Raw genomic sequence first — 72,089 nt, forward strand, 5'->3', positions numbered from 1 at the left:
CAGCGGCACGGCGACTAACGGTTTTGTTGTCTCGATGACTTATGTTTGGTGTGTTGCTGAGAGAATTTCATTTATGGTTATTTAGTATAGCGGAACCGTTACACGCAGTTAGTTATGTAATGCGTGCCGTCTACTAGTGTTTGGTGACGTCAGAAGTTGAGCGTTGACTTACGTGCTGTATTTCTGTCTGTTGCAGAACCACACACACACACACACACACACACACACACACGCACGCACACACACACACACACACACACACACACATGCACACACCACACACCACACACACACACACACACACCACACACCCTTCACACGCTTCATACAATAATCACACACACAAGAATCACATTCACACACCAAAGACTCACCCATGTACACTACACACACCTGCTCTCACATCCTTACGACCAAACTTGTGCCTATACCCTTTTGCCAGTTTGCCTGTATGCCCCTATGAGCCACAGTGCCTGTTACCTTTTTGCCAATAATTCAGTAAAGCAATCAAAACTGATCCACGTCTCCCCTCCTGTGTTCTGACCGACACCTGGGGGCGACAAGAGCAGAACCATCGGAGCCAATCCCCTATACCAGGGGTGCCCAATACGTCGATCGCGTGACATTTAAATGTTTTGGGGGTTTTTTCGCACTTGACGCGTGCGCAAACAACGGCGCTAACAACACGACACTAACGCTCGCGAGTTCCCTCCAATTGTCAGATGCCTGTTTTTTCTCTTAAACTTAAGAAAGGGTATAAAAAGGGCAGCTGGACATAGTAAAAAGATTAAAAAAAATATATCACTTTCATAGGGAATGAACCGCTTAGTCCCCACGGGGGTCGCGGGCGTGCTGGAGCCTATCCCAGCCGTCATCGGGCAGTAGGCGGGGGACACCCTGAACTGGTTGCCAGCCAATCGCAGGGCACACATATACAGACAACCAATCTCACTCACACTCACACCTAGGGACAATTTGGAGTCTTCAATCGGCCTACCAAGCATGTTTTTGGAATGTGGGAGGAAACCGGAGTGCCCGGAGAAAACCCACGCGGGCCCGGGGAGAACATGCAAACTCCACACAGGGAGGGCCGGAGGTGGAATCGAACCCGCACCCTCCTAACTGTGAGGCGGACGTGCTACCCAGTGCGCCACCGAGCCGTACATATATATATATATATATATATATATATATATATATATATATATATATATATATGTACGTATGTATGTATGTATGTATGTATGCATGCATGCATGTATGTATGTATGTATGTATGTATCTCTCTCTCTCTCTCTCTATATATATATATATATATATATATATATATATATATATATATATATATATTGCAATGTTTTTCCTTATTCAGATTTGTTTCAAGACTACAGTTAGACATCACTTTGATGGTTAATGCAGTTATTGCAATTTTGTTGTTTTGTCACGGTAGATTGGTTTATTTACATTTCAAAAACCAGAAGCCATTCATTTACAAATGTGATTGCACTTTCGTTTACATATTTAAATGTTCAGATATTAAGATGTGATAGACAGTTTTTGCATGATTTGAATGAGGCAAAATTTCTCTCAAATATATTGTTATAATCATTTGTTTCAGATGTAATCATTTTCTGTATAAAAATTAAATTTGGTGTTCAAAAAGTTTTTTTTTTAAACTTGAGTCTTGAAAAAGAGGGGGTCGTCTTATAATCAGGGTCGTCTTATATTTGGGCCAATACGGTATTAATAAATCGGTAAGTAGATCAATTAAAAAAATAAAATAAACAATAAACAATGTCACGGCTGTGAGCGCGCTCCTAACTCCCGCGACGAGTTAAAAAGTCTCACGGCATAGAAAAGGAAGGAACTTCTCAGCCTCTCCATGGAGCAAGATGGTGTCAACAGCCTGTCACTGAATCTCCTCATCCGCCCAGTCGGTGATCGGGGTTGTCTTTGATGAACAGCAGCCTGGCCAACACACGCTGTTCTGCCACAGATGCCAGATCAGGTAGCTTCGTGCCCACAATAGAACCTGCCTTCCTCATTAGTTTGCTCAGGCGAGAGGCATCCGTCTTCTTAACGCCACCCCACGCCACCATAAAGAAGAGGGTGCTCGCCACGACAGTACGATAAAACATCTGCAGCATCACCTTGCAGACCTTAAAGGATGCCAACCGCATGAGGAAGTACTGTCGGCATTGTCCTTGCATAAAGCGTCCACATGCGCAGACCAGTCAAGTTTGTCGTCCAACACTCCAAGATATTGATAGGTCTGCACTATTTCCACACAGTCTCTATTGATAGTTACCGGCCAAGACGAGGCATGGGCCTCCTGAAATCCACCACCATTTCCCTGGACTTGTCTGTGTTTTGGTGCAGGTGGTTGGCCCTCAGGTGTGCGATCACACCCATCACCAACATCTTGTCAGGCTGAATGTGTCATGTCTCCTCCCCAGCCGTGTTAATATGTGTTTGTGTGCTCGCCCATCCCCTCCTGTGTGCCCATGATTAGTTTGATTATTCTCACCTGCCTCTTGTTACCTGTCTGCCCCTCACGCCCTGTCGGATCATTGTGCGTTGTTGTTGTCTTAATGTCATGTCTTTTTGTTTCACCTCTTTGTCGGTCAGTCCTGTTGTTGGTTTTGTTAGTAAGTCTGCTGAGTCTGTTAGTTGTTTCCTCCAATAAACCCTGGTCCAAGCTGCACTTGGTCGCCCTGCTCCATCCGACCCGTGACAGAATGGTGTTAAAGGCGCTGAAGAAGTCCAAAAACGTGATCCTCACAGCCCCTTTTCCCTTGTCCAGCTGAGAGAGAGAGAGAGAGAGAGAGAGAGAGAGAGAGAGAGAGAGAGAGAGAGAGAGAGAGAGAGAGAGAGAGAGAGAGAGAGAGAACTAAGAGGAAAAAAAAAGAGCTGAAAAGAACGAAGTCCAGCCTTGGAAAGCAACCTGAGGGCTAAGAGGAGAAAGGTCAGATGATGGCAACATTTTGAGTTGTCTGAACTCAATAAGAATACGGTCAAACGACAGGAGGCCAGCATGGGTGACAATTAGCTGTGTGACCAGCAAGTGCTGCCATTCGGTAGGGACAATGCCCGGGTGACTTTGGGGTTGTGACTCCAAACTTCTTGAAATTGATTATACTGCCACCGTTGGATTTAAGTCAAACTGTTAAAACACATTATTACTAAATCAACTTGGCATTGCTGTATACAAAATAAATTGATATCAATTGTTATGCAAACTTCCAGTTTTACCTTGTATTCATACCAACAAGCATATTAAACTGTTACTGTTGTATCCAATGAACTGTTAAAACATGTCAATAAAATCAACTGTCATTGCTATCTTTAAAACAATTAATACAAATTCTTATTCAAACGTCCAGTTAATATAGGTATTGCTGTATTCAAATCATGTGTTATACTGGTCAAATTTCTGCTTTCCTTTGTTTTCAACTTTTATGCAAACTTCCAGTTCATTTGTTACCACTATATTCAAATCATGTTATACTGGTCAAATGTATGTTTTTCTTTTGTTACTTTTCTCTTTATGGTTTATGGTGGTATATACGTAGGTTGCACTTTCTTTTTTAAATTTCATTTATTCTATTTACATTAATTTAGATTGTGTATCTGGTAGTGAAATCTTGGTTGTAATCGGGACTGGACTAGATAACCAGAATTGCTTCCTCCTGCTTTCCTTTTATTTTCCTTTTTGACAAGTCATGTCAAACAAATGTAAAATGAATCTGTAATAAGTGTAATAAGTCTTTATGTACTTGCCGAAATAAACAAAATCCAAAATCAAATCAAAAGAATATTATGTGATGCGCAATTTTTTGTTTGCAAAAACAGGTATAACCCAAAGAAATCCTGAAAGCAAGACCAGCAGGATTTCAATCTGGACTAATTAAACTAATTAAAATTCAAGCCACTGTAAAGAAGAACCCTCATATGGTAATACACTCAGAAATGTTCACTCCTGATTCAAACCTGTATCTGAACTATATTTCTTTGCTGTCGAGATTTATTGATATATTGTTAATTTATCCATACATTCATGTTCATTCATTCTATGTTTTGTAGAGTGAAGATAAATATATTTGTACCCATGACAGCAACTGTACACGCCTTGTTAACAAGCCAGGAAGTTATGGTGAGTTTATGATCTCTTTGTGCAAGATAATTCATATTAATCTCACAATGTATTTACACATGCAAGGGAAAGTGCACAAAACTAATTTGCAGAAGTGTATATTATTTCATTGCTCAGGAATTCTTACAGGGAGATGTGTTGCTTTCAAAGCTACTATCAAGACATGTGAACTTAAAGGGTGGTGCCCTGCTGAGATTGATACCATAAAAACGTAAGTGTTGATGTTGCATATGTACATACTATATACTTCCATGACTTTTTAAACTCAGGTGGATTTCATCCTGGTCAAAAGAAGGCACTCCACCCTTATCCGACAAAACACCACAGCCTCACATTTGGCTGTGGTCCTCTATCGGACAAGGCTGAGATGCCTCTGTACTCTTGTTGGCTGATACCTCTGTACTCTGTTGGCTCTGAGTGAAAGACTGTGGCTTGAAAAAGCCAACACAATCACGGTAAAAAGCAAAATCGCAATACTGAGAGTACAAAATAGGACCCCTCAAAGCCTTGCCTGCACGTAGAAAACCTACACTAAGATGGTAAGCCCAAGGTGAGGGGAACCCACATTTTCTCTTGAGGTTGGTGCTCACCAAGCTCAACCACCTAGCTGGGTTACAGAGGGGGATCCTGATGACTTCCGGTGAGGGGGTAAAAATGATTTGTTAGTCATCATAGTGGGTCTGAAGCCATGCTTTGTCTTGTTCCTTACCCAGAAAATGTTCGTCCTACCAGAAGCATCAATGTCTACATATATTTTATTCTGACTTTGTCTCAATTAAGATTTCCCGTGGTATGGACATTTAATTTTTTCTTTATTTTCTCAAGTGTTACGAAACAAGAGAGTGATTTTCTAAAGCAGGGCTCACCAAGTCCGTTCCTTTCGGGTAGGCATGGGACAATAAACAGTTTCACGAAATACCACGGTATTAAAAGATACCATGGGATTAAATAGCCATGGTATGATAACCATAAAATTGGTTTTGATGGAGCTACTTTCTCATCTTAAAGTGCAGCGCTCCATCCCCCGCCTTTGCTGGTTCACACAGAAAGCATGGCTGCTGCAGGTGGCAGAGAAGCGCCAACACAACTTTTCCCCCTTGCCAATAGAACTAAATCGGCTGTGTGGGATTTTTACGGCTACAGAAGACTGAGGACTACGGCATTGAAGAAGATGGCTTCCTATTTGTAGAAAATGTCACAGAAAAGTGAAAGACCTCAAACATGATGTGTTATCTCCGGGAACATCACCCATGTTCCTACTCAGAATTAAAGGTAATTTCAATTTTAGTTGTACAGTATTTGTGAAATATATATTATGAATAGACTGATAAAGTAACAGTTGCATGTTTTTAATAACGCTAGAGAGAACATTATCCCTCTCGTTTTTACCTTTACATATTGTTTTTTTTTTCCCATGGGCTCACCACCTGTGGGAGGGGCCGAAAGGGTCGGGTGCAATGTGAGCTGGGCGGCAGCCAAAGGCAGGGACCTTGGCGGTCTGATCCCCGGCTGCAGAAGCTGGCTCTTGGGATATGGAATGTCACCTCTCTGGCTGGAAAGGAGCCCGAGCTGGTGTGTGAGGCAGAAAGATTCCGACTAGATATAGTCGGACTAGCCTCCACGCACAGAGGCGTCGAGCAGGTGTGGGTATACTTATTGCACCCCGGCTGGGCGCTTGCACATTGGGGTTCACCCCAGTGAACGAGAGGGTAGCCTCCCTCCGCTTTCGGGTGGGGGGACGGGTCCTGACTGTTGTTTGTGTCTATGCACCAAACGGCAGCTCAGAGTACCCACCCTTCTTGGGGTCCCTGGAGGAAGTGCTGGAGAGCGCTCCTTCTGGGGACTCCATCGTTCTACTGGGTGACTTCAATGCTGACGTGGGCAATGACAGTGAGACCTGGAAGGGCGTGATTGGGAGGAACGGCCCCCCCTGATCTGAACCCGAGCGGTGTTCTATTGTTGGACTTCTGTGTTCGACACGGATTTTCAATAATGAACACCATGTTCAAACATAAGGGTGTCCATGTGTGCACTTGGCACCAGGACACCCTAGGCCGCAGTTCGATGATCGACTTTGTAGTCGTGTCATCGGATTTGCGGCCGCATGTTTTGGACACTCAGGTGAAGAGAGGGGCGGAGCTGTCAACTGATCACCACCTGGTGGTGGGTTGGCTCCGATGGTGGGGGAAGATGCCGGTCCGACCTGGCAGACCCAAACGCTCTGTGAGGGTCTGCTGGGAACGTCTGGCAGAATCTCCTGTCAGGAAGAGCTTCTACTCCCACCTCTGGCAGAGCTTTTCCCACGGGGGAGGCGGGGGACATTGAGTCTGAGTGGACCATGTTCCGCGCTTCCATTGTTGAGGCGGCCGACCGGAGCTGCTGCCGTAAGGTCGTTGGTGCCTGTCGTGGCGGCAATCCCCGAACCCGCTGGTGGACACCGGCGGTAAGGGATGCCGTCAAGCTGAAGAAGGTGTCCTATCGGGCCGTTTTGGCCTGCGGGACTCTGGAGGCAGCTGACAGGTACCGGATGGCCAAGCAGAACGCGGCTTCGGCGGTTGCTGAGGCAAAAACCCGGGCGTGGGAGGAGTTTGGTGAGGCCATGGAGAATGACTTTCGGACGGCTTCGAGGAAATTCTGGTCCACCATCCGGCGTCTCAGGAGGGGGAAGCAGTGCAACGTCAACACTGTTTACAGTGAGGATGGCGTGCTGCTGACCTCGACTCGGGACGTCGTGAGTCGGTGGGGAGAATACTTCGAAGACCTCCTCAATTCCACCTACACACCTTCCATTGAGGAAGCAGGGCCTGGAGACTCTGAGGCGGATTCTCCAATCTCTGGGGTCGAAGTCACTAGGTAGTTAAAAAACTCCTCGGTGGCAAGGCCCCGGGGGTGGATGAGATCCGCCCGGAGTTCTTAAAGGCTCTGGATGCTGTGGGGCTGTCATGGCTGACACGCCTCTACAACGTTGCGTGGACATCGGGGACAGTGCCTCTGGATTGGCAGATTGGAGTGGTGGTTCCCCTCTTTAAGAAGGGGGACCGGAGGGTGTGTTCCAATTACAGGGGAATCACACTCCTCAGCCTCCCTGGTAAGGTCTATTGAGGGGTGCTGGAGAGGAGGATCCGTCGGGAGGTCGAACCTCGGATTCAGGAGGAGCAGTGTGGCTTTCGTCCTGGCCATGGAACAGTGGACCAGCTCTACACCCTCGGCAGGATCCTCGAGGGTGCATGGGAGTTCGCCCAACCACTCCACATGTGTTTTGTGGACTTGGAGAAGGCGTTCGACCGTGTCCCTCGGGAGGTTCTGTGGAGGGTGCTTCGGGAGTACGGGGTGCCGAGCCAACTGATAAGGGCGGTTCGTTCCCTGTATCACCGATGCCAGAGTCTGGTCCGCATTTCCGGGAGTAAGTCGGATTCGTTCCCAGTGAGGGTTGGACTCCGCCAAGGCTGCCCTTTGTCACCGATTCTGTTCATAATTTTTATGGACAGAATTTCTAGGCGCAGCCGAGGCGTTGAGGGGGTCCGGTTTGGGGACCTCAGCATCGCGCTTCTGGTTTTTGCAGATGACGTGGTGCTGTTGGCTTCTTCAGGCCGTGATCTCCACCTCTCGCTGGAACAGTTCACAGCCGAGTGTGAAGCGGTCGGGATGAGGGTCAGCACCTCCAAATCCGAGTCAATGGTCCTTGATCGGAAAAGGGTGGAATGCCCTCTCCGGATCGGGGATGAGATCCTGCCCCAAGTGGAGGAGTTCAAGTATCTTGGAGTCTTGTTCACGAGTGAGGCGAGGATGGAGCGTGAGATCGACAGGCGGATCGGTGCAGCGTCGGCAGTAATGCGGACCCTGTACCGGTCCGTTGTGGTGAAGAGAGAGCTGAGCCAAAAGGCAAAGCTCTCAATTTACCGGTCGATTTACGCTCCTACCCTCACCTATGGTCACGAGCTATGGGTCGTGACCGAAAGAACGAGATCTCGGATACAAGCGGCCGAAATGAGTTTTCTCCGCAGGATGTCCGGGCTCTCCCTTAGAGATAGGGTGAGAAGCTCGGTCATCCGGGAGAGACTCGGAGTAGAGTCGCTACTCCTCCACGTTGAGAGGAGCCAGATGAGGTGGCTTGGGCATCTTATCAGGATGCCTCCTGGACGCCTCCCTGGGGAGGTGTTCCGGGCATGTCCCACCGGTAGGAGACCCCGGGGACGACCCAAGACGCGCTGGAGAGACTATGTCTCTCAGCTGGTCTGGGAACGCCTTGGGATCCCCCGGGATGAGCTGGATGAAGTGGCTGGGGAGAGGGAAGTCTGGGAGTCGCTCCTAAAGCTGCTGATATTGTTTTTTTATCAACAAAACTGGTCAAAATGCCACATTCAGATCAGTTAAGTTTATACACTATGATTATGTGTCTAACTTTAAAATCACCAGTGGCTTGTACAACCTGGCGCCATGAGGCACATTTAGATCTCAAAGCAAGCGTAGCTTGTAACAATTTGTGTGTGTCTGTGGTGCACAAACATAGTGTGAGGGTTAGGGTTAGGGTTAGGGTTAGGGTTTGTTCCTTCAAATTAACTGGAATATACGTACATATAGATACAGCATATATACAGTAATCCCTCATTTATCGCGGATAATTGGTTCCAAGACCATATGTGGAAATCCGCGATGTAGAGAAAATATTTTGTTACAATATCCATAAAAGACTTTTATGAATCTTTATTGTATTTTTAAACACTATATTGTACTATTCCGTGCTTTTTTTTTATTCAAAACACGATTGTAAACATTTTAAAGTCAAACAGATTTTCATAAACATGATTTACATAAATGAGAAAATAAAGACAAATGAAAAAGAGAAAGTAAATTGTTATAATATCCGCACGAGACTTTTATGAACCTTTATTGTAGTTTTATACACTTTATTGTTTTTTAAACTTTTTTTGTATTTTTAAACAGTTTTGTAAAAAATTTAAAGTCAAACTGACTTTCAGAAACATTCTTATTTATTTAAATAAATAAGAAAATAAATAAGAGTTGATATATTGTTACTATATCCACACGAGACTTTTATGAACCTTTCCTGAAGTGTGAAGGTGTCTGGCTCCTCTCTGCTCTTGCGTGCTGGCCGGCTGACGCGCCCCTGCGGCCCAGCACAAGGACATCCACACAAGACTTTTATAATTTTATTTTTATACACTATTGTACTTTTAAATACGTTATTGTATTTTAAACACTTTTTTTTAAACATTTTGAAGTGTAAAGGTGTCACGGCTCCGCTCTGCTCTTGCTGTGCTGACCGGCTGACGCGCCCCGCAGCCTAGCAGCGCATAGGTATCCGCATAAGACTATTATAATTTTATTTTTAAACACTTTATTATACTTTTAAACACGTTAATGTATGTTTAAATACTTTTTAAATAGCTTTAAAAAGCTTGCTATGCCCTTCTGGTTTAATGACGCACGACGCGAGCTAGCTGACCGGCTCGTCAGCTTGCCTTGTAGTCCTGCTCTGCCAGCATTTCAGCCCTCCTTGTTTCCTTTAAACTTTCCCCAAATAAAGAGCCCTTGTTGCATTTGGTTGTCCTGCCTTGTTTGTGACAGCAAAACGAAGCACGAATCAGAGATGCTGCTGATTCTGCTGACACAAACAAAGTCAAGGAGTGGATACGTATTAGGAGATTGAGATAAAGCCAGCTCTTATAGCTCTAGGCCAATCATAGGGAAGGATACAGATCAACATGTTCCCATTGGTCTCCTACCGGCCAATAGTTTGCTGTGAAGTCATATAGACAGACCAAGCCCCGCGCTCCAAGTGACGTAAAAAGACGCGATGCACCGAATATATCCGCAATATTTGTTTTCATAAAAATCCGCGATGCACAGATTCCACGATTGGTGAACCGCGAAGTAGAGAGGGATTACTGCACTATAATTACACATTTATTTCATCAATTTTTTTGTTTTGTTTTTTTGTTGCACGGCAAAGCCTCGCACCCTCACTGTGGAGCCACATCCAAAGCTTTAGAACAGCCAACAATTGAGCAGACATTTGCAAGATAACTTTTGCACTTTAAAATCACCTAAGTATACATTTTATTTATTTATTTATTTATTTATTTATTTATTTATTTATTTATTTATTTATTTATTTATTGTAATGTACTATGAAGCTATATTTTCTTGTTTAAAATATATTGAAGAATATAACTGTTTAAATAAATGTTAAATAATTTCAGCACAAGTGCAATATGAAGCTTTTTTCCCCAATAAAAACAGTTAAAAGAAAACAGTTGAAAGTGTTCTATGTAATTTTGTGATATGACTATGCACCACTTCATTTTTGGTCACTCATGTTCTGTGTAACAAAATATGTTCAATGAAAAAGGTTTTCTTTTCTGTTAATATTTTTTTAATATAAACTTTAAAAAAACATTTTTTGCGTTTGGTGAGAGGTGATTCCATGGGAGTGGGGGCAAGTTCGATGAGAGGTGATTCCATGGGAGTGGGGGCAAGTTCGATGAGAGGTGATTCCATGGGAGTGGGGGCAAGTTCGATGAAGGTGATTCCATGGGAGTGGGGGCAAGTTCGATGAGACCTCATTCCATCTGAGTGGAGGCAAGTTCGATGAGAGCTGATTCCGTGGAAGTGGGGGGAGTGAGGGGCGATTCAATGTGTGTGGGAGGTTGACTTGGTGGGGGGCTGTTATTTTTCCAGCTAGCTGCTTTTAGTCTTTCGGCCTTGGCGATCACCCTTTGGCCGGGTTCTTGGCTGTTCTTCTCCTGCCGCTCTCCTCCTGGTACCTCTGCTGGTTTTGAGAGAATGAATTCAAGATTCAAGAGTTTTTTTTATTCGCCATGTTTGAGCGTGCCAAACAAAGAATTTGACTTCGGTAAATCACAGCCTCTGTTCAACATTTAGGTGACTAACAACAGCACTCAGGACATGTGAAAAATGAAAGATATTGTCAAACATCCCCTGATCTTAAACTGATCTTAAACTCCCAAGAGGGCAAGGAAAAACTAAAAACTCCAGCTAGGGGAAATGAGAAACCTTGAGAAGAGACCACAGATGGGAGGGTCCCTCTTCTAGGATGACCAGGCTGCAATAGATGCAGAGAGGACACATAGTACAAACAGTGTAGACAAAAAAGGTGTGGAAAGCGGGATGTTATTGCACAGTAATGACTCTGAGACTCTAAGAGTGGTGTGAGTTCATCAGAGTGACAGCCTGGGGGAAGAAGCTGTCTCTGTGTCTGCTGGTTTTAGTGTACAGAGCTCTATAACGGCGTCCGGAGGGGAGTACTTCAAACAGGCTGCAACCTGGGTGTGAAGGGTCTGTTGAGATGTTACTTGCACGTTTCCTGGTCCTGGACAGGTACAAGTCTTGGATAGATGGGAGGTTGATTCCAATTATCTTTTCTGCAGTCCTTATTGTCCGTTGCAGTCTGTGCTTGTCTTGTTTGGAGGCCGATCCAAACCAGACAGTGATGGAGGTGCAGAGGACAGACTGGATGATGGCAGTGTAGAAGGTCATCAGCAGCTCCCGCGGCAGGTTGAACTTCTTGAGCTGTCTCAGGAAGTAGAGCCTCTGCTGGGCCTTCTTCCGGACAGAGTCTATGTGGCCGGTCCATTTCAGGTCCCGAGAGATTGTGGTTCCCAGGAACTTGAAGGTGTCTGATGAGAGAATAGTATTACTGCGGATAGTGAGGGGTGAAAGTGGTGAAGGGCCTCGTGGTCCAGGTGGTTTTGGCTGCACCAGTGGACCAGCCGCTCCACCTCCTGTCTGTACGCAGTCTCATCACTGTTCTGGATCAGTCCGATGAGAGTGGTGTCGTCTGCATACTTCAGGAGCTTCACAGAAGAGTCACTTGCGGAGAAATCGTTGGTGTAGAGGGAGAAGAGCAGTGGGAAGAGGACGCACCCCTGAGGGGCTCCAGTATTGGTGGTCAGGGTGTCAGATGTGATGCTCCCCAGCCTCACACGCTGTCTCCTGTTGGTCAGGAAGCCGGTGATCCACTGACAGGTGGAGGCAGGCACCGCGAGCTGGATGAGCTTCTGTTGGAGGATGTCAGGAGCGATGGTATTGAACGCCGAGCTGACAAACAGGATCCTGGCGTACTTTCCTGGGGTGTCCAGGTGTTGCAGGATGTAGTGCAGTCCCATGTTGACCGCATCATCCACCGACCTGTTTGCCCGGTAGGCAAACTGGAGGGGGTCCAGCAGGGGGCCCGTGACATCCTTCAGGTGGTTCAGCACTAACCTCTTGAAAGATTTCATGACCACAGATGTCAGTGCAACAGGTCTATAGTCATTCAGACCTGTGATGGCGGGCTTCTTGGCCACTGGAACGATGGTGGAGCTCTTGAAGCACGAGGGCACCTCACATCACACAGCTCCAGGGAACGGTTGAAGATCCGTGAAAGGTGGGCGCCAGCTGCTCAGCGCAGACTTTCAAGCAGGAAGGTGACACACCGTCTGGGCCCGGTGCCTTCCTGATCTTTTGTCTCCGGAACATCTGGCGCACTTCCTCCTCGCGGATCTTGAGTGCGGGTGCGGCCTCTGCAAGAGAGAGAGTCGGTGACCACGGTGATGGAGGTGTGGACAGAGCAGTTGTGGGGGGAGGTGAGTATGTAGATTGTGCTGCAGGAGGTCCCGTTGTGTGGGAGGACCGATCAAACCTGCAGTAGAACCTGTTAACTGGTTAGCGAGCCTTGGGCTCTCCACAGGACGGGGGGTTCGTTTCTTGAAGCCCGTGATGCTCTGCAGACCTTTCCACACTGTTGAGGGATCAGGATTGGCAGAGAGGTGTCTCCCCACGCTCTCCCCGTAACACCTCCTGGCTTTCCTGACCTCTCGGTTCAGTGTGTTTCTGGTCTGCTTGAACAGGTCCCGGTCACCGCTCCTGTAGGCCTCCTCCTTGACTTTGCGCAGCCTCCTAAGGTTCGGTGTAAACCAAGGTTTGTCGTTGTTGTACGTGTAGAAGGTCTTAGTCTGCACACACAGATCCTCACAAAAACTGATGTATGATGTGACAGGGTCAGTGAGTTCATGCAGGTCTGAAGTTGCAGCTTCAAAAACTCTCCAATCGGTGCAGTCAAAGCAGGCTTGGAGGTCCTGCCTTGACTCCACGGTCCACTTCCTTACAGTCCTCACCACAGGCTTAGAAGTTTTTAGTTTCTGTCTGTAGGCCGGGATCAGATGAACTAGACAGTGGTCCGTGTTGGGTTGACAACATTTATCTGAAATCAATCTCAGAGGTGGTAGGTCTTTTTGGCTTAGCGTTTTCTTCTGCGCAGAAGGGCGCACCACAGACACACGCAGCAAGTGTGGCTGAGATCCGCGCTCTTCTCGAGTTTAGCCGTGCCTTTTATTGAGAAAGAAACAATTGGGCAAGTGTACATGATCGAGTAGGTTTCCAAACAGGAAGGACATAATTATATCTCATTACCTCAACTTAAATAAGACCTTTGTCTGCTTCAGCCATCCCATGACAATCTCATGATCTGTACATGTCTAGCTAACTATGGGGCTTATTGTATAGCGCGGCTAATGACTCCAGTCATTAGCCGGCCATATGCCCCCAAGTCATTATCACAAGGCCTGATGGTCACATACTGCGGGGAATCTTGCACACAAAAGTAGATACATAGATTCCAATGATAAAAAGTATATTTGTCACGCCCGTGCCACAGCACGCTCGGCCTGCACTTCGCTCGGCCACACCCCTTTCGTTACCGTAATGTCTGTCACCTGCTTCCTCTTGTTACCCTGTGTATTTAAGCCCTGCCCGTGTGTTTCTCCCTGTCGGTGTCTACTGTTGTGTCCATTCCTGTTCGTGCCCAGTGTTCCTGTTCTTGTCATCTGGTTTTCCCTCGGTCTGTCTGAAGGCTCACGGTCAGAATTTTAACCTTGTCCAAGGGGACTTCATGTCGGTCAGTCTGTCTGTTTTGCTGGCCGTGAGTCTCCCTCCCGTCTGTGTCGTCGGTTCCCCACCTGCCTCCCTTCCAACTCCTTTTCCCTGCAATAAATCCTGGTTCAAGCTGCATTTGGTCGCCCTGGCTCAACTCATTCCTGACAATATTATTTCCAACAGTCCGAGAGTCCTAAAGCTGCACGAGCCACAGAGTGGTATGCATCCTGAATTACGGTGTAGCAGTGGTCCAGTGTCTGTGCCCCTCTGGTGGGACACGTTATGTGCTGTCTGTATCTGGGGAGCTCGTGTGCGAGGTTCGCCCTGTTAAGATCACCCAGAACAATGATTAGTGAATTTGGTAGAAGTTTCTCCATGTCTGTCAAAGTCAAAGTCAGCTAGCATCTGCGTGGCTTCACTCGCACGTGCGTGTGGTGGAATGTAAACAGCCGCCATGACGATCGAGGAGAACTCCCGTGGTGAATAGAACGGCCGGCAGTTTATGAAAAGTGTTTCTAGGAGAGGGCTGCAAAACTCTTTCAACACTATGACATCGGTCATTAATGTAGAAACAGAGACCACCTCCCTTTGATTTTCCGGAGAGCTCCGCGCTGCGATCTGCACGCGTTAGCCGAAACCCAGCTAACTCCATGGCGTGGTGGGGGGTTCGTTCGCTAAGCCACGTTTCAACAAAACACAGCGCGGCGGATCTGCTGAAGTCCGTGTTCCTTGAAGTGAGGAGCAGCAGTTCGTCCATCTTGTTCGCCAGGGAGCGGACATTCGCCAGATGAATTGACGTTAGGGCAGAACGGAACCCTCTCTGCCTCAGCTTTACGAGAGCTCCGGCTTGTTTTCCGCGTCGCCGCCGTCGCGCTAGCTTGTATAGCACCGCCGCTCCGGCTAAAATCTCCGACAAACAGTCTGAATCAGAGAGAACAGGAGAGAAAATACCAGAAGAAGACTGACCGATGTTTAGCAGTGCTTCTCTAGTAAAAGTGATCCAGGATGGACAGCAGAATACACAGAAAACACACAAAATAAGACAAAGAAACAGAGAGCGACTCACTGTGGCGGCCATCCGCGGCGCCATCAGATGACGTATCATGAGAATGAGAATGCCTTTTATTTGTCATTATACATAGTAGTATAACGAGATTGGAGGTGCCCAACAGTGTAAAATAAAACAATAAAGTACATAGAAAAAAAACTAAAGTATAGAAAAATAAGACTGAAAAAGTGGGGGTCGTCTTATATTCGGAGTCGAGACATGATACCGATTTTCACTTGTGCGCAGCGGTAAATTAAAGGTTGCTAGTATCGACTGAGTATGTTGCTGTGATCGTGTGCGTCTTTGACACAAAGTGAGTATATACATTTCATTGTTACTACTGTCCACTATTGTGGCGTTTGTCCGATCGCGGTTTGCTTTGTATGCGCGCCGTTTGATTGACAGCTCCGGCGTGCTCCTTTAAGTTTGTCTTGCATCGTAAGAGTAGCCATTACGCAGCGGCACGGCGACTAACGGTCGCCAGCGAATGTATTTTGTTGTCTCGATCAATGACTTATGTTTGGTGTGTTGCCGAGAGTATTCCATTTATAGTTATTGTTAGAGATTTGCTCACTCCAACTTATTTTGCAAGAACCAAACAGAAGACAAGCAAGTTCTTTTAGACACCTGCAGGTGGAGAGTCCATTCGTCGCTGTCTGAACAGCGATTATCGAATGAAGTCTGAACTCTCCTTCCTGCAAGGGCATATTTATTAGGAGGAACAGAGTGGGGGTGAGAGTGGGCAGGTTTGGTGAACCCCCGGCCTCTGATAAGATCAGAGCAGGGGGTGTTTTACACTATTGTGGGAAACAGACTCTGCATTGTGAGGGCCAGACGTGATTGATTTAATTATTACATTGTGAGGGCCAGACGTGATTGATTTAATCATTACAGTCTACATTCCAACATAATCATAGGATCAAACTAACCTGAAAACCCTAACATCTCCCTCCTGATTTATCATATGATTATGCCACCCCAAACAACAACGATAAGCAAGAAAAAAAAACATATATACGTATAATGAAGAAAGTAGAATGGTAAAAATAAAAACAACAAACAATGATAGCAACACTTTCCAGTGAAGATGAGGCATTACCTCAACACCCCAGATCAAACTTATTGTGTAAGCGAAAAACCTGCTGGCCAGATGTTATTAGCAGGAAAATTCTTACACGGCCCCGTTGCCACAGGCGGCCAGAATGCTATGAATAACAAAAAATAAAAAGAAAAACACAGAAACAGTACATCATTGTATCCATCACTTGCGAAGCATTTTCGATGGTCAAATCATCAAGTTTCTGTAAAACATGCTCAACAGAACAGCATCTACGCAATCCACGTCTCATTATCATTATCACAACTGTCACGTCTAAGAAGTTGTATATGTGCCCGTGTTTTCGTCAGCTGATGATGTTCTAGTCTGTAGGTGAGGTCAGTCACACACACTGGCGCACACACTCGTGTCCAGTTGGCAGGCAGCATCGGACAACTCTCGTGACCACAAAACCATGATCCGTACTGAACAGGCACGTGCACTCATAGGATGCAGGTGAGGCAGTGCCTCTGAACTTCTGAATGAAGTAGGTCCCGTCCGATGGTGCAGCCATGTTGGTAGTAGAGCCCTTACACCTTGAAAACGGCTCTCTCATCCTGGCACACAGCGGTGATGTCCAAAGCTCCCATCCAGTTTCCTCCTGGAGAGCAGTCGTCGTTAATGCATTTGTGGGTCCTGCAACCTTGGGTGCAACATGTGTAGTCAGCAAGACTTGGAATGGTCCCTCCCGTCGTGGCTGGCCCAGTTCCTTCCTTTGATGACCTCGATGTAGACCCAGTCTACTGGATTTATGGGGTTGTCGACCTGTGAGGAGGAAAGATCAAGCGGCAGTAAATTTGTCTTTGACACAGTTTGAGCGTACTGATCATATAATCTGCCAAGGACTGCTCTTCATCTGTTGTTTGCAACTCTCGTAGTCAATTGTAGTGCCCATTTAACTGGCAAATAGGAATGTTTGCGGGAAGAGTTTGAACACTTCCTAATGATTCCCTTTAACCAAAAACTATTTATGACAGGGGCGTTCCCATTTATTGCCTCCTGGTTTAAAAGAGATTGTCTTATCCATGCCTTCTTTGTCCTCACACGCTCGCACCCACACAGGGTGTGAACACACACACACACACACACACACACACACACACCCACGCAGACAAAGAGATTCTAATCCATCTCTCATGTAGCTTCTCTTGATAGAATCTCCTATTGGTAAATGTATAGCAGACGTTTTAGCATATAATCCCATACTCTGCTCTCTCACTTCTACTTTTTCATGTCGGTGCAGTCGTAGGTGGCCCCTATTGCAGTCATTGTCTTGTTAACTATCGCCTTGTGACTCCTATGCGTGACTGTGTGAATGTCAAAAATTGAACGTACCTAACTTTCTGACCATCCAACCTCCACTGTGGTATAAAAAACCTTACTATTGTATTGAGTAGGTACATTGAGCAACCTAGCTTCCTCCTGACTGCCAAATGTCCTGTTCTAAAATTTATATAACTCGACCTCTACGTCTTAAGCTTGATGAGCCAAAATATAAGATCTTGCTCTTGTTTCCTACCGTTTTAGCCTATTTGTTTTATCCAAATCCGTTCAATCTCTGATTATAATCTGTAGCCCTACGTATTTTTCAAATTTTTATTTATTTATTTATCAAATCTCCTCAGTTCTGTCAAACTCAGTGCACAATGAACCTCCCTTCCACTTTGAACCAAGCTTCACCAAATTTGGGAACGCCGTAGCAAGGAGTGTGATTTGGTTGTCGGACACTCCAAGTCCATATCTTTTTGCCGCACTTCACCCTATCAAGTTGGTGTTCTTTTGTTGTTGCTTCGGAGTGACCCCATCCATCACTCTTGAATGTGATGGCCGATTTGGCCGGAGTTTGTTCTGTTCTCTCTGCCCACCTCCTCCCCGGCTGGGGAGGGGGTTAGGTGGCTCAAAAGCGGATAGCGGCTGGCTGGATTCTCGGGGACCAGTTCGGGATGGGGGAGCTGCGGCTCGGCCCCCTTGAGGACACTGCCAGGACAATCGAGGACACCTCCGACATCCATTTTTTTTCATTGATTTTCATATTATGTATTACTTGTGTACTCTCTGCATCCATTATAACCTGGTGATCCTGAAAGGGGGATCCTTCCATCTGTGGTCCCTTCTCAAGGTTTCTCATTTTCCCCTGGTAGGGGTTTTTTGAGTTTTTCCTTGCCCTTTTGGGAGCTTATGATCAGGGGATGCTTTGAGAATAATTGTCAATTTTGGCTATGTGAAGCCCTTTGAGACTGTTTGTGATTTAGGGCTATACAAATAAACTTGACTTGACTTGACTTGAATGAGTCCATTGTTCAAATGAGTCAATTTTCATCATTGTGAGTTCCTCCGCTTTCCACTGTCTTTTCTCGTCCCCGAGGATGTTGTATTTCCTCTGGAGTGTACTTGTCCTCCTCCAAGCACAACAGCAGTCTTTTCTTGTCCTTCGCCAAAGGTCAAAGGTGCTTCAGAGCCAGGCACCATTTTGTAGTTGTTCACGGCTGCAGGCGAAGTCTCGGATTGGGTTTCAGGGGCCCTGACACTGAGAATGACAGGCTGGTTTGAACACTTGTAAGACTATCTCCAAATGTAGCTGCTTCCATCAATTTGCTGGTAATGTTTGTTTACCAAACTTCAAATTCTTCTAATAACAGAGGTCTCGTTTTTATATCGTAAATCCTGCAACTCATCCTATTTTTTTTGAGCTACATTTTATCTATCTATAGTTCCAATTTAATCGGACAGTATGTTGTCTTCAGTATCATTATTGAAAATCAACTCATCGAGGTCTGCTTTCCACATCAAGCCCTGATCTGTATGTCTTGACCTATCACATGTTATTGTCATGCTTGCTCAAAAATGTGACTTAGAGTATGGTGCTGTGAATTCTCAATCTCCCCAATGAAATTGGATCTCCCCTCGTAGTTCTTATCGTTCTCATGTTCCTGTTAGCCTGCAATTGTCCAAATCAAAAATGTTTTCTTTTAACTGTCTTTCTTTTGAACCTCTAAATCTCTCGTGTTGCTAACCTATCTACACCAGAACAAAAAAATTACCACAATATAACACCAAATGTATTCGAAAATTCATTGTCATAAAGTGTTGTATTATTACTATCTTCCACTATCTGTCCTACTCACTCCCCCCCTTTTGAGGCTTGGCAACGCCCATGCCTCACACCTTGACAAACTTTTTGGGAGAATGCGTTCTTTACTACATACGATTCCATCATCATTTAATTTGACTTTCTTTCCAAAACGCTTCTCAATTTCTCAGTTCACACATCTTCTACATGTGTTACTGGTTCTCCATTTTTTTTCTAGTTAATTATCAATCCAAAAGCTACGCGTTTCTTCCTAACATTCAACCTGCTCAAAATCACTCTTTCATCAAAGTCGCTCTACTAATTCTCTATAGTAGTCGCCAACGACTTCAACCATTCAACCTGTAATTTCTTTTCATTCAGGCTATCATTCATCAATGTTCATTTGCATCTCACACGCAGTCTCCAAAAAGGAGTCTTTCTATCACATTGGTCCCAATTCATCCAAGCTCACCACACAACATTCATATATCATTTTCAACTTAGCTTTCCTGGTAGAACAATCCACCAATTCAAAAAAAACTTAACTAAAACAAACAACTGGCAAATTAATCTGAATTTTTTCTTTGTTTTTAAATTTGAAGAACTCAATCTCTCAGATTTAGCTTGCATTTAGAATTTTGTATAATCTTATAACACAACCAATCAATTATTCCTATTAAATGTAGCATTGCAAAATCTTAAATTCACAATTTAGCTTCTTCCAATTCTTGAAAGCATGTTCTGTCATTTTTTTTTTTTTTTTTTTTTTTTCCCGAATTTCTCATGTGGGCTCGACACTTTACATGCACTAGTGTGGATTAGTTTCTGCTCGCAAACAGACTTCTCTCTTTTTCCTCTCATTTTTATCTTTCAAAATCATTTCTGTTCTGCGGTGCAAATTGGATAGACCACAGTCTAGCAATTTTTTTTTTTTTTTATACTAAAACTTTAGCCAATGTTCATCATTTTAACATACGCACACACATGCACAGCTCTCGCATGCAAAAGGTAGGTCTCAGCCACAATGATTCGTCACAGGCTGGCCATTTCCTGTGGTCGATCATGAGCTGGTCCCTCCCATGCACACGAGGACAGCACATTCTAATTTTATTTATTTATCTTCTAGAAGCAAGTTGCATTTCTTTACCACTTGATTTGCATATTTTAACTTCAGTGTAACACAATTTGAGCTCTAGTCATTTGTAATTTGGGCATACAAACAGCATTGTCATACTTCTTGGATGGACAGGACTTCTAATAATCTAAAAAAAATTCTAATAATCTGACAATGACATGTTTTGCTGTCATATGGGCATCTATTCTTTCTTTCTCTGTATGAGCATAAGCGGTCAAAGAGGAGGAAGCTTGTCATGCTAAAAATTTGGCTTCTCCTCTGCTCCTTCCTCCACCCTTTGATTGATATTGTTTTGCAAAACGACACTCTCGTGCGAAGTGTCCTCGTCTCCCACAGTTCCAACAGTTGTCAGAATCTCGTGGGGGTTTTGAATTATATGGCGGCCTGCGACCTTGTTGGCCTCTACCTCTCCCTCTGCCTAGCTGGGACCCTTGGAAGAAGACTGTTGTATCTTCATCTAGTTCATCATCATCATTATCTAGATGAAATACATCAGAACCTTTGCCTTTTTTGATCACCTTTTCAGCATGTCTGGCCCATTGCATAGTTGTTGTCACACTTGCAACATCCACTTCCACCAAATGTTTCCTCACCAAGTTGCCTATTTCAGGGCGGAAATTAGTGAGGAGCGCATTTTTAAGCTGTTGTTGATAAGCACTCTCAGCTGTATCATTGAATGGGATGCCACTATGCACCCTGAATTCTTTTTCAAATCTCAATTGAATGGCGGCCTCATCACTTTTCAACTTTCTATCTTTTGTCTTTTGGATTTGTTCTCTTCTTTCTTGTGAAGCTTTCAACCACATTTTAGCACAATCCACTTCTTCCACATTTCAAATTTCCTTGTACTCCATACATTTTCTTCCACTTCAGCATGTATTGCATACAATTAAGAAATCTACTTGCCATGAACTTCTCGTTTTAAAGAAGAGCAGAGCAAGAGATTTACCGTTCTTATTTCCCATCTTAATTTTAGTAGCTTAAGGTTTTACAATTTTTTTTTCAATTATTTTTTCTTTGAGGATCCTCAATGCAGGTTTAAATTGACCTTTCAACAAATTACTAGCCTGTATTATTGCCGTGGATCAATGCTAGAACTGCTTCTTAGTCAACTTATCCTACCAGTCACACACTCAATCACACAAACTCCAGCGCTTTTTTAGGCCTATCCAGGGATGGGTGTAAAACCCTCCCAAACAGCTTTGGAAAAACGGACAAAAGAAAAAATCTACGCCCTTCTTCAATTAAGAAAAAGAAGCTCTGTTTTTCTTAGCCCGTTTCTTCCACTGGGACTTGAACCCAAGCTATTCTTTGGCTTGGAAAAACATACAAAGAAAAATCTACGCCCTTCTTTGATTAACAAAAAAGAAGCTCCGTGTTTCTTAGCACGTTCCTTCCACTGGGACTTTAACCCAAGCCAGATCCCTCAGCTCGGAAAAACAGACAAAGAAGAGTCTACACACTTCTTCGATGAACGAAAAAGAAGCTCTGCCTTTCTTAGCCTGTTTCTTCCACTGGGACTTGAACCCAAGCTATCTCCCGTGCACCTCTATGTGTTGCGCGTTTAACAACACAACACAATTTCAAGCCTTTAACTTACTTGTCCCCTGGTTCGTTGCACTGCCGGGTCCCGTCAATCCACCTCTGTCAGACGAAGGCAGACCTAAGATGCTGGCCCAGCGAAGAATTTCCTTCCCGGGTCTTTCTTTACCAGGTCCGGCTAATGGACGCTGGCCCGTCGACGGTGTACAGCGCGTCGTCCTCCGTCAGCCAGATGATGGGTATGAGGGTCCCGGGTTTCGGCACCAAAATGTTAGAGATTTGCTCACTCCAACTTATTTTGCAAGAACCAAACAGAAGACAAGCAAGTTCTTTTAGACACCTGCAGGTGGAGAGTCCATTCGTCGCTGTCTGAACAGCGATTATCGAATGAAGTCTGAACTCTCCTTCCTGCAAGGGCATATTTATTAGGAGGAACAGAGTGGGGGTGAGAGTGGGCAGGTTTGGTGAACTCCCGGCCTCTGATAAGATCAGAGCAGGGGGTGTTTTACACTATTGTGGGAAACAGACTCTGCATTGTGAGGGCCAGACGTGATTGATTTAATTATTACATTGTGAGGGCCAGACGTGATTGATTTAATCATTACAGTCTACATTCCAACATAATCATAGGATCAAACTAACCTGAAAACCCTAACAGTTATTATTATTTCTTTTTTTTGCCAATAATTCAGTAATGCAATCAAAACTGAACCACGTCTTCCCTCATGTGTTCTGACCGACACCCTGGGGTGAAAAGGGCATAACCATCCAAGCCAACCCCCGATACAGTCCTCAGGCTCCCCAACAATAGCGGTAGCAGTTTGCATTATTTTATTGCAATGTTTTTCCTTATTCAGATTTGTTTCAAGACTACAGTTAGACTTAGCTTTGATGGTTAATGCAGTTATTGCAATTTTGTTGTTTTACACAGTAGATTGTTTTATTTACATTTCAAAAACCAGAAGCCATTCATTTACAAATGTGATTGCACTTTAGTTTACATATTTAAATGTTCAGATATTAAGATGCAATAGACAGTTTTTGCATGATTTGAATGAGGCAAAATAATGTGCTTTTACTCTCGAATATATTGTTATAATCATTTGTTTAAAAGGAAAACAAAACCAAACCAAAATTAAAAATTGAATTTGGTGTTCAAAAAGTCTTTTTTCAAACTTGAGTGTTGAAAAAGAGGGGGTCGTCCTATATTCGGGCCAATACGGTATATATATATATACGTATATATATGCAAAGTGACAAATGCACAGTTATCGTTATATAATAGATGTTAAACTATATACGTACATATATACAATGTAAACAAGGTTGCAAAGTGACAAATGCACAATGCAATATATTTATGCTGACCAAGCATAAATATATTGCAAGTAGAAGGATGTAGACCAAAGAGATCAGGCTTATTGCATGTTCGTATTGAGACTTGGAAAGAACCTGTTTTTAAGTCTGGTTGTCCTTGTCCTGATATTCCTGTAACGCCTCCCTGAGGGTAACAGATCAAACAGGACAGAGCCAGGATGGGAGCTGTCTCCTGAGATTGCCTTGGCTCTGCTGAGACAGCGAGAGGTGTAAATAATAATAATTCATTATATTTGTATAGCGCTTTTCAAACACCGAAAGATGCTTAAATGTCCGTCAGGGAGGGGAGAGAGCAGCGGACTATCTTCTGCTGCCTTTACGACTCTCTGCAGTCTCTTCCTGTCAGTAGTATGTCAGCAAACTCTCAATGGATGAGCGGTAGAAGGTCAGCAGCAGGTTGGAGTTGAGGTTGTGGTTCCTGAGAACTCTCAGGAAGTGTAGCCGCTGCTAAGCCTTCTTGGTGATGGAGGTGATTCTCTGACCTTGTCATGTAACATGGGGGGTAGAGATGGTGCAAATGGTAGAATATGGATTGTTCACAGGAATAAATTGGCAGAGTTGAAATTCCAAATTTGTCCAAAAGATGGCGCCAGACCAAAACATGAGACCAAAAGAGGGGCCAGAATAAGCTAAGCCAGTTAAAATAGAAATAAAAGAGGAACACTGTGTCAGAGTGTGAGTCACGCATGGAAGCACTAATGTGATTTTTATTTTTTGATTTCTTTGCTTGGCTAAAAATGTATTCTGTAACCGCTTTAAGCAATATTATTTGTCAATTCGATCAAGAGACCCGTCACTATGAGAATAGTGGCGTGACATAAATTGTTTGGAGAAGCACAAATGTGATTTTTATTTTTTGATTTCTTTGCTTGGCTAAAAATGTATTCTGTAACCGCTTTAAGCAATATTATTTGTCAATTCGATCAAGAGACCCGTCACTATGAGAATAGTGGCGTGACATAAATTGTTTGGAGAAGCACAAATGTGATTTTTATTTTTGATTTCTTTGCTTGGCTAAAGATGTATTCTGTAACCGCTTTAAGCAATATTATTTGTCAATTCGATCAAGAGACCCGTCACTATGAGAATAGTGGTGTGACATAAATTGTTTGGAGAAGCACAAATGTGATTTTTAATTTTTGATTTCTTTGCTTGGCTAAAAATATATTCTGTAACCGCTTTAAGCAATATTATTTGTCAATTCGATCAAGAGACCCGTCACTATGAGAATAGTGGCGTGACCTAAATTGTTTAGAGAAGTAGGTCAAGGGTTTGGATTTTTATTTCAGAGTTAATTGAAGCGTAACTTTAAAAAGTTATTTTCATGGAACAGGAAGAGAAGAAAAGGGGAAGTGAAAGGTTTTACCAGGGGCTAGCTATGCATTTGGTGGAAAGTACTGCGTGGTCAGGGCGGAAACAGATGCTGAAGGCCACAGATGTCCAAGCGTGGGAAGAAAACTGGGCACTCCTACTCTATAGTAGGCGTGGGAAAACTGACCAGTTCATTCTATAGGCATGGGAGAACTGGGCAGTCTTACCCTATAGGGAAGGTATAGAACAAAGAAAGGGGAGGGGGGGGGGGGACTGAGAAGTCTATAAAAAGTCCTGCAGGGACAGCTTCAGGGCTTTTTCCCCCAAAAGAGCGCTCATACGTGAAGAAGCCCGGAGGAGTTTCAAGATTTTTTTCCAAAGTCCCGAAGATCTTTGTGTGAGACGCAGGATCGCTGGACTGAAATTAACTTGGATTTACTCCCAAAAATTGGACTGGACAACTATACAGGAGAAATAGGTGAGGGTTTACCGTTTTTATGTATTTTAGCGAGAGGGGGGAATAGTCATCGGGCCGCCGGCTCCCTCGAGGCCAGCCTGTTTCTCTAATTTGGATTTTAGAAGTAAGATCGAATTGATCACTCGACTTTGCTTCCACCAGAAATAGCACGCAGCTGGTATTTACCTCTTCCCTCTTTCATGAACTGTGTTTTGCAGTCGAATTGTTCTGGGATTGAATGATTTTATTAACACGGGTATCAGTGAGTGAAATTGTTCGGTTTCTGGAGTAATTGAGATTTGTAATTCTATTCCATGTTTCTTCAATAAATGTGTTTTGTATATTACTTACTTCGTTGTGCACGGATTTGTACTGAATATGCAACCGATGGTTTGGGGCCGATTTAAATGAAATAAATTAACGGAAGTGTTTAAATCGGATTATTGGTTTTGTGTAGAACGGAAAGTTATTTAACTATTTGAAAGGCTCAGGCCCGCTTCCCCTTTTTGACAGGCCACGTAAAAAATAACTCCGAACAAGTTAGAGACTTGAATAACTTCCGTAGTTATTTGAGCCACGAGTGAATTTCGATCCGTTCGAAAGTTTGTTTCGTCTGAATAAATTAACGGAGGTGTTCAAATCGGATTATTGGTTTTGTGTAGAACGGAAAGTTATTTAACTATTTGAAAGGCTCAGGCCCGCTTCCCCTTTTTGACGGGCCGCGGAAAAAGTAACTCCGAGCGAGTTAGAGAATTAAATAACTTTCGTAAATATTTAAGGGAAGAGTGGATTTCCATTACCCACAATCACTTTCTTGGTTGATTCTTCCGGCAAAGACGGCAGGGGGTCTTTTCTAAAGAGGAGATTAAGCTTCGGTGCAAGGGCGCCTCCGCACCTGGTGTCCTTGGCTTCCCACACCTCCTCTGTGTCCTTGCTAGTGCCCAGTCCTTTTTCTCCGCTAGGCACTTCCTCTTCTTCTTCACTGGAGAATACCGGTTGATTAGTCTTTTTCTCCAAAATACTTCTCATCTTCGCCAGGTGCTGCAGGCACTCGTAATAGCGAGGCACTGCCTTCACCTCTCCAGGTAATGGGGTTGCAAGCTCGCTCTCGATGCCAGCTTCGTTGGTCAGCATTTTCACTATTGAGTCCAAATCTGTACTTGTACTTATTAATTTTCTCATATTACATTCCTCCACCATTTTTGCCCCCCATTCACACCAGTCAGGTGCTTCTCTTCGAGTGTAGCCCCTTTCAGGGTGGGCTGACATTATTATTGATAGTCCATCTTCTCCTGGTTGCTCAGCAAAAAATCTTCCATCCCTTTCGATGGCTTCTTTCATCCGCGTCGAGAGGCATCCCGCCTCTATCGACGGGTTTGATCCCACTATGTACTCAGTCCATTTCTGAGGCCACTTCTCTAAGCCTCCTCCATACAATATTACACATGCTGGTTCTTCATGTCGTCTCGGAGAGTCTGGATTAGACCCCTCCTTCCTGGTTCCTTCCATAGGATTACCAGGTTCGGGATCCGATCTCCTTCCACCGCTAGCCATCTTTTCAATGAATAGCAGTTTTTCCAGTTGTAGGGTCGAGCTGTCTCCTTTCGAAGCCTTTCCGTGCGCACTCGGAACAGGGTCGATTCAGCTCTTAGTTACTCAGCGGCGCCCTTTGCGTCGCCTCTACTCAGAACACCAATATGAGAACTTTTGCCTCGCTTATTGATGCTCTCAACGGCGGGATGCACTTCTTTTTCTTTTTCTTTTTTCCCCACCAGATTTTCTACTGACAGGAAATTCTAACAAGGGTACATTCAATTGCAAATTCTAATTCAAACGTTATTGTAGCGAACAGGAAATGACGACTAATCATCAGCCCGAAGCCACTCAGCCTTTCAATTCTTGGGAACCTGTAAGTCACAGAAGGTCTCCAAGAGTTAAGAATCATGTACCATACAAGCCTTAGAAGAATTGTCTTGGCCGTTTTTCTTCTGCCTGGAGAGTAAGTACAGTTACTACTCCTGGTCAGCTTTTATTGTAGTCTTCAACAGCAGGAAAAAAAAGAGAAAAGGGCGGAAAGAAGAAAAATCCTTTTGTGAGTTCAGCGGACAAAAATCTGTTATCCTCTGATGCGTCCGGGAACAAAAATCTTTGTAATCCACACAATGTGTCCAGGAACAAAAAATCTTTGTAATCCACACAATGTGTCCGGGAACAAGAAAATTTGTAATCCACACAATGTGTCCGGGAACAAGAACATTTGTAATCCACACAGGTGTCCGGGAACAAGAACATTTGTAATCCACAAACAAAACAAAAAAAAAAAAAAAAAAAAAAATTGTAATCCTCAATGTGTCCGGGAACAACAAAATTTATAATCCACACAAGTGTCCGGGAACAAAAAATCTTTGTAATCCACACAATGTGTCCAGGAACAAAAAAAAAAAAAAAAAAAATTTGTAATCCTCAATGTGTCCGGGAACAAGAAAATGTATAATCCACACAAAGAATCCAGCAACAAAAATCTTGCAAGGGAGAAATGAAGGTTTATTATAAAGTTAAATTGAAAAAGAAAAAGGAAAAGGAAGAGGGGAGACAAGTCTTCTCTTTTTATCTTTCAAAATAAAAAGCCCTTTCTTCAGTCGGTCTCCTAATTGGTTGCCTTCTCCTTGGCCTTGGTTTTGGCATGAAATCTAAAACATTTGCAGGCTCCTCGTCGACTGGTTCATCTTCTGTATTTATACCCAATATCCGTGCCCATGTACCGGCCCCTCTTTCTTTTGCAAGTTCTGCCGCATACTCTGCGTATACTACAAACATTACTTTCAGCACCCCGTACAAGTACAAGCTGTGAAGGATCTCCTCCTTACTCATGCTTAAAGTAATGTGCTGAGGGGTGACGGTCACCGTTTACCATGACACAATACAGTTCTAATCCTCCCGTGCTATCAAGGTTCTTTTCTAGGAAACTCTATTCCTTAAAGAGACTGTACTTATGTCACTCAAGGCCGTTCTGACATTTATTTGTATCAGTGAGCGGAATTAAGACAGTTTCTGGGAAGAAAAAACTGAAAAACTCCACACAGGTTCGTTTTGGAGGTGTGAGCAAAACAAAAAAAATAAATCCTCTATTTTCTTATTTTTATTTTTTTTTCTAAACGTTTAATCACAACCCCCCTCCTACTCGTTGGGCGCCAAAATGTCACATTTTAGGGAAGGCTTTGTGACCGTAATGTATGACGTATTGTTGCGGAGGATGAAGCAGGGTGTGTATGATGCCGCTCAAGCAGAACTGAGAGCGTGTGAAGATTTGGACACACACACTGTTAATCCCGCAATGTCCACACAAACCAACATAATTGGAAGCTTCACCCAACAAGCTCAGCCGAGCACCACGCAACTGGGAGCGACTTATCTGGAAAATACAGGGATGCCCGGAAATGACCTGGAAAGAGAGACACGAGCCTTTAAAACTCTAAAAGGGATGGTACGCGTAAAGTACCAAAAGGAAAGCGTCAAAGAATATTTATTGGCAACCTGGCCAGTAATCAAAGACGGTCCGGGCGGAGAGTTGTCAAAGAAGTTGTGGCTGCAATATATTACAGCCGAGCCCATTGGAAGGGATGAGACAGCCCAGGAAGCCTACCAGAGGTGGGTGGATGATGAAGAAGATGACGAAGATGCACATATAACCAGAGCTAAAGAAGCATTAAAACAGGGTCTCACCTTGCTGAATGTGTGGCATAAGTTGAAGCAAGTGATAAGCCCAAACAGATGCGTGCGAGTATTGAGAGCAGTTACCGAGGACAAGGACACCACAAATGTCAAACGCACCTCTTGGATTAAGGTGCCCCCGGCTTCCCGGTAACGGGTTTGTTTTAGCCGGGTTCGGAGATTCGTCCGTAATCTAACCACCCGAGTTAAATTAACTCCACCGGAATCAATCTAATTTCTGTACGACGCCAATCCCTCTCAAGTCACCCGAAGCTCGAGCCGAGTAACTCAATTCGAGGCAAGACTTCGAAGTGACCGCATCGTAATGATGGCTCCCCGTTAGTGTTTGAGGTTCTTATTTTGTTACGGATATTTTTTAGATGTCTTTGTTAAGACCTCAGGGATTCGTTTGTATAGCGCACCCAAGCACTAGTTTTGCCGAAGTAAATGTTGATATGGGTCCGTTCCACTTGGTCGCTCATGCGGCGAGCTGACCAACTTTTTTATTCGAAAGAGAATCGAATTGATAAAAGTGTGACAATAATAGCATTTAAGAAGAAAATTAAAGCACTTTAGATTATTAATTCTAACTTCCTATACGTAGATCTAGCACTTAACCGTCGGAGTTCTTCACCCCACTTAATTACTTTAAAAAGAATATCGACTTTCTTAAAACGAATAAAAATGTCGTGCTCTATTTAGGCTTGCCCAATAATTAATTTGGAAGGCAAGTCTATTTTTTGATCGTGTCCCATTTAAATTTTGACGCGGCCCGACAAATTTAGGAACTGGGCCGCGCCCGACGGACAATCGAAATACTTTTATCCTCCACCAATTCTAATGATTTATTTTAACCATCGTCGTTATGTTATTTAGAAGAAGTAAATTTTCAACCGAATTCACTTTAAACGAAATCCACTCTTCCCTTAAATATTTACGAAAGTTATTTAATTCTCTAACTCGCTCGGAGTTACTTTTTCCGCGGCCCGTCAAAAAGGGGAAGCGGGCCTGAGCCTTTCAAATAGTTAAATAACTTTCCGTTCTACACAAAACCAATAATCCGATTTGAACACCTCCGTTAATTTATTCAGACGAAACAAACTTTCGAACGGACCGAAATTCACTCGTGGCTCAAATAACTACGGAAGTTATTCAAGTCTCTAACTTGTTCGGAGTTATTTTTTACGCGGCCTGTCAAAAAGGGGAAGCGGGCCTGAGCCTTTCAAATAGTTAAATAACTTTCCGTTCTACACAAAACCAATAATCCGATTTAAACACTTCCGTTAATTTATTTTATTTAAATCGGCCCCAAACCATCGGTTGCATATTCAGTACAAATCCGCGCACAACGAAGTAAGTAATATACAAAACACATTTATTGAAGAAACATGGAATAGAATTACAAATCTCAATTACTCCAGAAACCGAACAATTTCACTCACTGATACCCGTGTTAATAAAATCATTCAATCCCATAACAATTCGACTGCAAAACACAGTTCATGAAAGAGGGAAGAGGTAAATACCAGCTGCGTGCTATTTTTGGTGGAAGCAAAGTCGAGTGATCAATTCGATCTTACTTCTAAAATCCAAATTAGAGAAACAGGCTGGCCTCGAGGGAGCCGGCGGCCCGATGACTATTCCCCCCTCTCGCTAAAATACATAAAAACGGTAAACCCTCACCTATTTCTCCTGTATAGTTGTCCAGTCCAATTTTTGGGAGTAAATCCAAGTTAATTTCAGTCCAGCGATCCTGCGTCTTCCCCTTTTCTTCTCTTCCTGTTCCATGAAAATAACTTTTTAAAGTTACGCTTCAATTAACTCTGAAATAAAAATCCAAACCCTTGACCTACTTCTCTAAACAATTTAGGTCACGCCACTATTCTCATAGTGACGGGTCTCTTGATCGAATTGACAAATAATATTGCTTAAAGCGGTTACAGAATATATATTTTAGCCAAGCAAAGAAATCAAAAATTAAAAATCACATTTGTGCTTCTCCAAACAATTTATGTCACACCACTATTCTCATAGTGACGGGTCTCTTGATCGAATTGACAAATAATATTGCTTAAAGCGGTTACAGAATACATCTTTAGCCAAGCAAAGAAATCAAAAATAAAAATCACATTTGTGCTTCTCCAAACAATTTATGTCACGCCACTATTCTCATAGTGACGGGTCTCTTGATCGAATTGACAAATAATATTGCTTAAAGCGGTTACAGAATACATTTTTAGCCAAGCAAAGAAATCAAAAAATAAAAATCACATTTGTGCTTCTCCAAACAATTTATGTCACGCCACTATTCTCATAGTGACGGGTCTCTTGATCGAATTGACGAATAATATTGCTTAAAGCGGTTACAGAATACATTTTTAGCCAAGCAAAGAAATCAAAAAATAAAAATCACATTAGTGCTTCCATGCGTGACTCACACTCTGACACCGTGTTCCTCTTTTATTTCTATTTTAACTGGCTTAGCTTATTCTGGCCCCTCTTTTGGTCTCACGTTTTGGCCTGGCGCCATCTTTTGGACAAATTTGTAATTTCAACTCTGCCAATTTATTCCTGTGAACAATCCATATTCTACCATTTGCACCATCCCCCCCATGTTACATGACACCTGGAGGTGTTGTCTGAGATGAGGACGCTAAGATACTTGAAGGTGTGGACCCTTGCCATTGATGTGTAGGGGGCCTATGTCAATGTTATGCTTCCTCCAAGTGTACTCCCTGTAAACATTTTACCTCCATCCTTGCACTACCGACCTTCTGCATACATCCACTCCACCTTCTGTCGCACATCATCCATTCATCATCCTGCCAATTTGTCATTTTGTACGGAATTACGTGAACTTTTGGCTGTGACATAAACTGTTAGCTGGGACGTGAACTTGTGATCATGCTGCATTTAGCAATTTCATGACTACTCAATTCGTTAATGTTTCCTGACTATGCTTTGTCTATTTTTCATGCAAAGGTTTTACTCACCACATACGTACCATGGATTTGTTTATTCTTTTCACATTCCACGCACTTGCTCTCTTCATATTCTCAGTTAATCATGCTTCCTACCACATATTTTCATTGTTAGGCAAAACAATTCCCTCTGTCGAGAACATTTTCCAATAATCCAAGGCTGGTGTTAGGCAACATACAACGTCACATCAAGCATAAGGCAAAACATAAGATATAATCAAACATTCAGCATTCCGATGCCCTTGACAGTGTCCGTGATTCACAAAAACATCAGGCATGTATTGAACAGCTCTGTCCTGGGCTGTCCCCTGGACTCCATTGAGGTTGTGGGTGAGAGGAGGACGTTGATTAAGCTTAAATCCATCATGGACAACACCTCTCACCCCCTCCATGAGATTGTACGGTCCCTGGGCAGCTCCTTTAGCGGCAGACTTTTGCACCCTCGGTGTAGGAAGGAACGGTTCCGCAGGTCCTTCATTCCCTCTTCTGTCAGACTTTACAACTTGCATGCCACCTGATAAAATGAATGTGTTTCGTCTCTGCTAGCAGCGCTTGTGTTTGTCCTTGTCTGTTATTTACCCTTTTTTGTAATTCTGGCACTTGTTTTATTCTTGCACTCGTATTATTCTTGCACTCATATGCGCTGCTGTGACAAGTGAATTTCCCTGCCGTGGGATGAATAAAGTTCTATCATCATCATCATCATTATTATCATCATCATCATCACCCTCACCACCTGAAATGGCTCTTTTATCCTGACACTCAGCGGTGATGTCCAAAGCTCCCATCCAGTTTCCTCCTGGAGAGCAGTCGTCGTTAATGCATTTGTGGGTCTCGTTACTTTGGATGTAACGTGTAGTTTACTCCAGCTGGTCTCTGCGTAGGCCACTTGCGGCAATGTTCGTCCTTTATCAGTCACTTTGAGATTTGTCCAGAGAAGCTGATCACAGGTACCGTCTGCAAGTCCAGGGCGGGAAGGGTCGGTATCACTGACTGTGTAAGCATGGTGTTCATATCCAACTCCTCCCATGGATGCCATACGTTTCGCTTCAGTGACATTCATTGCTCTGGCCTCCAAGTGAACTTGTGTGGAGGAAGGGGAGGGGGGGGGGGGGGGGGTCGAACACACAACATCCCTCCTGTGTGTGAGCTTTCACAGCGAACTTTACATACTGGTACCAAGTCTTGGTTTTGTATGGGTTTCTGGGGTCCCATGACCAATCCTCAAAGTTCTCATCATGTGACCATCTTCTTCCACGGTTGACATTGTCAATCGGTCCATTCAGATGAGCCTAAAATCCATAGCACGCTCCAACCACAACGCAGCAGAGGATCCATCTGGCATATGGAGCCCCGTTGCTACTAGGATGGCAGAGACACCGGGACATCCCCTCGGCTAGCGGAGTGGGGATCAATGGATTCTTCACCAACATTGAGACGCCCCACCCTAAACGATGAGGCCCCTTTGTAGTCAGCCTTCCCCACCACTCCGAATTAGGGGTCCAGCACTCTCTGCAACTTGCAGTGGCTGAGGTGAATCCAGCTGGGCCGTTCAGCAATCTTTACTGCGGTGGGGGTAGTCAGCAAAACTTGGAATGGTCCCTCCCACCGTGGGCTGGCCCAGTTCTTTCTTTTGATGACCTTGATGTAGACCCAGTCTCCTGGCTTGATGGGGTTGTCAACCTGTGAGGATGAAAGGTCAGGCGGCAATAAATTTGCATTTGACACATCTGTCAGTCTGAGCGTTCTGACCATGTAATCTGCCAAGGACTGTTCTTCATCTGCCTTTTGTAAATCTGCAGGGAACACAGGTTATCTATATGGTCTCCCATGGATGATTTCAAAAGGTGTTAGCCCTTCTGAAGTGGGAGTGAACCTCATATAGAGCTTCACTAAGTCTAGGCACTCTGGCCAGGGTCTGCCTGTTGTTTCCATGCATTTTTTCAACCTGCTTTTGATAGTAGAGTTTGATCGTTCAACAAGGCCAGCGCTGGAAGGATGCCAGGCGCAGTGGTTTTTTAACGTTATCCCAAGGTGTACAGCCATGTTCTGTACAACTTGGTTCACAAAGTGTGGACCATTGTCACTGTAAATGGTTTGGGGGATGCCATGAGTCTATATGATGGCTTTGCAGATGACTTTTGCCAGTGTTAAGGCATCTGCACGTTTAGATGGAACTATTTCCACCCATTTGGAAAATGCATCAATCATCACTAAGCAGTATTTGTGAGGTCCACTTTGTGTGAGTTCAATAAAATCCATGTGCATGATTTGAAATGGGTAAGACGGTTTCGGAAATGAGCCTCTCTTAGGTCTCATGTTTCCTTGTGGATTATGTTTCATACAAACAGGACATGCTTTACAATTTTAGCATCTAAACCAAAAGGTAGTGAATTGTTGATGTATGATGGACCTCATCCCTTCTGTCGACACATGGCAAGGCCCATGTGTCGCAATTGCTTCTGCCTTAAAAAGTGATTTTGGTAAAACAGGTTTGTCATTGATGTGGTGGATATTATCTGTATCCACTATTGCACATTTTGTCATCCACATTCGTTGTTCCACCATTGGAGCATTGTCCTGCATATCTGTCAGTATAGTTCTATCTATGAGTTGCGTGTCCTCTGAATCTATTAAAAAAAATCATGGCCATGTTTCCCTGCTGCTGCTTCTTTAGCAATTTTGTCTGCTAATCTGTTTCCATTTGAGACTTCATTTGTGCCTGTGGTGTGAGCAGCACATTTACACACAGCTAGTTTAGCAGGTAAATGGATGGCCTGCAACAAGTGTTTTAACAAGGAGGCATGGGTAACCAGCTTACCGGTTGATGTTGTCATCCCTCTGCGCTCCCATTGTTTTGCAAAATAGAACAGAGTAGAAAACGCATACTGACTGTCTGTGTATACAGTGACTTCCTTATTTGCCGCTAATTGACAAGCTCTTGTTAGCGCAATTAGCTCAGCAGCCTGCGCTGACCTGTTGTATGGAAGCTTCTCTGCTTCAACAATCTGGTTTGGCAATTTCACAATTGCATAACCACTTTGATTGTTTCCTTTAGGATCCTTTGAACATGATCCATCCACAAACCACTTTTCCCCTTTGTCAAGTGGTGTGTCACTTAAATCTTGTCTGGGCAGCTGTAGATGTTCTGTAGCATCCAAACAGTTATGTGGGGTTCCATCCCCTGGCAACGGAATCAACGTTGCTGGGTTAAGGACTGTGCACATCTTTATCACAATATGCGGTTGTGACAGAAGTGTAACAGTGTAGGACAGGTGTCTGGCGGGTGACAAAAAGTTCATTTTGCTTTGCAGTAGCAACACATCTACAGCATGTGGAACTAGCAGTTCCATTTTGTGGAAGAGGACCACATCCGCGGATAGTGTCATTGCAAGCGCTGCCGCGCATACTGCTTGGACACAGTCTGGTAAGGATTGAGCCACTGGATCCAATTTTTTTGAATAAAATGCAATTGGTCTTAGCTTCCTGCCATGACTCTGCAGCAACACTGAGGTCATAAAACCATTCCTGTAGTCTGCTGTTTGCACAAATGTTTTATTGTAGTCTGGCAAGATAAGGGTTGTAGTTTCCATCAGAGCCTGTTTCAGCACTACAAAAGCATCATCCGCGACAGGTGTCCATATTATTTTTTCTGTCATTGCCATGGAGACTCCATGCACAATATTCAGCAGCGGTTGCGTCTTTTCCGCATAATGTGGGATCCATGCTCTGCAGTAATTGCAGAGCCCCAAAAATGACATCATTTGTTTTTTTGTTTCAGGTTTCGATGCATCTGCAATGATTTGCTTTCTGGTTTTCTGTATCTGTCTTCCAGCAGCTGACAACGTGTGACCTAAATAGTTCACTTCCTGTCTGACCCATTGTAGTTTGTTTTTACTTACTTTATTCCCTGTTTTGCAGTGATAGTGTAACAAAGCTAAGGTGTCTTCCTTGCAACCAGCTTCAGTTTCAGAGGCTATCAGGAAATCATCCACATAAACTAGAAGTTGGTTTTTGTTTGACATTTGAAAATCAGCCAAACAGGCCATGATAGCTTGAATGAAAATAGTTGGACTATCAGCAAATCCCTGTGGCAATCTGGTGTACGTATAACTTTGTTCTTTAAAGGTAAACGCAAACCAAAACTGTGAGTCTGGGTGGATTGGCACTGAGAAAAATGCATTGCTAAGATCAATTACTGTGAAAAACTTCTGGTTAGGCTTCAAAGTGTTTAGAAGTGTGTGTGGGTCAGGCACATTAGGTGCTCTTGTCTGCACTGCTTCATTTACTGCTCGTAAATCTTGTATCATTCGCCAATCAATTTTATTGGCCTTTTGGACTGGAAAAATAGTAGTGTTGCAAGGAGAATCCGAACACTTCCTAATGATTCTTCCTGTCAAAAGATCATTTATAAAAGGGGCAATCACATTTATTGCCTCATGTTTTAAAGGCTATTGCTTAACTCTTGGACGCCACTCTGATCTTGGTTTGATCTGTACTGGGGGAATGGACATTAAAAGTCCTACATCAGATGGGCCCTTTGTCCAGAGTTTTTCAGGAAGCTCAGCCAATTCCCTCTCCTCCATCTCAGTCAAACAAACATTAACTAGTCAGTGGAGCACATAAGTGCATGCCCTTCCAAAAGCCACTTCATACACTGTTTGCTTCCACATATCACAACTGGTACTGTGGCTCCACCCATCACCTTTATCCTCATAATCAGTGACAGATCCGTTAAGTTTAATTCGGCAACCCACATCTGCCCATGTTATACTGTGAGGTTTAAACAATGAAATGTGGGGTATAGCCGACAACTTGTATTTGTCTTTCTGAGGAGCGGGCAGGAGCAGAGCAGCAGCTGCAAATGACCTGCGATCAGTGTACAGAGCAGTGATTGTCAAGGTTACGTCTGTGTCACTGAGAAAACTTTCAATATATTCATCTTGTGGATCAGTGAGAATGTTCATGGTGACATGTAATTGGTTACAAGTCATTTCTGATTCAGGTCGGGACAATTGTTTTCGAGCTTCACTCAGTAAACTGCTTGGTAGCTTGGGATTCCGTTCAGGAGAGATGTCATAGGAACAACAAATCTGTTCACTTGCTTGTGCCGAATATGAGTCTACATCTCTCACTCTACATGCTCGCATGCCATCCTTTACTGGAATTATTCCAATTCCCAACTGAGTCATCAGATCTCGTCCCAGCAGGTTTATGGGACATTTTGGGGATAGGACAATCGAAACTGAAGCTATGACTCCCGTTTCATCATCTCTCACTTCAACTGGATTGGAGATACTCTCCTTGTGTACCTGCCCATCAGCAGATTTCACCCAAATTGTATTTTGAGAGGCCTTTAGATTAGGGACTTTAGTTTTCATTACGGTTTTACAAGCCCCGGTATCACACAAAAACTCTACATCACTTCCTCCAACGTTTAAAGTAACATGTGTTTTTTCTTTTAATGCACTCAGAATGTCACAGGCTGTATGGACATCTACTATTTCTTCCTCTGTAGGAGCACAAGAGGTCAAAGGGGAGGAATCTAGTCATGCTGACAATTTGGTTTTTCCTCTGCCTCTTCCTCCACCCTTTGATTGGTTTTGTTTTTTTCTAAAACTTTCTTTTGACCAGTGTCCACATTTCCCACAGTTCCAACAGTTGTCAGAATCTGATGGGGGTTTTGAATTGTATGGCGGCCTTCGACCCTGTTGGCCTCTACCTCTTCCTCTGCCCCGTTGGGACCCTTGGAAGAAGACTGTTGTATATTCATCTTGTTCATCATCATCATCATTTTCTAGATGAAATACATCAGAACTTTTGCCTCTTTTGATCACTTTTTCAGCATGTCTGGCCCATTGCATAGTTGTCGTCACACTTGCAATATCCGCTTCCACCAAATGTTTCCTCACCCAGTTGCCTATTTCAGGGCGGAAATTAGTGAGGAGTGCATTTTTAAGCTGTTATTGGTAAGCACTCTCAGCTGCATCATTGAATGGGATGCTACTATGCACCCTGAATTATTTTTCAAATCTCAAGCGAAAATCATCAGTTTCTTCCCCAGGCTTCTGTTTTATTCCTGCTTAATGACCATAATTCACTCGTCTTTGAAATATAGTTCGCACTCTTTGCACAAGATCATTCCGTTGTGCTGCATAATCCCTTCCCAATTGATTTCCGTCAACGGGATAGGGGAAAGACCCTTGGTTATTTCTACCTGTATAATTTTCTCTAACCTTGGCCCAGTCTTTTCCCAAGGAAGACATTGCAGCTTCTCCTGCCTCATGCCCATTCAGTCTATAGGAATGTATGATGCCAGCCATGTCTTCTGCCCATTTATCTGGGTCTTCTGCAACAGGTGTAACCCCTTCAACTGCTTTTCTTGACTCTTCCAAAGTCCATGGCCGAAAAACATATGTATGTGGAGGGTAGCCTTCCCCTACAATAGGGTTTGGCACCTGTATCATTGGGCACACATCAACATTGTCTAAATTTTGGGAAAATTTAGCAGCATTGGTCATACTTCTTGTTCGCACAGGAGTTCTAATAATGTGACCCTGACCTTTTTTGCTGTTATATGGGGGAGGGTGCAGGTCTGTTAAACTTGGATACAAGTTTTGCATAGGAGCAGAAAGCTCCTCTTGCCCCTCTGCTTGAGCTGCGCCTTCAGCTGCGGCTTGAGCTGCGGCCGGGACAGTGCGCCTGCGCACTGTGGCCTCATTGTCTTCCGGCCTGACAAACATACTCGCAGCCTCATCACTTTTTACCTTTATAGTTTTGGTCTTTTGAATTTGTTCTCTTCTCTCTTGTGAAGCTTTCAACCACATTCTAGCGCAATTCAGTTCTCTCTCTTCTTTCCTTTCTCAGTCCCTTTGTCTTCCTAGCCACACTCTCCTCCAAAACATCAACCACTATCTTCCACACTTCAACTTTCAACTTCCCTTCTACTCCATACTTTTTCTTCCACTTCGGCATGTATCGCATACAATTAAGAAATTTACTCGCCATGTACTTCTCATCTCCTTCAAGAGCTAGAGATTTACCGTTTTTATTTCCCAGCTTAACTTGGTATTTTAGGTTTATACAAATTTTTTTCACAATTTTTCTTTCTTTGAGGATCCTCAATGCAGGTTTAAATTGACCTTTCAACAAATTCTCTTTGTAGTCAATTTATCCTACCAGCCACACTCTCAACCACACAAGTTTATTATCCCTGCCTACGCGAAGTCCTCTTTAAAAAAAAAGAAAAAAAGAGCTGCTTCATCCGGAAAGGGGACTCTAAAAACAACCAGTCCTGTTACCCAGCCCTGCCAACGCAAAGTAGTACTCTTTACAACAGTGGTTGTCAAATGAGGGTACACGGAGGTACTCTAGGGGGTACGTGAGATTTTACAAAAATATATAAACAGTTTGAGAACCACTGCTCCAGAAGAGCCACCTCATCCGGATGGGGACTCTACAACATCCCCTCCTTCCACAAGACTTAAGATCTTCTGTCCTGCCTATTTAGTTGTACTTTTTTCTTGTGCACTTTTACTTTTACTTGTACGCGTTTCACAACAGCACAATCACACAACTTTAGGGCTTTTACTTACTTGTCACCTGGTTCGTTGCACTGCCGGATCCCGTCAATCCACTTCTGTCAGACGAAGGCAGACCTAAGATGCTGGCCCAGTGAAGAATTTCCTTTGCAGGTCTTTCTTTACCAGATCCGGCTAATGGACGCTGGCCTGTCGACGGTGTACAGCGTGTCTTCCTCCGTATGCCAGATGGCGGGTATGAGAGAATCCGGGTCACGGCACCAAAAATATTAGAGTGGTGCTCACTCTAACTTATTTTGCAAGAACCACACGGGAGACAGTATGCCCTTTAAACACTTTCAAGTGGAGAATTTGCTCGTTACTGTAGGTACAACAATGTTCGAACAAAGTCTGCCTTTGGTCTCTTGCAAGAGCATATTTATTGAGAACAGGTAGGGTGGGGGTGACATTAGACATGTTTGGTGGTCACCTCAGCAACTGGTTAATCAGTGTGGAGTGTCCCAGCTCATTGTTTTACAAGGTCGTGGAAACAGAAACTAGTGGAGCATGTTAGATGACTAACTAAGCAAGAATGTTTCCACACCATTTGGAAAGTTTCAACAACTGAATGGTTAAACTTTTCAGAGTCAAGGAAAGGTAAAAGGTTTAAACAAAGTTAATAATTCTAGTCTACATTCCAACATAATCATACCATCAAGATAATCAAGATAATCTGTAAACCCTAACAAACACGACAGAGACAAACACAACGATCTGACGGAGTGGCACGCCAACAGGGCTTACAAACTTACAAAAGCAAAAAAAATGTTTAAAGGCATATGGAATGTTCTAAATAGCATTGTGAAATGTATCCAAAACTATCCAAAGTACTTCACTGAAAATGACAAGACTATAAATAAGATGAAGGATGTAGTGAATGGTTATAACAAATTCTTTGTTAATGTTGGACCAGATTTAGCAGCAAAAATAAGGGTTCCTGAGAACTCACATGGTAGGTACTTTGAAGATATGAGGAACAGAAACCCAAATAAAAAAATTCTATGTGCACTCAAGGAGTAAGACATTTTGGAGATATCAAAGAAATTTAAAAACAAATCCTCTACAGACTGGAATGATCGACGTGACAGTACAAACAGTCATGGAAGGGTTAGGGTCAATATTAGGTCCGACACTATTCTTATTGTATATCAATGACATCTGTAAAGTTTCACAAATTCTGAGATTTGTTCGATTTGCAGATGATACCAATATTTTTTGCTCAGGTGAGAATTTGCAGCAGACTTTGGAGACAATCACAGCTGAAATAAACAAACTGAAATGATGGTTCGACAAAAATAAATGATCATTCAATCCAAGCAAAACAAAGATTATGTTAATTGGATGACACAAAACAGAATGCCATGTAAAATTGTTAATTAATACTAGTAAAATAGAAAGGGTACAGGAAGTTATATTTCTTGGTGTGATTTTAGATAATAAAGTCTGCTGGAAACCTCATGTAGAATACACACGACCAAAACTAGCTAAGTGTTTGGGAATTCTGTATAAAACAAACATTCTGCATTCTAAGTCATTACACACCCTTTATTATTCGTTATTTCTGCCATATCTGACGTACTGTGTTGAAGTTTGGGGAAACACCTATAAAACCAAACTACAGCCGATATGCACAATACAGAAAAGAGAAATAAGGACAATACACAAAACAGGATATACAGAGATCACACAAACACACTATTCATAAAATCGCATTTGCTAATATTTATGGACCTGGTCAAATTCAGAAAAAAAGTAGGGGAGGCGAGTTCGTGGCTGCAGCAACTCTGTTTAGCTAATGAATGTAGTGTGGTGCAAGGCGACAGTGACCCCGGCAGTCAGGTTTCAGTTTCTGTCCTGTTCCTCCTCAGCCGGTTGGCTTCTCCACTGTTGGCTGACACTTCTTCGGCTGTGGTTAGGGAGATATCTCAAAGTGTGCTGAGTGTTGTTTTCCTGTGAAACAATGCAACTAGAGTTTCTCGCACGAATAGGCGGGTCCAAACTGGCCTTCTTCGAATTGTACAGAGGCGGCAAGTCAGCCAGATAGCGGGTTGGCATGGAGGAAAATGAGGTGGAGATTATACATTCGGTGGTGAGCTTTACGTCTGCAGTGTGGAAAAATGTTGGGTTCTACAAACGAGATGAAGAGCTGGATAAGACAACAGCCATATGTAAACTCTGCCGTGCAGCTATAAGATACACAGGCAGCACAACAAATTTGTCTACACAAACTGTATAAACTTAATGCACTTTTAAAAGCTTAACTTGAAAACATGTCTTTGTGTAGGCCCTAAATTGCTCTACAACATGCACTTAAGAGAAATCTTAATTTTTGTTAAAGGTTATACTTATACTCTAAAGTTCCAGAGACCTGCAATTAATCACTCTCTATGTTGTACTTCCTGTGTTTCAAAATAAAAAAGCACAGCCAGCTTTAATGCTTCAAGTGCCAAAACTTGAACTATGTATTCCATGGTGTATTTTTTTTCTGCATTGCACCGTATCATATCGCACTGGATCGCATAGTTTTAAAATTAAATCATACTGTATCGCACCGTATCGCAGGAGACGGGAGAACTGTATCGCATCTTTTCATTGGCAATTCCATGAATCATGAATGCATCGAATCGTTGGCAGTGTATCAAGATGTGTATCGTATCGCTTTGATGGTGAAGATTCCCATCCCTACAACATACAATAATAATATTGAGTAAATGTGGGGTAACATTTGTGCAACTACTTCAAAAGATATTAAGTAAATGTGGGATAACGTACGTATGTGCAACTACTTAAACAAATATTGAGTAAATATGGGCTAACTTACACTAATCCCTCACTGCATCGGTTCATTTATCGCGGCTTCAGTACATCGTGGATTCCCCCCCACCAAAAAAAATCTAAAAATATTTTCTAAATTAAGGAATTATGGTGTTGGATTTTGTCCACAATTTAGGGAGCGCGTTATCTGCGCCTCACGGCAAAAGCCTTTGTCAATCACCTGTGTTCCAATTTACTCACTGCGTGCTCGTTTGATTTCTTCAGATTTAGGAAAATGCAAAGACACTGAAGCAGAAATTAGACTTAGACAGATTGGTTGAGTTCAATCACAATTATTGTTCAAAAAGCTCTGTTTTCAGGAAAGTACAATACAGCGCTGGGCCCTTCAAGAGCGGAAAGTCTCCATTCAGAAAAGGCAAAGTCCAAGGTTGTTAGATCAGTTTTATATTCAGTAGCACATTGTGGGCTGGGATTGATGGGCGATGAGTCTTCGGGGTGGGGCAAGTTCGAAGGAGAGTCTGCTTCCATGGGAGTGGTGCTGGTTATGGGCAATTCGGTGTGTTGGTGGGGGGCTGTTGGTGTGTGTGTGTGTGTGTGTGTGTGTGTGTGTGTGGAGGGGGCTGTTGTCTTCCATCCCGTCTCTCGGCCTTGGCGATCATCTTTGGCCGAGTTCTCGGGTGGCTCCTTCTGGCACCCACTGGTTTTATCTCCACGTGACCTTCCTGTGAACATTCTTCTCCAATCTTGGACATACACTGTCGTACCGCATTCAACCGTATCTTTTCTTTGTTAGACAAACTATTTCCCTCTGTGCAGAGCGTTCAGTAGTAATCAAAAACTGGCGTCTAGCATTAGTCAAAACATAAGATACAATCAAGTACTGAACGGTCAAGACAACTCTGGCCGTGTCCATGATTCAGAGAAAAAACATCAGGCATGCATTCCACAGTTCCTTAAGGGTCATTAAGCTATTTAGGCAATATATCAAAAGTCATTTGTTATTTCAAAGTCCTCAGAAATATATATATATCAGATCATAAAGTTATAAAAACCTTTCTCATCACCACTTATCAAAAATGTCTAGTTATGTCTTCTTTATTGATTTGGTGTGTACGTATAATTATATGCTTCAAATGTTTCTTTTATTTATTTAATATGTGAATATACTTGTCTGCTTATGTACTTTATTCAATGAGGTTTGAGCATATCTGTTTTTGTAGCGAGGCAGGACTTTTTGTATTTCGACCTCATTCCTTCAATGGCACGAAAGTTGCCCGCACGCCAGCAGAAGGCAGCGAGTGCCCACATAATTGCAGTACGTACACTTGTACCTTATTATAAAAAGTTGTTATAATAAGAGTTCTAAAAACATATTTACAGTATTGTACCTTGTTATAAAAAAATGGTATACTAATAGAAAAGTTATAAAAACATATTTACAGTATGTACACTCATGTTGAGGATGAGAGGGTGACTACTTCGCGGATTTCCACCTATCGCGGGTGGGCTTGGAACCAATTATCCACGATAAAAGAGGGATTACTGTATGTCAGGGTTTTCCAGGTTATCTTTATCGTATGATTATGTTGGAATGCAACCTGTAATAAATAACCTAGCTAGATTAGTTTTATCTAGCATTTTTTGCCCGCATACAGACAATTGGTAAAGGCATCCAGGCCGGTTCGGAGGCAGGTTCGAGTGTGGCCTGAGGGTGCCTCCGATGCACTTCGTGACTGCTTCGACACCACTGACTGGGACTTATTTAAGCAGGCAGCCACCTACAACGATTGGACGGACATAGAGGAGTATACTGACTCTGTTACCTCTTACATCACAAAGTGCATCGATGATGTGACTTGCTCAAAATCCGTCGTCACTCGCGCGAACTGGAAGCCGTGGCTGACGGGGGCTGTCCTCAGACTGTTGAGGGCCAGGGACAAGGCTTTCAGAGCGGGGGATGAGGCTGGCTTGAGGACAGCGAGGGCCGACCTGTCCCGAGGCATCAAAGAAGCGAAGAAGGCATTCTCGTGCAAGGTCTCCGCCCACTTCAAGGACAGCAAGGACGCACGTAGCCTTTGGCGGGGCATTCAGACCATCACGGACTACAAGCCCGCGCCGAGGAGCTGTGAGGGCGACGTCCGTCTGCTGAACGATCTGAACCGCTTCTTTGCTCGCTTCGACGCCCAGAACAGCACTTGCCCACTGAAGTCCACTCCCCCCCCGCACGAGCAGCCCCTGCGCCTCTCTGCCGACGGTGTGAGGAGGGCGCTTGCCGCTATTGACACCCGTAAGGCGGCGGGCCCTGACAACATCCCGGGTCGAGCGCTGAAGGACTGTGCTGGGGAGCTGTCGGGTGTCTTCACGGACATCTTTAACGTTTCCCTGCAGCAGGCCATCGTCCCCTCGTGTTTCAAGGCTGCCACCATCGTTCCTGTGCCAAAGAAACCTGCACCGTCCTGCTTCAATGACTACCGCCCTGTGGCACTGACGCCCATCATCATGAAGTGCTTTGAGCGGCTGGTCATGGAGCACATCAAGTCCGTTCTCCCCCCCACCATTGACCCTTTCCAGTTTGCGTACCGTGCCAAGCGGTCCTCTGAGGACGCCATCTGCTCTGCCCTCCACTCGGCCCTCACCCACCTGGAGAGAAAGAACTCATATGTGAGGTTGCTGTTTGTGGACTTCAGCTCTGCCTTCAACACCATTGTGCCGCAGCGACTCATCTGCAAACTCGACGAGCTGGGCCTCAGTACCTCCCTCTGCAACTGGATACTGGACTTCCTCTGTCAGAGGCCTCAGGTGGTGCGTGTTGGCGACAAAATCTCCGCCAGCATCACGCTGAGCACGGGAGCCCCCCAGGGCTGCGTGCTCAGTCCATTGCTCTTCACCCTGCTGACGCATGACTGCACTGCGACCTACAGCGACAACCGCATAGTGAAGTTTGCTGACGACACGACTCTGGTGGGTCTCATCACGAAGGGCGACGAGACTCGGTACAGGTCGGAAGTTGACCTTCTGACCACGTGGTGCAGGGACAACAACCTCCTGCTGAACGTCGATAAGACCAAGGAAATGATTGTTGACTTCCGGAAGGGTCACACAACACACCTGCCGCTGATCATCGACGGTGCTGTGGTGGAGAGGGTGAGCTGCACCAAGTTCCTGGGGGTGCACATCAGTGCGGACCTCTCCTGGTCCGAAAACACCTCGTCACTGGCAAAGAAAGCTCAGCGCCGCTTGTACTTCCTGCGGAAGCTCAGGCGTGCAAGTGCTCCTCAGGCAGTCCTGTCTACATTTTACCGTGGCACCATTGAGAGCGTCCTCACCAGTTGCATCGCTGTCTGGGGTGGTAACTGCACTGAACAGAACTTGAAGGCCCTGCAGCGCATAGTGAATACGGCTGGTAAGATTATTGGTGCTTCGCTACCCTCCCTGAAGGACATTTACACCTCCCATGTCGCCCGCAAGGCAACCTCGATTGCCAGAGATGTGAGTCACCCGGCTCACTCTTTGTTTGACCTTCTGCCCTCTGGGAAGAGGTACAGGAGCCTGCGCTCCCGCACCACCAGACTCGCAAACAGCTTCTTTCTCCAGGCTGTTAGGGCCCTGAACTCGCTACCCCCTTCTGCGTAGCGTGCGGCACTGTTGCGCTACTTTCGGGAATGTCTGCTGTACGCGCACTTGCTCTTTTTTTTTTTTTCTGCTCCTCCTATTTATTTATTTATTTATTTATTTATTTATTTATTGTTGTTTATTATTGTTGTTGTTGTGTTATTTATTCATTATTTATTCAGCACGCTTTTGTTATACTTGTTTACTTGTTTGTCTGTTGTGAGCCATGTCTTGTCACCGTGGGATAGGGGGGAACGAAATTTCGGTTTCTTTGTGCGTCTTTGGCATGTGGAGAAATTGACAATAAAGCTGACTTTGACTTTGACTTTGACTTTTGACTTTATGCTTATGTTGGAATGCAACCTGTGATAAATAACCTAGCTTGTCCCATCCTACACAAAGTCGTAAAACACCCCTTGCTAAGTTTTGACTAGAGGTCAAGGGTTTTCTCTATTCAGTCCACTCTTACCCCCACTCTGTTTTTCTTAATAAATATGCTCTTGCAGGAGGGAGAGTCAGACCTCCATTCGATCATCGCTGTACGCACAGCCTATATTCAGTATGTGAGGTTACATCGCTGTGAGTCTGACGTGGTGCGCTGCAGTACAGGTGTCCCCCAGGGTACGGTGCTCTCGCCTTTCCTTTTCACCCTGTTCACTTCAGACTTTACCCATGACACCGCTCACTGCCACATCCAGAAGTTCTCCAATGACACAGCCATTGTTGGATTTGTCTCGGAGGGGAACGACCTCGAATATAGGACGGTCATCAAGGACTTTGTCAGCTGATGTGAGCTCAACCAGCCTCAGCTGAACACCAGCATGACAAAGGAGATGATTGTGAGTTTCGGGAGGACAGCACCCCACTTCAATCCGGTGAACATCCAGGGTACAGACATTGAGGTAGTGGAGAACCACAAATTCATGGGTGTTCCCCTTGACAACAAACTGGACTGGACTAATCACACCCACGCCCTGTACAAGAAGGGGCAGAGTCCCCTCCACCTGCTGAGGAGACTGAGGTCCTTCGGTGTGTGCAGGGCTCTCCTCAGGACCTTCTATGACTCTGTGGTGACCTCAGCCATCCTCTACGCTGTGGTTTGCTGGGATGGGGGCAGTACTGACCGGGACAGGGGGAGACTGAATAAGATGGTCAGACAAGCGAGCTCTGTCCTGGGCTGTCCCCTAGACTCCGTTGAGGTTGTGGGTGAGAGGAGGATGTTGATTAAGCTTAAATCCATCATGGACAACACCTCTCAACAGTTCAACAGTCCGGGGTCTTCCCTGTCGTATTTTACGCTTCTTAATGCACCGCACATTTTCAGTGGGAGACAGGTCTGGACTGCAAGCAGGCCAGGGGAGAACCTGGACTCTTTTAATTAGAAGCCACGCTGTTGTAACACGTGCAGAATGTGGCTTGGCATTATCTTGCTGAAATAAGCAGCAGCGTCCATGGAAAAGACGTCGCTTGGATGACAGCATATGTTGCTCCAAAATCTGTATGTACTTTTCAGCATTTATGTTGCCTTCACAGAAATGTGTCACCCATGTGTCAATCGTGCAGATCAGCAGTCTTCCCCATACTTGTGATTTAGTTTACTGAACCAAACTGAGTGTTTTTCAAGGCTCAGGAAGCCCTTGCAGGTGTTTCGAGTTAATTAGATGACTCAAGTTGTCAATCGTGCACTTATCTGATGTAAGTGACCGGCTCTCCGTTTAAAGGGTAAAATTCTGTACTTTAGCCCCTCTGCAGTAACGCAGTCTGTAGGGGAGACGAGAATTGATTTAAGCCGGTACGAAAAGAAGATTCGTTCCGAGTCTAACCGCTGTTCAGGTAACTAATCTATTGTTAGATTAATTCCGTCATTTCCGGACGCCAGTCCCGCTGAAATCAAAGAAACCCGAGGGTTGAGTAACTACTTTGTCGAGACCCAGGATCTCCTCGATCACGGCTGTTTCAGCGGCTCTTCTTTCCTATTAAGATTGTTGCTTTTCTTATCTGCTCGGAATAGTTTAGCCGTCTTTATTAAGACCGCAGGAACTCGTTTATTTTCACTAGCGTACACTCACACTAGCTGAGCTTAAGTTAACGGTTTCGAACCAGATTCTGACACTCCCTGATGTCAAGGATTAAAGTTGTCTTCATTTAAAAAAGAACTGAACCGTTTAAAGTCTGACTATGATAGAGAAACAAAAGACATTTAAAGCATAAAAGATCAAAATAATAATTAATCAAACTTAAATGATTATAAAGTAGAAATTTAATGAATAAGCAAGAAAGAGAATTACAATCTTCAATCAAACAACTAACAATAATTTCCACTCACCATTCTCAATAGAGCAAAAATGATTCAGCCTCGAAGTTCTCTCGATTGAAAACTCAAAAATATAGTCAAAAAGGGTAAGAGGCTAGAGGTCTAAAATGCTGTTTGGTGGAAAAGTCGAGTGATCAGTTCTCCTCGTTCCAGAATCCGAATTCTGTTTAAAAGAACAGGCTGGCCCAAATAATGGAGATGACAACGCCCTAAAAATGGCTCCTCTCTCCTGCACCGAGGTCTGCATCTCCTAGCCTGTCTTTGAGCTTAAAATTTGACTACGTCCAATTTGAAGAAAGTATAAATTCATCTTAACGGACCTTGGATTAATCTCAGAAAGAATTAAATCTATCTTTGTCTAATCGGCGTTCTCGACCCACGGCATTAGCCCCAGGGGCCATACCCCTGACGGGGAAAGCCCACCGGGTGAGAGAGAGCGATGCTCTTTGTCTGAACGAACCTTTTATACCAGTCCAGTTCGTGAGTACTATGCCTGCTTGGTCACGTACCCTTTTTTTTCCATGACGTCATACATTGGCCTCAGATGACCCAAATGCTTCCAGAATAGACTGCACCTGCATCTCGGCCGGTCTCAAGTGTGGGATTGCAGTCTTCCACCCACGGTATCACTGTCAATCCCTTGTCCTTACTCAACTCTTAATACATTCATGTGTAAATGAAACATCAGTGCTATGATGCTGCTCAAGTTGCTACTAACTATACAATATTGTAAAGGAGAATAAAAAGTATATTGCAGCTTACTCTAACTGTGATTAACATGTCGCATTCTCATTAGCTAACGATGAGCATGGGCTTCCCTAGTTAGCAAATTAAAATATTCAAGCAGTTTCAAAGTATATTATAGCAAAACAAAATAATATAACATACTCCAAAATTGTGTGTTGCTGTGCTTCATAACAAGTTTTCATCTAATCGATGACTTTTTAAACTATTAATTTACTATGTTAGGTCAATCTGACTTTGGCACCATCTTCTGGTGAAATTTGGAACGGGAATGGAGGTTTACTGGTTCAACCAACAAATTCCCCTTTGCCAATTTAAGAATAGTTAATTTTGAAGAACTAACTTTTAAGTAATCCGTACTCAGGCCCCCTTCTTCAGGTTTTCTATGTCAAGCTTTGAAATTTGGAATTTCATCTGAGCCAATTCATCTGGGCCAAATCCAATACACACTCACGCACCATCTTTTACCATCCTATCCACCGTGTAACTCGACACATGCCATGGGAACTAATGCACCCCCATACCATCACAGATGCTGGCTTTTGAACTTTGCGTTGATAACAGTCCCGATTGTCCGCTTTCTGTTTGGTCCGGAGGACACGACGTCCAGTGTTTCCAAAAACAATTTGAAAAGTGGACTCATCAGACCACAAAACACTTTTCCATTGTGCATCAGTCCATTTTACTCGGGCCCAGAGAACCTGGCGACGTTTCTGGATGTTGTTCATAAACGGCTTTTGCTTTGCATGGTAGAACTGTATTTACTGACAGTGGTTTTTCTGAAGTTTTCCTGAGCCCGTTTGGTGATATCCTTTACACACGCATGTAGGTTTTTAAGGCAGTGTCGTCTGAGGGATCGAAGGTCACGGTCATTCAGTCTTGGTTTCCTGCCGTGGCGCTTACGTGCAGTGGTTTCACCAGATTCTCTGAACCTTTTGATGATATTATGGACCGTAGATGTTGAAATCCCTAAATTCCTTGCAATTTTGCTTTGTGAAATGTTGTTCTTAAACTGTTCAACTATTTTCTCACGCTGTTGTGGACAAAGTGGTGAACCTCGCCCCATCCTTGCTTGTGAATGAATGGTTGGGGAGGCTCCTTTTTTACACGATCATGGTACCTACGTGTTCCCAATTAGCCTAATCACATGTGGGATGTTCCAAATAGGTGTTTGATGAGCTTTTCTCAGCTTTCTCAGTACTTTATGCCACCTTTCCCAACTTCTACTGGACGTGTTGCAGCCATGAAATTCTAAGTTATTATTTGGCAAAAAAACAATTAAGTTTATCAGTTTGAAGATTAAATACGTTGTCTTTGTAGTGTATTCGATTGAATATGGGTTGAAAAGGATTTTCAAATCGTATTTTGTTTTTATTTACATTTTACACAATTTCCCAACCTCAACCGAATCCGGTTTGTATAACACTTAAAGAAAAACAGTCCCATTCAACAACAATCTATGGATAAGAACTACACGGATGATTTGGAGTGAAAGGAGTTCTCTTGAACTAAACAGATAACTTTGTTGGTGCAAGGGAGTTCTGCTCATAACTAGTGAGGGCCTCTGATAGGGATGGCTAAGAAAGGAAGGGAAGTATAAAACCACATTTATGATTGTGAGTTAAAATTCTTTGGAGCTAGACAGATAACTTTGTTGGAGCAAGGGAGTCGTACTCGTAAATTATGAGGGCCTCTGTGAGGGGTGACCAGTGCTCCACCATACAATTATTCCAACAACTGCCCAAAAAGGGAAACCTCACAGACTGTAACAACTGGTGGGGCGTCACACTGCTGTTGATCCCTAGCAAGGTCTTCTGCAGTGTGCTGCTCCAACGTCTAAAAGATGAGGTAGACACCATCCTAATGGAAGAACAAGCTGGCTTCCGAAAGGGAAGGTCCTGCTCAGAACAGATCTTCACTCTTCGCAACATCATGCCAAGAACTCCAGACACCCCTCATCATCAATTACATCGATTTCAAGAGAGCTTTCGATAGCATCCACCGGGATCACTGTGGCATATTCTCCAGCTATATGACACAGAACTATAAATTATTTCAAACATATTTTAATTATTTATCATTTATTTTAGAATTATCCATCCATTTTCTGTACCACTTTATCCCCACGGGGGTCGCGGGCCTGCTGGAGCCTATCCTAGCTGTCATCGGGCAGTAGGCGGGGGACACCCTGAACTGGTTGCCAGCCAATCGCAGGGCGCACAGAGACGAACAACCATCCGCACTCACACTCACACCTAGGGGCAATTTGGAGTGCTCAATCGGCCTACCAAGCATGTTTTTGGGGATGCGGGAGGAAACCGGAGTGCCCAGAGAAAACCCACGCGGACACGGGGAGAACATGCAAACTCCACACAGGGAGGTCCGGAGGTAGAATCAAACCCGCACCCTCCTAACTGTGAGGCGGACGTGCTAGCCCGTGCGCCACCGAGCCGCCTCTTTAGAATTAATCATTATTATGCCACTGTTGCTGTTCATCTGAGTCACGGATAGAACCAACTCTCAAATTAGCATTGCCTTGGAAGCATAGAGAGCTCAACGCTGAGTTAAAAGTCTCAATATAATATTTCAAGTCAGGGGAAGTGTCAATGGGGTGAAATGAGCTGTTCATTAATATTTATAGGATTCATATTTATAGACTGGGCTAGTGGCACCACAGCATTACCATCTGCTCCTCTTTCTGGGCGGTCAATTTTCATAGTGGAGTCACATTTGTGCTGCTGGTTTTACCTTCGTTTATGTCGCTCTCGTGATTGCTGTCAATTTTTTCTGTTTCCGGTTTCGTTTGAGCTCATGTATTGGTTTTTGTTTATGTCACATGACCGCAAAGACAGGAAAGGATTATGATAATATCAAACACCTTTGAATAGGAAAATATTGGCTCATAATGACGGTGATTACTACCTTAAACAGAGACTCCAGAGAAACTCTAAAAAACTTTAAGAATCAGTTATTAGTCTGAGACTGTGAAAGCCATTAGGTGTAAACCCAGCATGAGTTGGAGTCAGGCAGGGCTGTCAAACGCATAATCCAGCTCAGTCTTGGTAATACAACAAAGGAGTTTGGTATGGCCTAGTTGGTTCAAGACATGGCACGCCTGCCAATAAGCACATTCGTTTTTACCCCCAAACAGCTTTGGGCCCTGCTTCTTGAGCCATCCCTTTATCATGGAAGAGGGGTTTGTGTTTACCAATCAAATAAGCAACTCAGTTGACGGAGGGCATACAGGAGCCCGAGCAAGGTGACCCAAAGAAAACTGATTCTTCATGGGGTTGTGGTTTAAGACCCTCCATAATGGCAACAACCAACAAAGCAACTTTTTCATCACCAGACACATGCCATTGGGGCATTTATTTGGAGTAAGGCCTGGAAATGTGTCTTGATTGGAGCATCTGGTAGTCTGGCAGGGCATAGCTTGAAGAGGATACGTGGACCCACCTTCTCATGGGCTCACAACCCTTGTAAATGGTAAGCTAATTTGGGGGGCTGGAGATGAGGACTCAGGGGTCCCTGGCTACAAAAACTGACTGAGTCTGAAATGTGGAAATTGGCCCTCTGACAAGAAAGGAGCCTGAGCTGATGTGCCAATTTCTAGTGAGACACATGCTGACTTGCCTTGACACATGGCTTTGTTGTGCAGTCAGCTTGAGAGGGGTTGAACTTTCTTCTTTTGTTCTTTTCTTTCCATTAAAATTTTGATTCAAGGATAGGCACAAAATCCATGTCAAGGTGCAACAAATAATGTTGGCAAACACAGCAACTCAGACACAACAAAAGTACTTCACCCGAGTGAATTAAACAGTCTTTAATATTTAAATCCTTATAAATATGCAGCACCTGCTCAAGTTGAGTGCTCGTGCCTTGCTGTTCAAGCAGGTATGTTATCATAATGTGACTGTAAGGATGCAGTTTGTTATGACTCCAGATGAAACAGCCTTTAAATAATCTTTAACTCATTTTATTTTAACTAATTTTAATTTTCTCCCTTTGTCAGCACACCAATGATGGAAGTGGAAAATTTCACAATTTTCATCAAAAACAGTATTCGATTTCCAACCTTCAACTACACAAAGTAAGTTGATGAAATGAAATGTGAAACTTTAAAAGTATACAATGAATTATTTGATTTATGCTATATTATTCACAACGAGATATGTTTTCTCTATGCTCAGAGGCAACTTCCTCCCCACCATTACTGACAAGTACATCAATCAATGCAACTTTGACATGGTCAACAATACTTACTGCCCAATATTCAAAGTGGGAGATGTTGTCCGCTATGCGCAACAGAACTTCACCAAACTTGCAGACAAGGTAGAGTCCGGTACTATTGTGTTTCCCACTGACTCTGCATTTCGCATTGTTCACACATTTAATCCATTTGCATTACTTCTCAACAATACGTGTGTCGATGACAATAAATATCTCACAATTTTCTCTAAAACTATTGAAACAAAATTGTTTTTGTTCTAACTACAGATAAAGAATTTAAACTCAACAAATGAATGAGACAAAAGCTTGCGACCCTTGTGAGGATAATTGATGGATGGAATGAGACAAAAGATATTTTTTTTTACCTTCGAATATCTTGATATAATATCTCATTTGTCACGATGTAGGCTCCACAGAAAGTTGAAAGGGATAAGTGAATTTTAGTTTTTTTATGGTTACAAAATATCATATCTTCAGCATTGGGCAGTAACTTTGTACCTCCAAAATAGTCATTTTTCAAGAGACCCCAAGCAAGCCGTTTTCAACACTTTAGATTAGTCAATGATAAAATTAACACCCACGTGTAATAGCTTTTCGATCAAATGTAAAATATTTAACAAATGGTAACTTATGAGGTTTCAACCCGACATCAACAGTGACCATAAAACAACTGCTAGAGAGAGAGAGAGAGAGAGAGAGAGAGAGAGAGAGAGAGAGAGAGAGAGAGAGAGAGAGAGACACGAAAAAGATGACAACAAAAAACCGGAAGAAAATAGATCTGATTAGATTAAATAGATAGGTTAATAACAACAATTAATAATTAAATAGATCAAATAAATAAACAATAAACAGTTTCATGACCATGAACGCGCCTCGAAACCCCCGCGACGAGTTAAAAAGTCTCACGGCATGGGGAAGAAATTAACCCCTCAGCCTTTCTGTCGAGCAAGACGGTGTCAACAGCCTGTCACTGAAGCTACTCTGCTCAGTGACGGTGATGGGTTGGTGGATGGGGTTTTCTTTGATGGACAGCAGCCTGGCCAACACCCGCTTTTCTGCCACAGACGCCAGATCAGGCAACTCGGATATGATTAGATTAGAATAATGTATTGGACTGAAGGTAGAGGACAGGCAGATAAACATAGCAAGCATCCCAAGGAACACCTAATTGTAGTGCCGCCCAAACTGTCATCCACATCCTGCAATGTCTTGTGGTCAAAGTGTCTTGTTAGCATTACATACAGTGTACACATGAATGTGTGGAAGTGTGAAGAAATTGTCCAATGTTTTCTGATCATACTCCCATGAGCCTAGAATACCTAACCAGGTAACCAGAAATCGTGGAAATAGAAAGGGTTCCCCCACCCCGCGCCCCAAACCAACAGAGTCAAAGGAACAAATGGATATCCATGTCCTAGCCATCAGGCTGTGGTCGCATTGCAAAACATTGGCTACATATCCGATCTAGGACCACATACAAACTACAGAAACTGCCTCAAGTCTGGTTTGAGAAAAAAACAAGGGAGTTGAGCTGTACAGACTGTCTTAGCAAAATCAGATACAGGTTGCTTATTTGTCATTAGAAAGGTACGTCACAAATCTGCAGAAGTAGGCATTTTGTTGCTACGGACTATGGCACAAGAAATGACGCGAAAATAAAAGCACCGTCGTGGCAGCCTCCAAGAAGTTTTCTCTCTATTCTCTCTTTTTCCTCTTTATTTCCTTCTTTCCACCTTTTGCTTTCTTTTTATCTGTAATCTAATATTGGCCCACACACAGCATGTGTGGCCACAGTCAGGGCCGTCCCAGGTTTGGCCGTCCGCTCGGCGACGCTGGTACCTTCCACCGCATTTTGGCGTGTGCGGACCAGCTCGGCACGGGCATGTATATTTTTTTGTGCTTGGTCCTGGCAGCTGGGATGGCTGCGTGCGTCGGCCGGCACCGGTGTGACTCAGCGACAGGTGCTGACTTGGTCCGGCTCCCACGCCAGGGCACTGCAGCGGCGACCCTTGTGAGAGGTTTGATCCCTCATATCACCAGGAGATTATAATCCCATACGAACACTGATTAAATGCATTGAACAACTCAATGACTGGATGTGCCAGAAGTTTCTCCATTTAAACAAAGAGAAAACTGAAGTACCGCATTTATTCTAATTATCGCACATATTCTAATAATCACCCAGTGTGTGTTAGCGATGACATAAATAAAAAACATTGATACCTCTAATTATCGCCCATGCTGCTAAAAATTCCCCCCAAAATTTACGCCTTCCTCCGTGACCGCATGCCGACGTCATTGCGCAAGTTTAAATATGACTGATTTGACAGCACGTCGACTGTCCCTTTTAAATTGTTTTTCTCTATAAACTATGATCCAATTACACTTGTCACTCCGCTACAATATCCTCACACAATTACGTGATCGGGGCGTGCGCTTGAACAAGACGATCGCGATAACATGACATGCGCAACATGTAATAATGCGACGGTTGTCATGCGGTCGCGTTTATTTTTTCAGTTTTTTGTCTCGTCAATTGTCGTAACTTTACTTCCGGTTTTATTTTGTCATTCCTTCCGTTTCAGTTCGTGTTTCCTTCCTCGGTGTTGGTTGTCTTGTCTTCCCTGATCCCGATTGTGTGCACCCGCGTAATCGATACTAATTGTCATCACCTGTGCCCCCGCCCGTTTGTGTGTATTTAGTCCGTGTCTTCCCCTTGTCTTGTGCCAGTGTGTCTAGCCTCGTCCCGACCACCAGCGATTCCTTGATGTCCGAACTCTCTGAAAGAACTCTCCTTTTTGTCTCGCCGCCGAGCGACGCTTTTGGTTGTGCCTGGGTCTCCAGCGCCTTTTTGTCTCGTTCCAGTGCGACTCCTTTTGTTGGTACTTTTTGCCACACGTTTTCCCTCGAAAGAGGCGTTTTGATTTGTACTTTTAGCCTTTTGACTCGCCACAGTGCGACGCCTTTTGTTTGTACTTTTTGCCCCGTGTTTTCCCTCGCAAGAGGCGCTTTGTTTTGTACTTTTGCTCTGAGTGCTTGCTGGAATAAATCCCAGATAGATACGACTCTGCATCCGAGTCCTTCGCCTTGTCCCCTGCCTGACAGTACACACTGGCCAGACATGGACTCGGCAGAGTCGGAGCACCTGTGCGCCACAGTGCGCTCCCATGCCTCACTGCTCGCCCAGCACCAGAGGGAGGTGGGCGACTTGGGAGAAGAGATCCGAGGACTCGCTAGGAATCAAGAAAATTTCAGAGGAGCGGTCGCCACCCAAGTAGCAAAGCTGGGTCAGCAAATGCAGGAAGTGCTCTCGCTCTTGAACGCGGGACCAGCAGCGACCTCCAGTACACCCGTCGCTTCCCCCGTTCCTTCCCTTGCAAGAGGTCCCATGACTGGCAGTGCCAGACTGGCTCCTCCAGAGCGCTACTCCGGAGAACCCGGCCTTAGCCGGGCTTTTATTACAGAATGCGAGATGAACTTTGAGAGTTCCCCAGCAGAATTCCCCACCGAGCGCTCCAAGGTGGCCTACATGGTATCCTACCTGACGGGAAGGGCCCGCACATGGGCCACCGCGGAATGGGCCAGGGATTCCATCTCCTGTCACTCTCTCCCCGCTTTCATCCAGGCCCTGCGAACGGTGTTCGATCCCATTTCCGCTGACCGAGACAAGGCTCGCCAACTCTGTCAGATAGACCAGGGACAAGACACCGTCGGAGACTACGCCATCCGGTTCCGCACGCTGGCCGCGGCGAGCGGGTGGAATGCGGCGGCACTATATGACATCTTCCTCCGGGGCCTGTCAGGACCCATCCAAGATCAGCTAATCCCCTTAGATCTTCCCACCGACCTCGACGCCCTCATCGCTCTGGCTATCCGCACGGACAACCGGCTGCAAGAGTGGAGAAAGCACCGACGCAGCAACGCTCCCGCCTTCGTTCCAGTAGCCGGCCCTGACGCTCACCACTCCAGGCCGTACGGGGATCGGCAGCGCCAGGAGCCAGAACCGATGCAGTTGGGCAGAGCCAAGTTAACAGAGGAGGAGAAGTTACGGCGGCGCCGAGAGGGAAGATGCTACTACTGCGGCGAGCTCGGACACCTCCTTCTCTCCTGTCCAGTGAGGAGGACCCTGAAGGTAAGCGCCTTCTCGGCGGCTCTGTCCCCGGGGCGAGTGCTTCCCAAGGGCAGGATCACCCAGTCGGGAAGAGAGATAGAACTCGAAGTATTAATAGACTCAGGAGCAGACGAAAGCTTGATAGACTGGGCATTTGCTCGCCGGTGCGGGGTAAAGACCGAGCTACTGAACACTCCCGTGAAAGCTAAGGCACTCAATGGACAGGCACTCTTTGAGATAACTCACATAACCGAACCAGTCTCGTTGTCAATTGGCCTCCACCAGGAGAACATACGTCTACATGTCGTGACCTCACCAATGAACCCTCTCGTTCTCGGGTATCCATGGCTTCAACGCCACAACCCCGCTATAGACTGGGGATCAGGGGAAATAACGGGATGGGGGTCCGACTGTCATGATTCCTGTATCAAGTCTAACCCGCGCCCTGTGCCTTCCGCTCCAGACGCGCCAACCCCAGACTTAACCGGGGTCCCTGCGTGTTACCACCAATGGGCCGAGGTATTCAGCAAGGCCAAGGCTACCTCTCTGCCTCCCCACCGTCCGTATGATTGCGCCATTGACCTGCTGCCGGGATCAACGATACCCAAGGGGAGGCTGTATTCTCTCTCGGGACCTGAGAAGCAAGCCTTGAATGAATATATAGACTCCTCCTTGCAAGCAGGGCTGATTCGACCGTCGTCGTCGCCTGCGGGGGCGGGGTTCTTTTTCGTGGGCAAGAAGGACGGCACCCTACGTCCCTGCATTGATTATAGTCCCCTCAATCAGATCACCATCAAGAATCGGTATCCGCTCCCACTGATGTCGACCGTGTTCGACCAATTACAGCAAGCCCGGGTGTTCACCAAGTTAGATCTGCGCAACGCCTACCATCTGGTGCGCATCCGGGAAGGGGACGAATGGAAGACAGGGTTCAACACGCATCGAGGACATTTTGAATACCGCGTCATGCCATTTGGCCTCACCAATGCTCCCGCTGTGTTTCAGGCCATGATAAACGATGTTTTGAGAGACTGCTTGGACCGGTTTGTGTACGTATATTTGGACGATATTTTGATTTACTCCCCAGATCTGAAGACCCATAGGGTTCACGTCGAGACGGTGTTGCAACGACTCCTGGAACACCAACTATACGTAAAGGCCGAGAAAAGTGAATTTCACAAGAGCACCGTTTCTTTTCTCGGCTTCATCGTAGCCCCGGGCAAAGTAGAGATGGACCCGGCGAAAGTAAGCGCGGTAACGGAATGGCCTACCCCTGACTCACGCAAGAAGGTGCAACAATTCCTGGGCTTTGCCAATTTTTATCGGCGATTCATTAACGGCTTCAGTGCCACAGCGGCTCCCTTGCACGCGCTCACGTCTCCTAAAGTCCCCTTCCGCTGGTCAGCAGAGGCGGAGGCGGCCTTCCAGGAGCTAAAGAACCGTTTCAGCACCGCTCCCATCCTCACGCTCCCTGATCCGTCGCGGCAGTTTGTGGTGGAGGTGGACGCCTCCAATCAAGGAGTAGGTGCCATCCTTTCGCAGAGGGCCAAGAGCGACAACAAGCTCCATCCGTGCGCGTTCCTGTCTCGACGGCTGACGCCCGCCGAACAGAATTATGACGTGGGGGATCGCGAACTGTTGGCAGTCAAGCTGGCATTAGAAGAATGGAGACATTGGTTAGAGGGAGCACAGCAGCCTTTTTTGGTCTGGACCGACCATAAAAATTTAGAATACATTAAGTCAGCTAAGAGACTGAATTCACGCCAAGCCCGCTGGTCACTTTTTTTCAATCGTTTTAACTTCACTTTGTCCTACAGACCGGGAACCAAGAACACCAAGCCTGACGCCCTCTCCCGTGTTTTCAACTCGGACCCAGAAATTAAGAAGCCTGAGACTATCCTGCCTTCTCATTGCCTGGTTAGAGCCGTGACCTGGCCTATCGAAGGCCGGGTACAGCAGGCCAATGGTAACGAACCACCCCCTAGTGGTTGCCCTGAGAACCGACTATTTGTCCCTGCTCAATTACGATCCCAAGTCATCCATTGGGCTCACACCTCCAGACTCTCCTGCCATCCGGGCATGCGCCGAACGCTGTTCGTAATCCAGCAGCGATTCTGGTGGCCCTCCATGAGGGCAGACGTCAAGGAATACGTTGCCGCCTGTCCCGTCTGCGCCCGGAATAAGAACGCCCACGGCGCCCGCATGGGGTTGCTGCATCCCCTACCCATTCCTTCGCGCCCGTGGGCGGAGATATCTATGGACTTCGTCACCGGGCTTCCGACCTCGCATGGGCGAACCACCATACTCACAGTGGTGGATAGATTTTCAAAGATGGCTCATTTTATCGCCTTGCCCAAGCTCCCGTCCGCTAAACGAACGGCCACCGTAATGATGGACCACATATTCCGGGTTCATGGGTTCCCGAAAGACATAGTTTCCGATAGAGGGCCCCAATTCGTATCCAGGGTTTGGCGGGAGTTTTGCAAGCTCATAGGGGCAACCGTGAGTCTCACGTCAGGCTATCACCCGGAGGCAAACGGACAGACAGAACGTATTAATCAACAGTTGGAGACAAGTCTCCGCTGCCTGGTCTCCCAGAACCCCTCCTCGTGGAGCAAGAACCTCTCCTGGGTGGAGTATGCCCACAACTCCCTGCCCACCACGGCTACAGGTATGTCCCCCTTCAAGTGTGTGTTTGGCTACCAGCCCCCTGTCTTCCCTGACAGTGAGCCGGAGGTGACGGTGTCTTCGGCCCACGCCTTGGTGCGCCGCTGTCATCGCGTCTGGTCGGCGGCTCGGGCCACGCTGGTCCGACAGGGGGACCGGGTAAAGCGGATGGCTGACCGGAGGAGACGTCCGGCGCCCGTGTACCAGAGAGGTCAACGTGTCTGGCTATCCACCAAGGATCTTCCCCACCGGGGGGACTCCAGGAAACTGGCGCCTCGCTTCGTGGGTCCGTTCCCCATCGCCAAGGTCGTGCACCCGGCCGCGGTGCGTCTACGCTTGCCCAGGTCCCTTGCAGTCCACCCCACCTTTCACGTTGGGAAGGTCAAGCCGGTGGTGGACAGCCCGTTGGTGCCGGATCCGGCGCCCCCTCCGCCTCCGCGGACTGTGGACGGTGGGACGGCCTACACCGTCAAAGAACTATTGGATGTGCGCAGAAGAGGCCGGGGCTGGCAGTACCTGGTGGACTGGGAGGGTTATGGACCGGAGGAGCGGCAATGGGTGCCGCCTAGTTATATTTTGGACCCGGGACTTTTTGAGGACTTCTATGCGGCTCACCCTGGGGCTCCTGGGCCGTCTGGGATCCGGCCCTAGGGGGGGGGTTCTGTCATGCGGTCGCGTTTATTTTTTCAGTTTTTTGTCTCGTCAATTGTCGTAACTTTACTTCCGGTTTTATTTTGTCATTCCTTCCGTTTCAGTTCGTGTTTCCTTCCTCGGTGTTGGTTGTCTTGTCTTCCCTGATCCCGATTGTGTGCACCCGCGTAATCGATACTAATTGTCATCACCTGTGCCCCCGCCCGTTTGTGTGTATTTAGTCCGTGTCTTCCCCTTGTCTTGTGCCAGTGTGTCTAGCCTCGTCCCGACCACCAGCGATTCCTTGATGTCCGAACTCTCTGAAAGAACTCTCCTTTTTGTCTCGCCGCCGAGCGACGCTTTTGGTTGTGCCTGGGTCTCCAGCGCCTTTTTGTCTCGTTCCAGTGCGACTCCTTTTGTTGGTACTTTTTGCCACACGTTTTCCCTCGAAAGAGGCGTTTTGATTTGTACTTTTAGCCTTTTGACTCGCCACAGTGCGACGCCTTTTGTTTGTACTTTTTGCCCCGTGTTTTCCCTCGCAAGAGGCGCTTTGTTTTGTACTTTTGCTCTGAGTGCTTGCTGGAATAAATCCCAGATAGATACGACTCTGCATCCGAGTCCTTCGCCTTGTCCCCTGCCTGACAACGGTAACGTGTCGCACCGATGGAGCGTCAATTGACGGACCCCGCTGTTAGAGGTAGATCAAAACAGCCGCTGTTCTAGTGTTAAGAACACCAGTGAGATGCAGGTATTGCATAATACATAAGGAAAATATACATATTATCGCCCATTTCAGTGCCCCTTGGCGATCGGACAAAAAGTGTTCTCTATTAATCACTGTTGGACATAAACCTTCTCTAATTATCGCCCTGGGCGATATTTAGAATAAATACGGTAATTGTTTTTGGAGCTGTAACGGATTGGACAGTACAGCCAAGTGCGGTGCGACATAGATTTTATTGTGAAGGGGAAAGAGATCGGTGGAGGGCTGGAGCGGTGAACGGACGAAGCTGGACTCGTCGGGCGTGGATGGCCGGATGGCGAGCCAGGGAACGGAGTGCTTGGCTTCTCACTGGCGAGGACAGACTGCAGACAGGAGGACTCTGAAGAGGCAGGGACGTGAACTCATAGGAGGCAGGTGAGGCAGTGCCTCACCTTGCCACCAGGGGCCGTAAAGGGCTCAACATGGTTTCTTCAGCTGTCACCATAAGTTGTTAAAAAATGAATAATATAATAAAACATAATATAATATCTGTCCTGTGGTCCAATCTTTTAATACAATTTTGGTGTGTTTCCTATACATTTGGATCATTTTCATAGTCAAAATAGCTGTACTTCTTGTTCAAATAACAACGGGAAACGAGAATCATGGAGACTGCGGCAGTGACAGGTAGTGCCTCTCAGGGTGTGCGTGTGAGAGTGTGCACCACTCACACACACACTGTAGCGTGCAAACGGCGCGCGCCTGCAGTCAGCGGGAAAAGGCGCGTGTCTTGAGGCAGCCAGTACCTGTGCCACGATAGTGAGCCTGCGGCTAATTGTTCACGACTCGTTAATCATGACATGAGTAAATGCGAGAGTAAATTAAGAAGAAGGAAAAAAAGAAAAAGAAAAAAACAACATTTGGTGTTAACGCGTTGCTATTTGGATGTATTTTCCCCGAAAATGGAGGACATAATCTTAAAGATAAGACATTTTTCAAAACTTGACTTTCAGTCTAAGAAGGGAATTATAAGTAAGGGAAGACCAACACCAGATTTACGAGGATTGACGACTTTCTTCCCTGGCAATCATCTCAATTGAGAAAGAGAGACTTGTAAAACTCAAAGAAAAGGACAAAAAGGAGGACTTCTACAACAAAGTCATCGAGATCTTTGTCCAGGATGTCCAGGACAGGAGCATGGATTTCATTTACAAGTAAAGGTAAGAATACTGCAGTGGTGTGTTTAAATGTACAGCGGTGTGTTTAAGATGTTATTAAATTTAATCAAGAATGGGATAACAACCACATATGCTTGTAAATCTGACCTGTGAGTCAGTGCCTCAGCGTCATACAGTACGCTTGTAAATCTGACTCTGAGTCAGTGCCTTACCAACCCCAACCCTCACCGTACGTCACTGTGAGGAGGATAACGGTTGGCTGAGAAACAGGTCGGACAAGACAGGCAGATCAGGAACCGAATCACAAGGAATTGGGGAGTCAAGCTTTCTAGGACCAGTGCGTACAAGGACATTACAAGACAAGCTGACAAAGGGTATTGCGCTGGCCGCGCTATTATAGCGCTCCCAATGAGCCAGTGCCAGGTGACGGTGATTTCGGTGATAAGGGGGGCGTGGTCGAGTGGCCGGTGGCGCCTGCGCGTGACAGGAGCCAAAGATGAACGATTAACAGTCACCACTCAGCTTCACTCAGTGATGTTAAAGCCCACAAACCAAGCTAGAAATGTTGGTGTAGTTATGGACTCAGACTGGAATTTCAACAGTCACATTAAAACTATTACAAAGTCAGCCGACTTGGCCCGAATATAAGACGACCCCCTCTTTTTCAGGACTCAAGTTTGAAAAAAGACTTTTTCAACACCAAATTAAATTTTTATACAGAAAATAATTACATCTGAAACAAATGATCATAACAATAGATTCGAGAGAAAAAGTATGTAATTTTGACTCATTCAAATTATGTAAAAACTGCTTATCACGTCTTAATATCTGAACATTTAAATATGTAAACTAAAGTGCAATCACATTTGTAAATGAATGGCTTCTGGTTTTTGAAATTTAAATAAACCAATCTACTGTGATAAAACAACACCATTTCAATAACTACATTAACTGTCACGTCTCGCCCCCAACTGCTCCACTATGTGTCTGTCTTGGTTTCTGTCTGTGTGCTCGCCCCTCCCCTCCTGTGTGCCCATGATCAGTGTGATTGTTCCCACCTGCCTCTCGTTACCTGTCGTGTATAAAAGTCCTGTCTGCCCCTCTCTCCCTGTCGGATCATTGGTATTGGTTGGTTTTGGTTTTGGTTGCTGTCGTTCGGTGTTGGCGTACTGTCTTGATGTCGTCATGTCCTGCTGTCTTCTTGTTTCACGTCCCGGTCAGTCAAGTTATTGTTTAAGTCATGTCAGTTTACCGAGTCTGTATTTTGAGTTGCTTCAATAAACCCTGGTCCAAGCTGCACTTGGTCGTCCTGCTCCATGCTACACCAACCGACCATGACAGAATGATCCGACCATCACAACGACCAGCGCTTGGACCCCCCTCCACCACCAGCTCCCGCTGCGACGCCCGATCGTCGTCCGAGCTTGTTCCAGCGCCATGGGCTTGCAGCTGCCATCGGATCTTGCTCCAGCGACGCCGGACTCACGGACGCCATCGGAGTTCCTCCCGGCACCATCGCCTCTGCGACCGTCGTCGGACTTCGCTGCCGCGACGCCGGACCCGCGGCCGCCATTGGAGTGCTTCTGGCGGCAGCGGCTTTGCGGCCGCGATCGGACTCTGGTGCCGCGACGCCGGACCCACGGCCGCCGTTGGAGTGCCTCCCGGCGTCATCAGACTCACGGCCGCCATCGGGCTCCACCCCAGCGTTGCAGGACCTGCGGGCGTCGCCAGACATCCAAGCCAGCTGCGTGGGACCCGCGATCGTCCCTGGCTCCACTCCCACTGCTGGGGCGCGTGATGGCTCTTGCCGCTGCGCAGAGCCCCGCCTTCCGAATGTCGCCGATCACTGTACGGACTTTGTGAGTGGCCGCCGATCGCGGTACAGACTTCCCAAGTCGCCGCCCCAGTGCGGTTGTGTTTCCCCGAGTTTCCGCGGAGTGCGGTTCTGTTTCCCCAAGTCGCCGCCCGTGTGCTGTTGTGTTCCCCAAGTCGCCGCCCGAGCGCGGTTCTGTTCCCGAAGTCACCGCCAGAGTGCGGCTCTGTCCCCTAGGTCACCGCCAGAGTGCGGCTCTGTCCCCTAGGTCACCGCCCGAGTGCGGATCTGTCCCCGCAGTCACCGCCCGAGTGCGGATCTGTCCCCGCAGTCACCGCCCGAGTGCGGTTCTGTCCCCGAAGTCACCGCCAGAGTGCGGATCTGTCCCGCAGTCGCCGCCAGAGTACGGATCTGTCCCCGCAGTCGCCGCCAGAGTGCGGATCTGTCCCCGCAGTCGCCGCCAGAGTGCGGATCTGTCCCCGCAGTCGCCGCCAGAGTGCGGATCTGTCCCCGCAGTCGCCGCCAGAGTGCGGATCTGTCCCCGCAGTCGCCGCCAGAGTGCGGATCTGTCCCCGCAGTCGCCGCCAGAGTGCGGATCTGTCCCCGCAGTCGCCGCCAGAGTGCGGATCTGTCCCCGCAGTCGCCGCCAGAGTGCGGATCTGTCCCCGCAGTCGCCGCCAGAGTGCGGATCTGTTCCCCGAAGGCAAACTTAAAGGAGCGCGCCGGAGCTGTCAATCAAACGGCGCGCACACAAAGCAAACCGCGATCGGACAAACGGCACAACAGTGGACAGTAGTAACAATGAAATGTGTATATATATACTCAATTTGAGTCAATGATGCACACAATCACAGCAACATACTCAGTCGATTATGAGCTCGCCGGAGCTGTCAACCAAACGGCGCGCACACGAAGCAAACCGCGATTGGACAAACGGCACAACAGTGCACAGTAGTAACAATGAAATGTATATATTCACCTTGTGTCAAAGACGCACACGATCACAGCAACATACTCAGTCGATGCCAGCAACCTTTGACTTGCCGCAGCGCACAAGTGAAAATGGGTATAATGTCTAGACCCCGAATATAAGACGACCATAACTTTTTCAGTCCTATTTCAAATTAAAAAAAAACTCGTCTTATATTTGGGCCAATACGGTATTTGGAACAAATTCCCAGAGACATGCAGGTCTGCTGCAACTCTCAATGTATTTAAGACAGAACTGAAGACTTTTTTGTTTGCTACTGCCTATTGCTGATTTCACCTTATTGCCTTCACTTTTAATCATATATTTTTTGGTAATATTTGACCAGTTTTTACTCATCTGATTTGAAAACGAGTTATTTGTCAGTTTGTTTTGTAGCTTTTACTGTATATAATATAAGGTGCTCATACATTTATTTGGGTTGACAGTCATAATGGCCCTCCGAAAGAATCTATGACTACAATGCGGCCCGCGAAAAAACGAGTTTGACACCCCTGGTGTAGGGGTACACTGTCACGTGCTGGCGCCACCTGCGACATGACCACGCCCCCCTGTCAGCGGAATCGCCGGCACCTGCCGCGGGCTCATTGACAGCGCTGCCAGCGCAGACCCGCGTGTCAGCCTGTTCCGTGATGCTGCTTCGCTCATCAGTCCCTGTAAACCTGACTCGCTTAACCATTTGGAAATCCAGCAGAATTGCCTGTCCACCCCAGCCAGATCGCCGCTCCAGCGCCAGCTATTCCCATCTTTCCCCCACAATAAGTCTCTGTCGCTACGCTCTTGGCTGTACTGTCTGCTCACTTACAGTACAGGCTGACCCTTGCTATGCAGCCAGCGAACGACGAGACAGCATTGAGCCGACTGGAGCGAGCTGAGACCGCCATCAGCAGCCTGTCCGCCGACATCCGGACGCTGATCGAGCTGGGTCAACAACAACAACTACAGCAGCAGGAGATGGCCCAAGCCCTCAAGAGACTGTCGGTAGCTGCATCACGGCACCCCCGCACCGCCAGTCTGCCGAGGCCAGGAGGCTCGTGGACGTCCCGGAGCCCCGCCTCGGCAATATTGAGAAGTTTAACGGAGATCCCAAGCACATAAGGGCATTCGTGACTAACTGTTGTATAATGTTTGGCCTCCAGCCCGTCATGTTTGCGACGGAACCTGCCAAGGTTGGGTTCGTCTTAACCCACTTCACGGGCGAGGCGCAGCTGTGGGGTCTGGCTGAATACGAGAGAATGGCCCCGGCTTGTGATTCGTTCAACACCTTCGCGGAGGAATTGCTCCGCCGTTTCGACCTGGGCTCCACCACCGAAGACGCCGCCGAGGAACAGGCGATGCTGTGTCAAAGTAGCCGATCGGTCGCGGAGTACACGCTTAAGTTCCAGACGTTGGCTGGCAGCAGCGGATGGAACACGCCGGCGCCGTTAGCACCTTCCTCAACGGTCTCGCTGAGTATATGAAGGATGAATTAGTGTCCTACGATCGACCGCGAACCCTGGAGGGCGCGATGGACTTAGCGGCCCGAGTAGACCGACGGATCCGGACTCGGCGGCGCGATCGGGAGCGGAGGTCCCTGCGGAACCCGCGTGGTCACCCTCCTCCGTCTGCTCGGGACCCGTCAACCACACCACCAGCCGAGCCCATAGACCTGGGAAGGGCTCGGGTCCCCTCAGAGGAGCATCGTCGACGCCTCTCACTAGGCTTGTGTTTGTACTGTGGGGAGGGGGGTCATCGGGTGGCCGGGTGCCCGTTAATAGGCCAGAGCTCACGCGGCGTCGGGGGATCCGCGTGCGCTCGACCAGCACTGGCTCTCCCAGTCCCAGCACGCTCACGCTGCAGGCACGTGTCCAGCTTGCAGCAGGCGACCAGAACGTGGCAGCCTTCCGGGGCGGAGGGGAACATCATGGATATTGGTCTGGCTCGTCAGTGGGGAATCGACTTCCTGCCTCTGAGCCCCTCCATTCCCGCACGTGCCATTGATGGCCGTCTGATTGGCGAGGTGGCTTTTGTGACGGAACAAGTTAAGTTAATGCTCTCCGGCAATCACCATGAAACCATCCAGTTTTTTCTTCTTTCCCTCCCAGGACAGCGGCTCATTCTGGGGCACCCTTGGTTGCGGCAGCACAACCCGGTGCTGGAGTGGGAAGTGGGGGTTGTTCGGCAGTGGAGTGAACGCTGCCATCGTGTGTGCCTGAAGGCGGCCACCAGCCCACTCGGGAGAGCCCCGCCCAGGTACAGTCCCGACATCTCCAATGTCCCAGCGTTGTATCACGAACTGAAGGAGGTTTTAAGTAAAGCCAGGGCCCTAACCCCCACACCGGTCCTACGATTGCGCCATCGATCTGTTGCCCGGCACCTCCCCTCCCAAGGGACGCGTCTATTCCCTGTCTACTTCTGAGCGCAGGACTATGGAGGAGTACATCCGGGAGTCCCTGGCGGCCGGTATCATACAGCCATCCTCTTCGCCTGCTGGAGCGGGTTTCTTCTTCGTGAAGAAGGAGGGCACGCTCCCCCCATGCGTCGACTACTGGGGAATAAACGACATCACTATAAAGAACCGATACCCTCTGCCTCTTCTTTCTTCCGCCTTCGAGAGCCTTCAGGGTGCCACCATCTTCACAAAGCTGGATCTTCGCAACGCCTACCACCTGATCCGCATCCGGGAGGGAGACGAGTGGAAGACGGCTTTCAACACCCTGAGCGGACACTACGAGTACTTGGTGGTTCCATTTGGGCTCACCAACGTCCCAGCGGTTTCCCAGTCCTTAATAAATAACATTTTACGAGACAAATTTGTGTTCGTTTATTTGGACGACATCCTCATCTTCTCCCGCTCGCTCCCTGAGCACATAAGGCATGTTCGGGCGGTGCTGCGCCGCTTCGTGGAGAATTCGCTCTACGTGAAGGCAGAGAAGTGCAAGTTCCATGCCCCCTCTGTCAAATTCCTCGGCTACGTGGTGCGTGAGGACCCTGGGAAGGTGCAAGCGGTCACGTCATGGCCTGTTGCCGAGACACGCAAGCGGCTGAAACAGTTCTTCGGATTCGCAAACTTTTATCGCCGGTTTATCCGTGGGTACAGCACGGTGGCCGCGCCCCTCACCACCCTTACCAGCCCCGCCTCCCCGTTCAAATGACCGGAACGGGCAGAACAGGCATTTCGGGAGTTTAAGAGGAGATTTGTCACGTCTCGCCCCCAACTGCTCCACTATGTGTCTGTCTTGGTTTCTGTCTGTGTGCTCGCCCCTCCCCTCCTGTGTGCCCATGATCAGTGTGATTGTTGCCACCTGCCTCTCGTTACCTGTCGTGTATAAAAGTCCTGTCTGCCCCTCTCTCCATGTCGGATCATTGGTTTTGGTTTTGGTTTTGGTTGCTGTGGTTTTGGTTTTGGTTTTGGTTGCTGTCGTTCGGTGTTGTCGTCCTGTCTTGGTGCCGTCATGTCCTGCTGTCTTCTTGTTCCACGTCCCGGTCAGTCAGTCAAGTTATTGTAATTCATGTCAGTTTACCGAGTCTGTATTTTGAGTTGCTTCAATAAACCCTGGTCCAAGCTGCACTTGGTCGTCCTGCTCCATGCTACAACCGACCTTGACAGCGCTTGGACCACCCTTCACCACCAGCTCCCGCTGCGACGCCCGATCCACATCCGAGCATGTTCCAGCGCCATGGGCTTGCAGCCGCCATCGGATCTTGCTCCAGCGACGCCGGACTCACGGCCGCCATCGGAATTCCCCCCCCGGCGCCATCAGCTCTGCGACCGTCGTCGGACTTCGCTGCCGTGACGCCGGACCCGCGGCCGCTATCGGAGTGCCCCCCCGGCGTCATCAGACTCACGGCCGCCATCGGGCTCCACCCCAGCGTCGCAGGACCCGCGAACGTCGGCAGACATCCAAGCCAGCTGCGTCGGACCCGCGATCGTCCCTGGCTCCGCTCCCTCTGCTGCGGCGCGTGATGGCTCTTGCCGACGCGCACAGCCCCGCCTTCCGAATGCCGCCGATCACGGTACGGACTTTGTGAGTGGCCGCCGATCACGGTACAGACTTCCGGAGTCGCCGCCAATTGCCGTACGGACTTCCTGAGTGGCCGCCGATTGCGGCACTGACTTTCGTATGCCGCTGATTGCGGTTCTGTTTCCCCGAGTCGCCGCAGAGTGCGGTTGTGTTTCCCCGAGTTTCCGCAGAGTGCGGATCGGTCCCCTAGGTCGCCGCCCGAGTGCGGATCTGTCCCCGCAGTCGCCGCCCGAGTGCGGTTCGGTTCCCCAAGTCGCCGCCCGAGTGCGGTTCGGTTCCCCAAGTCGCCGCCCGAGTGCGGTCCGGTTCCCCAAGTCGCCGCCCGAGTGCGGTGCGGTTCGGTTCCCCAAGTTGCCGCCCGAGTGCGGTGCGGTTCGGTTCCCCAAGTCGCCGCCCGAGTGCGGTGCGGTTCGGTTCCCCAAGTCGCCGCCCGAGTGCGGTGCGGTTCAGTTCCCCAAGTCGTCGCCCGAGTGCGGTGCGGTTCCCCAAGTCGCCGCCCCAGTGCGGTTGTGTTTCCGCGGAGTGCGGTTCTGTTTCCCTAAGTCGCCGCCCGTGTGCGGTTGGGTTCCCCAAGTCGCTGCCCGAGCGCGGTTCTGTTCCCCAAGTCACCGCCAGAGTGCGGCTCTGTCCCCTAGGTCACCGCCAGAGTGCGGCTCTGTCCCCTAGGGCGCCGCCGGAGTGCGGTTCTGTCCCCTAGGTCACCGCCAGAGTGCGGATCTGTCCCCGCAGTCACCGCCCGAGTGCGGTTCTGTCCCCGAAGTCACCGCCAGAGTGCGGATCTGTCCCCGCAGTCGCCGCCCGAGTGCGGATCTGTCCCCGCAGTCGCCGCCCGAGTGCGGATCTGTCCCCGCAGTCGCCGCCCGAGTGCGGATCTGTCCCCGCAGTCGCCGCCCGAGTGCGGTTCTGTCCCCGAAGTCGCCGCCCGAGTGCGGCTCTGTCCCCTAGGGCGCCGCCGGAGTGTGGTTCTGTCCCCTAGGTCACCCCCAGAGTGCGGATCTGTCCCCGCAGTCGCCGCCCGAGTGCGGTTCGGTTCCCCGAGTCGCCGCCCGAGTGCGGTGCGGTTCGGTTCCCCAGGTCGCCGCCCGAGAGCGGTTCGGTTCCCCAAGTCGCCGCCCGAGTGCGGTTCGGTTCCCCAAGTCGCCGCCCGAGTGCGGTGCGGTTCGGTTCCCCAAGTCGCCGCCCGAGTGCGGTGCGGTTCGGTTCCCCAAGTCGCCGCCCGAGTGCGGTGCGGTTCGGTTCCCCAAGTCGCCGCCCGAGTGCGGTGCGGTTCGGTTCCCCAAGTCGCCGCCCGAGTGCGGTTCGGTTCGGTTCCCCAAGTCGCCGCCCGAGTGCGGTGCGGTTCGGTTCCCCAAGTCGCCGCCCGAGTGCGGTGCGGTTCGGTTCCCCAAGTCGCCGCCCGAGTGCGGTGCGGTTCGGTTCCCCAAATCGCCGCCCGAGTGCGGCGCGGTTCGGTTCCCCAAGTCGCCGCCCGAGTGCGGCGCGGTTCGGTTCCCCAAGTCGCCGCCCGAGTGCGGCGCGGTTCGGTTCCCCAAGTCGCCGCCCGAGTGCGGCGCGGTTCGGTTCCCCAAGTCGCCGCCCGAGTGCGGTGCGGTTCGGTTCCCCTAGTTTTTTTTTTTGGGACGTCGGGAGACGTCCCTTGTGGGGGTGGTTCTGTCACGTCTCGCCCCCAACTGCTCCACTATGTGTCTGTCTTGGTTTCTGTCTGTGTGCTCGCCCCTCCCCTCCTGTGTGCCCATGATCAGTGTGATTGTTGCCACCTGCCTCTCATTACCTGTCGTGTATAAAAGTCCTGTCTGCCCCTCTCTCCCTGTCGGATCATTGGTTTTGGTTTTGGTTTTGGTTGCTGTGGTTTTGGTTTTGGTTTTGGTTGCTGTCGTTCGGTGTTGTCGTCCTGTCTTGGTGCCGTCATGTCCTGCTGTCTTCTTGTTCCACGTCCCGGTCAGTCAGTCAAGTTATTGTTTAAGTCATGTCAGTTTACCGAGTCTGTATTTTGAGTTGCTTCAATAAACCCTGGTCCAAGCTGCACTTGGTCGTCCTGCTCCATGCTACAACCGACCTTGACAAGATTAACATCCGCTCCCGTCCTCCGAGTTCCCGAGCCCGACGGACAGTTCGTGGTCGAGGTGGACGCCTCGAACGTGGGTGTCGGGGCGGTGCTGTCCCAGCGTAGCCGCCAAGCCGATCGTCTCCACCCGTGCGCCTTCTTTTCTCGCCGCTTGTCAGCCTCAGAACGGAACTATGACATCGGAAATTGGGAGCTCCTCGCCATCAAGTTGGCCTTGGGGAAGTGGCGGCATTGGCTGGAGGGCGCCACCACTCTGTTCATTGTCTGGACCGACCACCGCAACTTGGAGTATCTGAGATCGGCCAAGAGACTGAACGCGAGACAGGCACGGTGGGCTCTGTTCTTTGACCGGTTTGAGTTTCTCTTTCCTACAGACCGGGTTCCCGTAACGCGAAGGCGGACGCCCTGTCACATTTGTTTCCTGGTGGGAAGGAGGGACAGGGCCCACCTCCCACTATCCTCCCGAGCTCGGTTCGGGTGGCGACTCTTTCATGGGAGATTGAGCGCCAAGTGGAAGCCACCTCGCGCGATCAACCTGGCCCCAGCAACTGCCCGGAGGGTCGCCTGTTTGTCCCTGAAGGCCTGCGGTCGTCCGTCCTGCAATGGGCGCACGACTCACGCCTAGCCTGTCATCCCGGAGCTGCCCGCACGAGGTACGTGGTGGCACAGTGTTTCTGGTGGCCCACCTGGCAAGTGGACACCAGCGATTATGTCAGAGCATGCTCAATTTGTAACCGCTGTAAGACGTCTACTCGTCCTCCGGCCGAGCTGCTCCAACCCTTGCCGGTTCCCCGGCGTCCCTGGTCTCACCTGTCGGTCAACTTTGTCACGGGCCTCCCCCCCTCGGAGGGAAACACGGTGGTCCTCACGGTGGTGGAACGTTTTAGCAAGATGACA

General features: G+C 46.7%; 2 long non-coding RNA genes across 2 annotated transcripts in view; one reads left to right on the forward strand and one right to left on the reverse strand.

Annotated features, from left to right (window-relative positions):
- The window catches only part of LOC125969649 (uncharacterized), a 19,797-nt gene extending 15,100 nt beyond the window's left edge, over nt 1–4,697 (forward strand). Inside the window, exons 3-4 of the long non-coding RNA XR_007481662.2 lie at nt 4,084–4,153; nt 4,271–4,697. This is a non-coding gene — a long non-coding RNA (uncharacterized lncRNA). The remainder of the gene's footprint in view (nt 1–4,083; nt 4,154–4,270) is intronic.
- Nucleotides 4,698–30,155: 25,458 nt separating this feature from the next.
- LOC137840296 (uncharacterized) lies at nt 30,156–40,017 on the reverse strand. The gene is made up of 2 exons (XR_011086833.1): nt 39,374–40,017; nt 30,156–33,461 (listed from the first exon to the last, which is right to left on the reverse strand). It is a non-coding gene; the product is annotated as an uncharacterized lncRNA (long non-coding RNA).
- Between the last annotated feature and the right edge of the window lie 32,072 nt (nt 40,018–72,089).

The sequence above is a fragment of the Syngnathus scovelli genome, chromosome 5 (genome assembly GCF_024217435.2).
Source record: "Syngnathus scovelli strain Florida chromosome 5, RoL_Ssco_1.2, whole genome shotgun sequence".
Lineage (NCBI taxonomy): Eukaryota > Metazoa > Chordata > Actinopteri > Syngnathiformes > Syngnathidae > Syngnathus > Syngnathus scovelli.